At 39.0% G+C, this 72,089-nt stretch overlaps 1 protein-coding gene across 1 annotated transcript; it reads right to left on the bottom strand.

Annotated features, from left to right (window-relative positions):
• Positions 1-2,128: 2,128 nt before the first annotated feature.
• RAB8B (RAB8B, member RAS oncogene family) lies at positions 2,129-60,667 on the bottom strand. Its single transcript, XM_054565315.1, has 8 exons — positions 60,449-60,667; positions 19,510-19,570; positions 16,358-16,418; positions 10,827-10,904; positions 9,760-9,849; positions 8,180-8,245; positions 5,138-5,188; positions 2,129-4,344 (listed from the first exon to the last, which is right to left on the bottom strand). Exons 1-8 carry the CDS (start codon positions 60,570-60,572, stop codon positions 4,252-4,254), a joined length of 624 nt encoding a protein of 207 aa, XP_054421290.1. The 5' UTR covers positions 60,573-60,667; the 3' UTR covers positions 2,129-4,251.
• Between the last annotated feature and the right edge of the window lie 11,422 nt (positions 60,668-72,089).

Consider the following 72,089-nt stretch of genomic DNA (forward strand, 5'->3'; position numbering starts at 1 on the left):
ATGGTTTGAGTCACACATGCAGATTTAAAGATTTCCAAACGTACAATCCATTTCAGAGAGTCATGAGTATTTTCATTATGTAGTTATTTTTTATTTTAGACGAACATTATTGTAAAAAAAAAAAAAGTTCATCTGGAATAAAGTCCATTTAAAAAAAACACACAGCATCAGTATCAGTACATGGTTAATGAATTGGCTTAAATGAGGTTAACCACATGACAGGTCCACTTTCTCTGCAGGAGCTTTTCACATTAAGCTGTTGGAGCAAAAATAAAATATTCTGAAACATACATAGTGGGATAACTAGATGGAAAAACTAGATATTTCCCATTAGGGGCATGATTTTAGTCAAATAGCTTATGGTATTTTGCATTAAAGGAACTGCAGTGTCAGCTGCAAACAAAATAAAACCCATCTGTAAGGCCATAGGAATGAATTATAATAATTAAATTCACATTTTTTAAAAAGGTAAGAAAATGAAGCAAGAAGTTTTATTAGTTCTTGGCAATAAAAAATGCAATTGCATATGGTACAAGCATTTTAAAAAATAAAATTTTAAATATCCCTAAAAATAATTGTTTGCTAATTTGCATGTCTGTAAATTTCATTTAGATTTTTTCCATAGTGAGCATGACACCCATTAATTTTATTAGTCTTTCAAAAAAGACTAATTCTACTGTAAAGTTGTGCTAGCATTTGAAATTTTATTAGCATATCCTGTCTCTCTAGGACAAGGGATTTCATTTTTAGACATTTTTTCCTCCCGTTCTTTAGCTGTTAACAAGAAGGAAAAGGGAATGTATTTTCCATTGAAATAAAAATTCTGAAAAACCTGATGCCTGATGGCAGAAGTGACTGCTTAAAATCGGAGACAAGTAAACTGACATAATGAAGTGCTGTTTTAAAATGTTAAGCTTAGAAGCTCATCTTTAAAGATTAAGAACTAAATTTATAAAGAACTCTAAGTCATGAACTAGAAAAGAAAGTCTGCTTAAATGTGTCACTGTTCACAGGAAAAACTTTATATAAGCCTTGATACAGATTCTCAGAATTAGAACCTGTAAAATGGAGTTATAATCTCTTATTTAGAAATTTCTGCAAACATTTATCTATATTGCACAGCTAAATTTTTTAATGGAGACAGGGAGATAATACTTTTCTTTTGCACTATTGGATATGACACACATGTTCTATTCTAAACTACCTCCTATCTTTCCCAATGATGCCTTTAGTTCAAAACAAAATATAATCTAAACTGTGTTGGATGCTTAAAGGCTGGCTCACTGTTTCTCTATCAGGTATTAGAATACTAGTTAGCTAAATGAGGTATAATTAAAAATAGTCCTTCAAAGTAAAGAGTATAGTCTTCTGAAAATTTATAACAAAGACTGCACAAAATGTTCATGTAAATAGTAAGAAACCCTGCAGCATCTCCTAACTGATGCACAGGTGGGTTATTTTCTCATAATCTGTCTGAAGTAAAATATAGCTAAAATAAGTTCCCAGTGAAACATTTTACAGTCAACTGATTTACATGCTACTTAGTTACAGCACATTTCATTGTCTGATACCCTCAGACTCTGTTTGAAAAGGTCTAGTCCAATCATTGGCAGAAATTAGCACACTGATAATAAAGTGCAGCCACTGGATACCACTAATACTGCTGCAAAAATCTTCATGTACCTTATCCATAAGACCACAAAAATGTTCAAATAAAACTAGATTTCTTCTGTTTCAGCAGGGAACAGACAATTATCTCTCACTAAATTCATCTACAAATAGAAAAAATAATGCACTATATGTACATTATTAAGCAAAATGGGATATTTATTGGGTCATTTTACCATGCAGAAGGTGAATTTCCTATGTTCTTAGCTCAAATTATATACAATTTAGCAAGACTAAATGTAAGAAAATAGCAAGGAAGATTTATTTCTATATAACAGAGCATACACCCCCAATTTGCTGCTACTTCAAAGAGCACCTTTAGACTCATCTAGCTTTTTACAGGCTCTTTCAAAGGGAAGTTCATGGAGACTAGTTATTAACCTACATAAGACAAAAGAGAGAAGGAATAAAACAAAAGCCAAGCACTCTATTTAAAAAAAAAAAAAAAAAAGGGCTAACCACAGAATACATCAGTTTTGGTTTGCAGACAACCCCTGAGATATAAATCAAAGTGTTAAGACACCAAATAGTCAGAGGTAAATTACTAAGAGAATTACATTCATACATGGTGTCAAAGCACTTGCCTTTTAGAAACTACTTTGTTACCCTCCAGAAAGCTTAACTGCTTGGATCTTTTTTTCAGAAAAGTAGTGAATATAAAATGTTTCTAAGAAGTTATTTTTTCTTTCCAAAAATGTATTTAATTTTAAGATGGTAGACTTGCAATCAACTTTCAGTGAAGGGACTACTTGACTATACTGGGACACCAAAGGTGCCTTTAAGGCTAAAATTCGTTAACAATAAGTTTAGTGTATCCATCAAAAATAGCTCTGGAATATTTGCTGCGGCTAAATTGTGCATAAGTTTTCAAACAAGTAGTAAAGGTTGAATGGTCCCAGCATTCTAATGATACATCTGAATTCGAAGCAGAATTTTCTGTGGTAACAAGCAATCTGTCTCTACTTTCATTTCCCATTCTTAATTTCAAGCACGATAGTAAACTTTGTGAAACAAAACAGGCCTAAGAGGAAGAGTAATTTTTAACAATTCATTTCCTTCATCACCTCTTTATTATTCCCTTCTGTGTTATGACACTGAAGGCTAGAATAAAAGCAGTGACATAATGGTCTTAATTTGGCACATAAGTTAACACTAAGTACCTTTCTTATGTGATGGTTTCATCTACAAAAGTTCTACCAATACCAGTGTTTCATAAGAAGAGCAGCTAGGCTTTTGGTTGGCTTTGGCCCAAATGACTAGACCAAGTTCTCTTAACAATGCACCTGAACAGATGGAACTGGGTTCTACACATTCAACGATAACTACTTTAAAGCTGAAATCTTGCTCATATTTTTCTCTAATGAAAAGGCAAGAGTTTTCTGAGAGGCTGCACTAGGTCTAATTATTTTCATTAAAAAAAAAAAAACAAACCCAAGTGAAAACAGAACAAAAATTATTGTCTTCACCATTACCAAGAGCTATCCGTACTAAATGTATATTAACAAGTTAGTCTCTCTCCTTACAGGTAAGCTTTCTGTGAACTAAAATCTAAACCTAACTCTTGTTAACTCTTGTAGACAGGGATTACGGTAAGAATTCAGTATTACAACTACACCAGCAAGCTAAGGAGTAAACCTAAGAAAAAATACATTATGTGTGCTGATGTGACGGAACCACATTTAGACACTGAAATAAAACCCTAAATGGTACACCTTTCTGCCCATGTAAAATTTCAGCTCAAGAAGTTCACAACTAGAGCAGACAACAGTGGTCAAATATGTTATGTTTTAGATAACTGAGTGATTACAATAGGTCAAACATAGGAAAAGATAGCAAAAACACACCCCAGGAAAAGTGAGGTTAAGGTCATTTCCCAATGCAGTTTTTTTATATATCAGGCAGAGTGAATTAACTGAAAAAGTGATTTATCAAGCTACCCAGACTCTCCGGCAAAAAGGTTAGGAATGAAGCAAAACGCTCAACAAGAAATAAAGAAATTATGGCCTCTGATGAATAGATGGACATTTTTATGAATTTTTAAGATAAATTTTACCAGAATTTAATGATTCTTATTTAAGAAAATCACAAATCAGAGCCATTAAAGAAATGCTATGAATGCAGTAACACCTGGCCATATGAACCAGACCAAATGTCCTTTAATTTTAGTATATTGACCTCTGCTTCAAAAGTTTTCCTCTTTTTTTAAATATTCCCCAAAGCACAAATTTGCCTAGAACTTCATGAGTCAAAAGTGTGCACAGACTGGTCGATAACAGGAAAAGGCTAACACTGATGTGCAAAGTGGAAAAGAAAGAGCAGCTTCTGCAACAGGCAGTAAAACAAAGGAAAAAAAACAAGTCTTGCGTGTGTCTCCATATCATTGCTTCCAGGTTTGAACAAAGGAGCCTGCTATCTTGAGAGGCCAGGAGGCTGGCATCCCCTCGGTTCCACGCGGGGAGGCCTGGGGTCAGGGGTGCTCTCAGCAGCAGCCTGGCGGTGAGATTCTGAGGCTGGGTGGCCTGTGCTTTCAGAGAAGCAGGAGCGTGTCCTCCAGGTGTGCTGCAGTCTCTCAGAGAAAGTTCATCAAAGTAGAGAGCAACGGAAGAAACTGGTCTTCTTTGATCGGTTTTCTGTTATTTTCACTGGTCCACCTGCCCCTGATGAATTGCTGTCATTCTAAAAATCAGAATATAAAGTTACTGAGAAGTTTCATGGTTTGACCCCAATTATCTAAAAAACAATCTCAAACCTATCATAAATGTGTATTCAATAGATTAGTTTATTAGAAAAGGAACTAGTTAAGCTCTGATGTTGTTGGTTTCTTTGGAAATGGTGGGTTAAAATGAGAAAAATGTTTTTAAGATAGCACTTTTTGTACATATTAATATCAGGTAGGAAGCTCCTATTTCCAATTCAAAGAAATTATTGCTTAAGTTTCAAGGGTAATAATGGCAACAAAGTTAACATATTGGTATAGGCAATCCTGTTGTTAGAGGGAAGGGGAGTTGGTTACATAAGGTATACAATTATATTCAGAATTCAGATTAAAATAAACTTTCAAGGTTGTCCTGATTCATTACTGAGATCCCTTCACATTTAAGGACACTTTAGCAACTTCAAGTCATAATTATATATAGTTATATGTCACATCAAAACTGAACTAGATAACATTATGGTGAAAATCTAATTTGTGCCATTATTATTTTAATTATTCGGATCAAAATTCAATTAAAGTTCACTTAACAAGCCAGATAAAAGAACTGAAACAGCTGCATTTCAGAAACAAGAAACCCGAAGAAACAAATAAGAATCAAAGTTCAACCAGATGAATATGTGAGTTAAGGAAAAAAATGAGTTAATGTGAATATATTATAATCAAGCCTATCCTTTTAATCAAATAAACATGCAGCATAAATACAACAAATTTATAAACAGCATAATGAAAATAAAAACTCTAATTGATACAAACCATTTTTCTGTTGAGTTTTGTCATTATATCTCGTGCAAGTGTAAAAAATGCCTAAAAATAAACCAAAAATTGCATTATTATATATCTATATTTTAAAATAAAAAAATGTTTTCATTCTATATATACTATTTTAAAGCCTTTGAGAAAAAAACATAACTGTAATCATAGTATACACATGACTATTGTATCTTATTTTTCAATTATATCATAAACGTTTACCAATATTATCAAGTTGTAATTCATTCATCAAATATTTCCTGCACATGGTATCTGGCCCGCATCCCTAACACGACACTCTCCCAGGCATGTGTCGCCCTCAGTTCCCCGAGAGCGGCTCGGGGGCAGGGGCTCCGTCTGAGCCACCCCCGCATGCCCAGAGCAGGGCACGGTGCAGGAGATGCTGAATATCTGATAAGTAACTGAATAAATATGTTTTACCCTATACCTCTAAAACCTGTTTTTACAAGACTCTCTCCCTTTTATTCCCAATGTCCTCTCTTTCAAATCACTTTCACTCTTATACCTGAGAATATATAATTTTAACATCCCCAAATCCCAACAGTACCAACAACTTGGCTAAATTCCCCACGGTGGAAATCAGTTCAAATACATGGAGAACAAATCTGATTTAGCTCAGTGACATTTTAGACCTAGTGTTTGCCCCAAACCAAGACTCTTCAAGCTTCTTCAGTTGTCTCCATGCTGATAAACCCAGTGTGATAACAGCCTCCTTGCTCCCGACTGTGCCTGAAGCCCCCAAAACTATTCTGCAAAAGGATCACTTTCAATCAAGTCCAACAGAAACAGTACAGTAACTATTCTGATCACTCGTGTGCTGGTGTGTCACTGTTACACTCATCACTTGCGAGTCTAAATTTTTAATTGAACCCATCCCAGTTTTTATGAGGCTAACCACACTAAGTTAAAGCTCTGGGAAAATTGCTAACTTCTGCAGAAAACCAGTCCAGAGTAAGCAGCCCAGGTAACCCCCAGCTCTGTAGCTCCATAACTCGGTGCTCATTCTATGCCACAAGTGTGATGAGGGCGCAAGGACTGACAGAGGCCCAAGCCTGCCCCAGTGCGCCAGGGCACCGAGTTCACACCGCGGGAGAAATCCCATGCAGGCCGTCTCAGCGAGCGAGCTTTTCTCCCGCCTCCTCCATCATTAAAGCGGATTTAAGAGGGAAGGCAATCCTTCTGTAGCAAGCAGAAGGAAGCATTTTTCTGCTTATCCATGCTTATGCAAATAAATCAGTAGAAACCTTGTTTCCTAACACCCTTTAGCCAACCTGAAAAAATGAGTTTTATTTAAAACAAAGAGAAAGTTCTGATCAGTGTCCACTATCCAATAAAGTTATTTAAGCCTCAATCTTTAGCTGTGATGAAATGGTGAACAGTAAGTAGCTTTAGAAATTAAATGTTTATCCAATTAAAAAAGGGGCAAAGGACCTGAACAGACACTTGTCCAAGGAAGACATACAGAGAACCAGAGACATATGAAAGGATGCTCAGCATCACCAGCCATCAGAGAGATGCAAATTGAAATCACAATGAAATACCACTACACACCCATCAAAATGGCCATCATAAACAAATCAACAAACAACAAGTGCTGGCGAGGTTGTGGAGCAAAGGGAACCCTAGTGCACTGTTGGTGGGAATGCAGACTGGTGCAGCCACTGTGGAAAACAGTTTGGAATTTCCTCAAAAAGCTAAAAATAGAACTGCCTTTTGCCCCAGCAATTCCACTGCTGGGATTATACCCTAAATTATTATAGTTATATCCTATAATTTTGGGATTATGCCAAAACACTAATTCAAAAGAATCTATGCACCCCAATATTCATAGCAGCACAATTTACAATAGCCAAGTGCCGGAAGCAACCTAAGTGTCCAAGAGTAAATGAGTGGATCAAAAAACTATGGTGTATTTACACAATGGAATACTACACAGCAGAAGGAAAGAGCTACTACCCTTCGCAACAGCATGGATGGACTGGAGAGCATTATGCTAAGTGAAATAAGCCAGATGGTGAAAGACAAATACCATATGATCTCACCTATAAGTGGAACCTAATCAACAAAACAAACAAGCAAGAAAAATATAACCAGCAACACTGAAATACAAAACAAACTGACAGTAATCAGAGGAGAGGAGGGAGGGGGATACCAAGGAAAAAGAAGGGGAAGGGTCGTCAGGGAACATGTATAAAGGACCCAGGGACAAAGCCAAAGTGGGGAAGGATCGAGGATGGGAGGTGGGGGTGGGTGGGGCAGAGGAAAGTGGTGGCGGGAAAATGGAAACAACTGTACTTCAACAACAAAATTTTTTTTAATATAAAAAAGAAATTAAATGTTTATGAAAAATCATCAGTATTAAGTGAATTACATGTATTAAAATGTATTAAATGTAATATTTTTATGATGTTTTTAAAAAATATTATCAATAATTCTGCCTTTGGTAAAGAAAATCTATTCTTAGAAGACTTCAGATTTATTTGGTTTTCTTTACCAGTTAATTTATTGAATTATTAAAGCACTTTCCGATAAACACCCTTTCTTATTTCTACTAAATGCTATTGTGTTACAATGTAGCATGCTTAATCGACTTCAAACATGTACACTAAGGGAATCTGTTCAATGAGCTAACAGTTTAATTCTTTCTCTCACTCTCGAGTGCTTCAGACTCTCCTGCCACAGGCCACTACAGGATGACATGAACAACGATCAATGAGCCAAGGAAGACACTGCACTTGGTCAGCTAGTGCAGGATTTCCAGCTTCCCAAATACAGGGCAAAACTAAACTTAAACTGAATGTCCATATTCTGCTAGTGAATCTTAAAGGAGTCATCAAATACATTCCATGTGGCAGTTGGGTGCTAGAAATTCAACAACCAGGGTCCACATAAAAGCCAGAAGCACAGAAGTTCACAAAATGGATGTAGAGTTCACACAAGGCATTCACTAAGTCAGAAAAAAACAAGGCTTTGCCAACTACTTGAACAAAGGCACGAGTCACCAAATCTTTCTTTCTTTCTTACCTCTTCTACATTTGTACTGGATTTTGCACTTGTCTCCAGGAATTTAATCCCATAGTCAATTGCTAACTGAAAGGCAAAAGGAAACATTGAAATTTAGTGCAAGTTGCCTGAACGTATAAAGCACTTATATTTTCTAGGTTTTTCAAAGTCCCAAGGTAGAGTATTAGTTCAGAACTTCTACGGTTCTCAAATCTCTTTGCTTCCTTCTATTGTGTCTGAAATTGAGGTATCTCATTCATAAGTACCATGGCACCACGTCCACTCAAAACACAATTTAAGTGCTTCTCTTTTTTCCTAGGATACTTTCAGTTCTCTAATATACTAAAAGAAAACTATGACAGACACTCACCCCTACCATTAATTTGGGATTCATTTGCCTCTTTTATCTGCTCTGAAAGTACAATTCTCCAACAGTTACTATACTGACTTTTCATTATTTTTTAATAAATTGGTGCTTAACAGAAAAGCTTAAGATACTAGGTACTCACTGCTTTGGTTTCTAGTGATTGTAACAAATGTGAACTCTTCCATATTCCATCTACTCCCCAAAGAGTTCCCAGTTTATTTATAACATCGAGATTAAGAGAATGTATTTAGGAGAAAAAAAGTTTCAGGCAGATTGAAAACTATGTCACACACAGTGCTAAAGCAAAATTCCAAGACTTAAAAACTGAAGTCTGTAAGTCAATTTAGAAAATGTCACAGAAGTACCATATTTTGCTGTGTATAATGCACACCTTTTTTGCCCAGAATTTTTGAAAGAAAATTAAGGATGTGCATTATACATGGGTAGTACTAATTCTGTATCTACATAAATGTTTTTAATTCTTTTATTTATGCTTCTGTGTGAAAAGCATAACTCTAGAAAGCAATAACAATTATCTGTATGCAAAATATCCTGGAATATAATTGGTTTTACATATAAATAAAAAATTGAAATAAAAAATTAAAACGAAAGATTTTTTCCCCTGAAAGTCTGGGCCAAAAATGTGGGTGCATGTTATACATGGAGCACATAATACATGGCAAAATATGGATAAATGTGTATATATAATAAACTCCTTTGCTTTGCAGAACACAAAATAGAGAAATGCCTATAAAAGACCTACAAAATGACATCCATAGCTTGATAAGTTACAAGAAGTTTATCCATAATGACCTAAATTTACTGTGTAGTACACTATTCTTAAAAAACAATATAAAGTTGGGAAATGATTACTGTTGAATTTCACCTATCCTATTTTTTTCAAAGAGAATAAATTATTTTAACTTCAAAATTGGGCATTACCACACAGACATGGAAGAATTAGCCTGAACTCTAAGCTGCAGGAATCTGAAAAAGAACCAATTTGTATCTCCCAGAAAAGAGCAAATTCTTTAGGAATGAGTCATGACTACACAGTCTATAGAGCTAGGTCTCCAATACTAATTCGTACCATTCAAGTATGGATTACATCTCTTTGTTGTTTTTAAAGGATTAAAATATAAATATTTAAAAAACTTAAATCAATAATTATACTAAGAAAATAAATGCTTAATGTGAGTAGATTTGAATCTTTATGCCTTCAGTTCAAATTTACCTTCTCGCCTCGTTCTTTTGACACTTGTCTCTTGTCATTCATATCACATTTGTTACCCAGGATCATTCTCTCAACATCTGAAGAGGCGTGCTGCAGGGGCAAAGTCGTATGTTACAAAAACAGCCTGAGAAAAATACAGTTATTCAACAGACAAATTCTAACCTGTCAGAAACATACTCATGAATTTAATAATTAAGACAAGTAATCTTTCACTCAACACAAAGCATGATTCGGAGAAAATTTTAAAAGATGGGAGAAGGGGAAAAGCTACAGCATAAGAGGCTTTGCGAACTTTCTTCCCAAAGGTTTGCAGTCATTCTTGTCTTTTTGTACATGAACAAACAGAAATAAAACTTATGGTTCTCTAACAATGAAACTTTCACATTTTAGTTTGAGTCAAAGAAGAAAAAAAATTTGGAATTGAGTAAGCCAACAGGCAAGGCATTCTGGATTCTGAATTACTGAAAAAAATAAATTCACGTAGGTTAATATGAGTGTGTACAAAATTACTTCAGAAACAGATTTCTTTCTGAAATGTCAAATTTTTAATGCCGATCAATCTGAAATTCAATCAAATTTCAAATATTTAAGATGCCGAAAATGTTAGAAGGGCAAAATGATAAGTTGCTGGAATAAAGATATATTTTGTCAGTCCAACAGATGGTGGAACAGATAGAACTGAGAATCAGATGTAATCCTGGCTCTCCTTTTTAAAGGCTATATCAGCACAGGCAAAGTCACTTCTTTTTGGCCTCAGTTTTCTCATGTGTAAAAAGGGGCCTTGGATTAAATTATTTCCAAGATATGGCCCAGCTTTAAAATTCTGTGACAGTGTTGCTCCTCTGCCTGCCTCCACCCGCCACCCAGACCCAGCAAGGCAGGAAGACCAGCAGGCGGGAGATGGCGCCCTCGGCGGCGGTGCTCCTCAGAGCGAGGGCCTGCCCTGCCCGTGCCCTACTTCTTAGCCTCCAGCTGCCTCCAGCAGGGACGGGAGCCCTTGATAAGCACCCAGCAGGCATCATCGGGACCATCTCCAGTACCATCATTCTCTTCCCATATATATATACCTCTTCAATGTTTCTTATCCAGTTTTTAATATTGTCAAAGGACTTTTCGTTTGTGATGTCATAGACCAGCATAATTCCCTACAGGAGAAAAAAAGATCTTTATTTAGTACTATATATATTTAAAGTTATAAAATATAATATAGATGTACTGCTCCCCTACAGAAATGTTTTGGGTGTCTTTCCTTTTTTCTTTACAAAAGGAATTCATAATAATATTAGGTTGGCCAAAATGACTGTCACTTTTTTTTTCCATAAAATAAAAGACACAGTTTCATTTTCACCGATAACTTTATTGATGAGGATATTTTGAGTATGTCAGCTGTCTCCTACTACTGGCTTCTTTTGCGTAGAGACCAGAGGTGCTGCCAAACATCTTCTGATGCATAAGGCAGCCCCATAGCAAATAATTGTTTTCCCATACTGTCAACAGCACCAAGGAAATTCGCAAACCACTACTGGCATGTTCGATCAGTCACAGCACCTTCTCCAGACACTGCATAAGCCTATTTTTGTGTTGCAGTTGCATTTTTATCTTTCTTGAAATAATAAAGCATGTTGCATATTATCTTCCATCTTCACTATTAAAATGGCTGCACAAAAATTCACCAATTTTGATGTTTTTTAAAATGCACGCTGATATGACAGCTGTCACAATACAATCTAACAAAATTGTTTTGAATGAAATTAAAGGCAACTAAGCGCTACTAGAATCACTTTACAGAAAAAAATGTAACAGACTTTTTGGCCAACCCAGTATTTTAAAGTACAGAGAAGAAAAATAAATAAATAAATTCTTCCTTTGTCTTGCCCATGTAAATAAATACTCTATTAACATTTTCACTCTTAACCTTTAATAAATTAGTGATTATGGTAAAGATGATACAGCCTTTCTACCTGACCTCACATGATAAGAATCGGCACCAACTAGAGCTGAAAGAGTGTTTAAGTTACAACAGAGATAACATTGAGAGTAAGAGGCAATCACTCTGTTGTGTGCTTGTTTATTCCCAGCAGAAACTATCTTGCTTCTTACTCCTATACTAAAATTGTAACATACTGCTTTAAAAATATGTCTTCTTATACAGTGTGATCAAAATGTCACTATTGCCCTGGCCAGGTGGCTCAGCTGGTTAGAGCATCGTCCCAAACACCAAAAGGCTGCGGGTTCGATTCCCAGTCAGGGCACATACCTAGGTTGCAGGTTAGATCTCCAGTTGAAATGCGTACGTGAGGCAACCAATTTATGTTTCTCTCTCTCTCTCTCTCTCCCCACTTTCCACTCCCTCTAAAAAAATCAATAAACATATCTTTGGGTGAACATAAAAAAGAAAAAGTCACTATCTAAGTAAATCACAGCCACTTAAAATATAATAAATTTGTTATACAAGTTTAATGAAAGACATTGTCATCGTACTTTTAAAGACCTCATGGCTAGTGTTTCTTCTAAATCCTTCAACTGATACCTCTATGCTAAATATTCCAGAATCTATATCACCCGACCATATTTCTGTATTAAGTGCTAGATCTACCCCCCTATTCAGCCATTCAACAAATATTTAGTAAGCACCTACTATGTGCCTGATACTACACTAAGTATTACCAGCAGCGAACAAGATAGGCAAGGCTCCTTCCTCTCATGAAAGGATAGTAAACAAAACAAGCCAATAACTATACAGTTAAATATAATTTTGATAATTGCTATGAAGGAGTACCAGGAGCTCTGAGTACAAATGCTAATCTAATCTGATTGATAGGCAGGGGTGGTCAGGGAAGGCTTCCCTGAGAAAATGACACTGAACCAAGGCCTGAGGACAGAATAGACCTGAGCTGGGCAAAGGCGTGGAGGCTGGCACACAGGAGAAACACTACAAACATCTTGCTGACCAGGAAGGCCCAGAACCCACTGGATGTGAAGGAAAGAAAGTCAGCTTGGCAAAAGTACACAGTCCCAATGGGAGAAGGGCATAAGATGTGGCAGGAGATGTGACCTGGAGACCACTAACTGGATATCGTTTCCCGCATGGCCTCTTGTGCTCTATGAAAACTCAACTAAGTAAAACACAAAGGTTGCCTTCCTCCCTCCAAACCTTTACTTCCTTCTTGTACCCTCCTTTTGATGGAGGGCAACCCAATCCTGTCCGTCAGCCCAAGCAGACCCCTAGAGCACTCTCTCTCACAGTCAGCCAGTCACTAAGTCCTGCAGGCCCGACAGCCTCAGGGTTCCCAGAATATGACACTCCCTACCTCCCCACCACGAACTGCCTTATTCATACTCTCAGCAACTAACCCGTACCGGGATCAGTGTCAGAGTCTTTAACTGGTCTCCCTGATTTCATTCTTAACTGTCTCTAACCCGCCCTCCGTAAGGACACTGGAGTTACCACTTCATCAATCCCTCTCCATGTTTCTCATAGTTAAATGAAAATTTCTTAACATGGCAGACAATGTCCTTTAGGGTCTGGCTTCCAACTTTGTAAATGAATATAAAATGTAAATGTAAATAAAAATTAATCATATAAAATACATATGTACACACAGACAATCCAGGAAACAATAAAATGTTAACAGCTATCTCAGGGTGGTAAGATTTTGGGTGATTTCTTGGGATTTTCAAACTTTTCTATACTACACATAACCTTTAGACAGCCAGAAAAATATGTATTATTGTTTAAATGACAAAAAGTAATATCCTCTATCCTCTCTCCTCCCAGCCTGAAATGCAAATATTTCACTTTGGCTACATAGTAAAGGAGATTTTACAACTGTCAGTAAATAATTAAAAAAAAAATTAAAGTAGAGAACTATATATTTAAATCATAAATTTTATGTTATATATATTTACAATTAAAAAACCCCCTCAAAATTGAATCTGAATAATTCCTGATTCAAAGTGTTTAGTTGCCTATAATATTAACATCAACCAAATAACTGCCATAGCTCAACGGCCCCGTGGGCGGCATGGACAACCCTGACCTTGACTGCCTTATGTCTGGCGAGTGGCCCTCTGCATGGTTTGCACAGGAAGCATGCGCGCTGTGTAGCAGTTAGGGACACAGGTCCTGGAGTCAGAAGCCTCTCCTCTGAGATCCTAAGGGTGTTATTTTATCCTTCCCAGTCTCCATTTCTCATTTGTAAAATGAGGACAGTATGTTTTCAACACTTGATTCTTTTGAGAATCTATGAGATATTATAGATAAAGTACTTAACCTAGAACCCAGGATACAGCTTGGACTCAATAAATGGCAGCTATTTTTAATTTATATCTTGGTTTTAATAGCAGAAACCCTTTGACTATTCCCTATGTAAGCAAACGGACATGATTCAGCTAGAAATACAAACTCAAGTATCCTAGTTAAAATTTTATATATCTGATATATACCTATAATAACAACAGTTTTCTTAGAGTTCTTGAGACAGTGTTCGTCTATGAGAAATGTTGATAAGGCAATGATACGGTCCTTTTCTCCAAAAGCCTGACTGCCCATCAGGGTTACTGCGATGCCTGTTTATAAACATTGCTGAGTATAAAATAGACCGAAACACCCTGTGATGGTGGCGGACTCCAGCACAGTGCTAATCCACATGCTGCACATCTAAACCAAGCCAACCAAATCTGCCAGAACCGCCGTCTGCTGAAATGAGAACATGCCCCAATAGGAGCCCGATGGCCCCAAAAGGACCATGATGGCTCCGCATCCCACTGGAACACGTAACCTGCAGATCCGGAGCTCAAGGAGGGCAGGATTTCCTGAAGATTTATCTAAAACTGTCTCCAGGCCTGAAATTTTCCACTGACTCACCCTTTCAGCAAGGATTTATTGAGCACTTACTACATGTCAGGCACTGGAATTCAGCAGAACAAAAGAAACAAAAATCCCTACCTTCAAAGTAGAAAAGACAATACTATCTTAGAAAAGCAACAATTTCTAGTTATTTGAGGTAATGTGAAGAAAGACGAGGCAGTTTGTAAGTGAAAAAAAGGAAAATATTCAAATCTAAATTAAGTAACACATTTCAATGCCCTCCTTCCTCATACCATGAGCTAGAGCTAGATATCCAAGGGAAACATGCTCCGCACTCAGTGTTCTTGCCCACTCTCTCGTGAAAACAAGCATGCAAGTGTTATCGATACATCATTCCTGGAAAAACCGGTCAATAGAGAAGCTTGTATTAATAAGATGCTTCTAATCAAAATTACCTATAAATTATTCCAAATCATCCCTGCTAAGATGGTCTTATTTATCCCTAAAATTCTCCCTGGGGAAAACAAACAACATACAAACAAACTTCTTCCTGGCACAGAAGATAAGTCAGTCCCTTCCCTTTGATTGTAATCTAAGCAAAAGAGAGAGTAGCTGACAACTGTTTTTCTTACAATGATGATCTTTCACATCATAAATGTACTACAAGGGTGAAGTGTGGGGAGCACATGTGTATAAAATGTTCAGCAGTGTACAGTGCCAAGGTGACAGAGCTTTAAAAGGAATCCCCAATATTTCTGTGGGGATGAATTACTGGTACTCAAATAATAGAGGGTGAGGAACAATGGAACTGGGAGGGCAGCATGACAATAAAGGGATCTGTGGATTCAGAGCACATCTTCCTGAAAGCAAGGAGGCAGCTATCAACCCTACAGCTCTGTCACCCTGACTCCACTCCCAGGAACACAGTCTTTACACAATAAGCTGGGTAGGAGGGCAGCTGGTACCCTACAGCCTACTATGTTGAGCTTCATGATCTCAGCTGCTTGGACTTTCAAGATTCTCTGAGCACACTGTTTTATCAAAATTCAAAACTCCCAACTAGTGCTTGGATTAGGCCTAAAAGCCAGAGAAAAAGCGCGGGTCTGGGCCTGACCTTCTAGGCATGGTTCAGTACAGCCCTGCCTCTGCACTGCTTTGTTCGCCACTGCATCCCGGCACAACACAGAATCTGCTGTGAGCCAACAAGCCGTATAAATGGGCTGTATAAATGAAGGCTTAGGATGGAAAACAGCCAAGTGATGAGGTTATGCTAACAGGATGTGCTAACATAGCATGTAGCAAAGAAGGACTTGGTAGTCAAGATTCACCAGATTCTAAACCTCAAAGAGTCACCTATCATTAGGCTACTTCCTAGTCAGCTGGTAGGTGCTGGTGGGGGAGAATCCAGAGAGCTGAGCCATCGAAAGTGGATGCTGTGATAAGGAATGATAGTGGAGGGCTGAATGATGAGAGGGTGCTAGAAATGAATACTTATTTACAAAGCTTGTGGTTTGCTAAGACATTAATAAAAAGAAAAATCACAAAAATATACAATCACTCAGAATGCATGGAGGAGTCTAAAACACCTACAAGCTAAGTATCTATAATATTATGATGACTAATGGCAAAGTATACAGTTACTAAATTAAACACAAAACATTCTTTTCACATCAAAAAACCTATTTTCCCCATTGTACTAGACTTTAGCTTGAATCCTATAAACTTGACAAATGAATATTCATGTTTTACTTTCACCTGAAGAGTCACAAAGCCCCAAAACACACTCACCATGGCTCCTCTATAGTATGCTGTAGTGATGGTTCGAAATCTTTCCTGACCAGCTGTGTCCCTAAAATTTTAAACAAAGGAGAGAGTGGTTTTAAAAGTTGTCACCGGCATCACTGAGGAGAAACCTGAAGCTACAGGAGAGATAATTCTGGTTTGTTCCCAATTGCAGCGGTTTCAGGAAAAAGGGGAATAGCATACAAAGGGGGCCTGTTGTGAGTCTGTGAGCTGGAGGCGGCAGTGGCCGCGGGAGCCTGTCAAGGGTTCACAATGACTTGGGTGAAAAACTTGGACCCTGATGACAAAAGCAGCAAGGCGAGACTCTACGGCCTGCCAGGAACTGGCATGCTGCATTAGTCAAACACATATGGGAGACAGTAGGGGAAGTTCTAAATTTTTGGACTCCTAGAGGTAGTTAGAATCCTTTTTCTAAATGCCTAGTGATTAAGGCATTTTGCTCTCTTGAGTGAAAGTCTGATTTCTGCACAAAGAAAGCAATTGGGCTGGACGTACTACTGTGTGAATTCTGCTCAACAGAGCACATTTAAATGGATCTCAAGAACTTTTTCAGCTATGGAGCCCATAATTAAGTGGGAACATGGAGTTCAACACATAATTGTTGACAATGTTTTCAAAGACTTTAAAACATGAACACTACCACAAAATTACATAAACATTCATATATTCTTCTTTTTCAGCTGATGGCATACCATTAGACTACATTCTAAAAAAATACAAAGGTTTCCAATTACATTTATTGAAGTAATCCATATAAAGCAGGTCAAATTTCCTTGATATCTGGGAAAATCAATATTCCTAAATTTGCCACTTACCAGCAGAACTAATTCACTCCCTGTGCTACTAAGACAAACTAAACTGTACAATTTAATTGTAGAAAAGAAAGAGGCACTTGTGAAAATATACTAGAAATCTAATGCATCCTGAACCCAAACAAGAGATGAAGGCCCAAAGGAAATACGGTAAATTAAAAACAATAAATCCTTTAATACTTATGTGTACCTTAGAAATACTCTCACGTGATGCCTGCCACAGCCCAGTGTGTGGTACTACCATCACCCTTGTTCTACAGCAGAGAAGACGGGCTTGGGTGGGCTGTGGTCCCAGTTCTGCCACTAACCAGATCGTACCCTTAAATGAGACGCAAGCCACTTACATCTCATCCATGTAGTGCGGGGCCAGGGCTCGCCTCGCAGTCCAACCCTTCTGTTACTGACCAGGGTTAGTTACACAGGGCACTTGTTTGGTACATGGCTAATAAGCCATGGGGAAAATACAAATGAAGCACCTTTGAGTAGACCAACCGTATTTTGATTCTAACACACTACTTGACTTAGAGCCAGCTCTGCAGTGAGGCTGGAGGGGAAACCCGTCTGTGCTACGGATAGGTCAGGTAGGTCATGAAGACTACTATATTTTGCTGTGTATAATGCGCACCTTTTGCCCATATTTTTCAGGGAAAAATAAGGTTGTGCATTATACATGGGTAGTACTAATTCCATATCTATGTAATGTTTTTAATTCTTTTATTTATGCTTATGAATTAAAAGTGTAACTCTAGAAAGCAATAACGACATCTGTATGCAAAATAATTCCCTGGAATATGATCATCGGTTTTGTTTCTAAATATAAATAAATACAAAACTGAATTAAAAAATTAAAACAGAAGACTTTTTTCCCTGAAAGTTTGGGACAAAAACATGGGTGCGCATTATACACAGCAAAATATGGGTAAATACAGACCATTTTGCTGCTGAGAGTATCCAAAAGTAGAGCCATGATGTTATATTAAATTCTAATTGGCTGATAACCCACAGGCTCCTAGAAACACTCCCTATTGCTATGATTGGGACTATACAACACAGAATCAGAAATTCTCTTTGCTTTCCCCTTAAGAAACTGTTTTGTATCTTTAAAATATTTGGCTTCTTACTAAATATCAATAAATAAAAAGGGGTACCTGTGGTAACCTTCATGATGTTTTCTAAAGATATATACAGGGAACTAGCATACTAATATATGACGCTGACACAATGCTCCTTCCAGGATATTTGGGTAGTCTGAGCTTTATCACTAACCCAGACATATGACCCCAGGTGGACTTAACCACACTAAGCCCTAGTTTGCTCCTCCACAAAAGAAGAGCTAGTGACTTTCAATACAATGTTCTAATTCTATCCCTGTTCTGAAATTCAAAGAAAAAAAAAAACAGCCTAAGAAATAAGTTCATGTATATTACTTCACTATTTCACCATGTGTAGTCTGTGTAGCTCTACATTGCTAAACTGGATCTACTGCTGTCATCGCCACACACTGGGTCAGCAAACAGCATCAAAACCTTTCTCAAGGCTCCAAATCTATGTATACAGTTCCATGGAAGGCCCTGTACTGAAAGAAATTAAACCACTTTATAGGAGGTTAAAAAAAAAAAATCTATGAAGAGTTTCTGAGTTCAATCCAAAAATGTTCAACCTGGCAATCTGGAAGAACCATATTTATTCACTGTAGTTTGAGAAATTCTTCAGGAAATAACCAGTCAGATTTGGGTGATCTTAAGGAGATCTTCGCCTTGCATACTGCAACACGAGAGACGAGAAGTATGACTTTTTTCTCCCTTATTTCCTTGTCCAGTGTTCCTCATTTTATTTTTTTAATTGAATGAGAATAATTATGCTAGTAAGTATCAGAGCTGTAGGGAAACTCAGATATTACCAATCTAATCAGTCAATTTACATATGAGGGAAAGTAGGTCTGGCCCCAGTCCTCAATTTCGAGGCAGTCCTGGCTAGAAGCTAGATCTGCACTTCCTGTTTAGGGTTCCTCATTTCACAGCTGCAACAACTATAATAAAAAAGTAATTTATGCTCTTCTAGAATTTAGTTTCCTCCCCTATAAAATTAGCATTTGGGAAGAATGAGTTCTCAGTTCCCTTCTGGCTGTGAGTTTGCAGTATTGTTCCTTACCTTCCCAACTCTTAGAGAGATCTTTGAATATTTACCCATTTCCCCTTCATTCTGATAAATAAAAGATGTTTTAGGAATTACAGAATACCTCTAATTTATCACAATCCACATTTTAATTCCCACTTTCACTTCCTGACTACAGTAGAAACTCTGGGTGTGTATATATTTACTTACCATATCTGAAGCTTAATTTTCTTTCCATCCAGTTCTATCGTTCTGATTTTAAAATCAATTCCTGCCAGAAAAAGAAAGACAGACATGCTGAATTTCTTCAACTATAATTCAAGTCTTATTAGGAAAAGGACAAAGATTTCTATTGGGGGGAAAAAAAAAAAAAAGGCTCTCCAACGCCCTGGAAAATGTGAACACAGGGTGTGAATGGTATGTTTCCTCTGAATACAGGCTGAAGAGAGGAATGCTAATTACTCTGCAAAGAATTCCCACACATGTTAAATGCAATGTATTATATGCCTCATTATTTTGAAATAAATGGATCACATCCCTCAAAGTTACATAATTTAGATAGATTGAGAACATGTCTTTTTTTTTTACTTCCTGAAATACATATAAACAATGTTTCCTACTCCTCATGCCCCATCCGTTCCCAAAGACAGCCATGGGGCCTCTCCATAATGTCTTCCTCAATCCTTCCCACTTGTTTCTTTAAAATCCGCAACTGGCTAAGCAAAAACAAACAAGCAAGCAAACAAATAAACACACACTCCAACCAACCAACCAAACAAACCCTGTCTATTTGAAGGGAGGGATGGGAGAGCCTGTATATTTATTTAGTATAGTTAAGAAGTATTTTACATACATTTTAAAAAATGTTCCCTGCATCTTACTGGCTAGAGCTGAAAAAACTAACATGGTTTTAGCCTTGGCTGCACTTTAGAATTACCTGGGGAACTTAAAAAACAAAACCAAACCCCTCATAACAGGTCTGATCCCTTCCCAAAATTCTGAGATTCTGCCTTAATTGGTCAAGGGTAAACAAAAATCTGTGCACTAGTAATCTTCAAAGCTTCCTAGATAATTTATTCTAATCTGAAACCAAAGTTAAGAAGCGCTCAACGGGGCCTGACAGGCAGCATGTGAAAGTCATTTGGGGCTGAAGCCCTCCCTCACCTATTTCTCTCGCAACATGGTAGCTCAAAGCTTATTTAGCAATTTCACCCACAAAGCACCACAAAGTCCTGGACAAGTATCAGCATGTTCTATCATGAACAAGCTGCTATTCTGAGGGGGCCTGTTAGTGAATACAACTCAGCAGCAATTTGCTAAATCCTCATCATCTGGCTACTCAGCCTTGTGTTTTTTTCTTCTTTTGTGTTCTGTACAGAAGCCCACAAAGTAGTTCCCAAGACATTTCAAAAAACATGTCAATTATGTATCCTTTAAATTGACTTAAACCCTTCCATTGCTATGTTACCACAATGTTTCTACATAACAACACAGAGAGCATCCAGAAGAGCTAGCTGCTGGCCAGCTCCAGCTTCATATGATGCCTAGGCATAAACCGAGTGGGTTTTCCCCTTCTTCTCTGTCTGGCATGTTTACCCCAGGGACCCTTCTGAGGGACTCTTGCGTATTTTGAAATAGACAACAATCACATCTGAGCTAATCTAGCTGGACAGCTTCTCAATATTCTTTCCCCTCACTAATAACCACTGTTATTGTTAACAACTGCAATCTGAGACCCAATAACCCCAGGTTATCTGGCTCACATTTCCTCTTGGGTACACCTCAGTATTTCAGGGTCGGCAGTGGCAGAAGCAAAGCTTAGCAAAACAGTATAAATATTACTGTTAGCATCATACAGATTTTTACTGTGGCCATCACTCAACTAAGACTTAATATGCATTGATTTTTTTAAATGATTTTTATTGTATTTTTCCCCGTCACCATTTAGTCCCCTTATACCCCCTCCCCCTAGCATGGATTTTTATTGTGATTTATCTTTTTATACATCTCTGAGTCCAGTGTAACAAAGACCCTCTAGGGATTCTCTACTATTCTTTATTTCTTTTTTTGGTCTAGGCACAAGAACAATGCCCAACAAGTGCTCCATAAATGTTCCTTGATATTAACATTTTAAAAGAATTCATAATTTTCCAAATGCATAGAAACAGAAAATAAAATGGTAGTTACCGGGGGCTGGAGGGAGCAGGGCAGAAAGAAGAGCTGTTGTTTAATGGGTATAGGATAGGATTTACAAAAGGTGAAAAAGTTCTGGAGACCTGTTTGACAACATGACTACACTTAACACTACTGAACTATATACCTAAAAATGGCTCAAATGATCAATTTTATGTGGCTTTCTAAAACCATAATAAAAAAAAATCCATAACTTTCAAAATGCTGACTATATAGCTGGAAAATTAACCTTCTCAATTGGAAGGCTGATGTCCAACATTCCATAATTTAATAGTTCATTCACAGTTTAAAAAAGTGACGATGTATATCAAATGTCTATTCATATGAATACTTTCCTTATTCTGGCTTATTGAGATTGGAACTCCTGTTCTTTCAAGGTTGTTTTTGCCTGTAGTTGGGAGTCATGGGCAACTTTTCCACCTTCACTCAACAAAGCCATTTTGAGGCTACCCTGAAGTCTCAGTTACTCTCCATTCACTTAAAACATTTAGAAAACTTTCTACTGACCTAGCCTCTTGTGTTTTGTATTTGTTAGAAGGATTACCTTTCTGTTATCCGAGGAGGTTTTACAATTATCTGGGAAACTTAACCATCTTTTCACTATTCAGCGGTTTTCAATGTTTGTAGGAGTTGTGAACTGGTATTTAGCTTTTGTTTATATGCCTGTTGGAGCCACATGATAGACAAATGCTGTACAGCACAAATTAACACGACTGGAATTTCACTAAAAATGGAAAATGTTGTTTATATTATTATGGAAAAGCACTGGACCTGAAAATCAAAAGACCTAGATTGAAGATTAGGTTCTGCCATTAACAACTTTTGGGAGATGACTTAATTGCTCTGAATCTCTAGGTCCTCTTCCTTAAAATAAATTGAGAGCATCTATTAGATAAATTAGATAATGCCCATGATTGTGCCGGGGGAACTCTGAAATTCCACGTAAACATAAGATACTACACATGCAGATTCTATTACCCTGCAGCTCTTGTCACTTCATGCACGGCTGTGCCAACCACTCTCTCTGGTCTAATTCCCTTGCAAGCCACTGTGAGAATACCTTTTAACAATCCGTGTGGTTATGTCACCTCACTGTTTAAGAAGCCATAGATCCAACTTCCAACTTCCTCAACCTGGCAATACAGACTTTTCCAACTGGATACCCGCTCTCCTCTCCTAACACCAAAACCTCTTGGAGCCTCTCTCCAGCCTCTGCCCCCCCTCATTCCTCTCAGTGGGCGGCATACGTCCTCACCCTGCATGTGCCCGGCCGCCTCACTCAGCCGCCTGCTCTGAGGGTGCCTCTCTACTGCATCGTCCTCTCCCTTCTTCCTTAGCTGTCCACTCAGCCATGCCCATCGTTTCCTGAAGGCCTGGCTTTTGCACAGTAATTCAATCCTGTGTTTCCTTGTTTATTAACATATTGCTCTGAATTGCTCCCACTTCAAGCAAGGGCTCCATCCTCTCTGCCAGTTAGATTGCACACAGAAACATGTACACAGTAGATACCAAATGGAAGGTTAAATACTCCTGTGAAGTTACACAAAGGTTAAATTCTACGGTGTGGAGAGAGCTAAGAAAACCATGGAAGGCCAAAGTTTTCTTGGTATACTACAGTAGGATCTTTATATTACAATTAGTTTGAAAATAATATCAGGATATATAGATGAATAATCACTTTAAAATGTAAAGGAAAAATCACTTCCTGAGGCTACTCCAGCATGAAAAGAATAACCAGTCATAAGAATAATAATACAATTATATCAATTAGGGGCTTTCTGCTGCAAACAACAGAAACCCCAAATCAAACTATCTTAAGGTAATTTGTGACTCATATGACAGGCCCATTGGGGAATTGGGATTCAGAGATGGCTCAGTCTAGCAGTTCCGGCTCATTTCTCTGCAGCTCTTTTGACTCTACCCTCCTGGGAGTGTCAATTTCACCCTCTGACAGATAGGAGTTCCTGACTACAACAGCAGTACCAAGAAGAAAACAAGAGATCATCTTCCTGGGCCTCCTTCTTAAAAGTGAAGAACTTTTTCCCCAAAGCCTCCAGTGACCTTTCCTTCACGTCTCATTTTTGGATTTATAACCAGGGAATTGTCATGTTCTGGGGGCTAAGGCTGTGTTCCTGAACCAATCACTGCATGGGCAATTACCAAGATTAAATTAATCTCAGCCTATCCTAAATCTAGATTAATCAAAGCCCATCCCTGGAGCTGGGTCACTCCCCCGAGATCCACAGGGCTGCTAAAATTAGGAGAGTGGAAAAGCTGTTGAATCAATCATATCTGTTAGAATAATACTCAAGTCTATCTGATTAATACAATTATATTCACAGCCATATGAAAGAGACTAATCATAACAGCTATCCCTACTACCCTGGCATGATGAATGTTATTAAATTTCGTGACAACTATAGTACTTCTCTGGAGGTAATTTCGTCCAGCATTCAGACACGAACCGGAAAATATGAAGATGGAAAAGGACAATGAACAACCCAAGTAGCTGCCACAACATCTCTGCGCTAAACCGTGATCATTGCAAGGGGAGTCCTCCAGCCCACGGTTCCAACAACCTGGCTTGTTCTACAGCCCCAAATGATTAGAGACTATGGTGGCAGGGGCTGTCATGGAACAGCAGCAAGAACTATATTACTGCTCATCCTGCCAAAAGGGAGCAACTTCTTTTTTTTTCCACTTAAAAGGACTATATAATCTCAAAAAACAGCTTCTGAAGGGCATTACATTTTGGGTCAAAATGCTCTTCACTCAATACTTTTTAGAAAGCATTTTTTTTTTTTTTTGCAGCATATCATACTAATTCATGTTCAAAATGATGCCCCTGAGTCATCCCAGCTCATGAGTGATCCATGAGCCACCAGGCCGCATGCAGCCTGCCCAGCTGACAACACAGCTGACATCGACACTCAGAAGACAAGACTCCAGTGTCGCTTCCATGTTTCTTGAATATGCCCAGTCATTAATATTTTTATGGCTTGAAAGCAGTGCCAGTTTTCTCATTGACATTTATCCAGTCAATAAAACAGGAAATCTAAATTTTAAGAAAATATTCCCAAAGGACTCCAAGCCATTTTCATTTTGAGTTAAATACACACACTCAAACAAATAGATTTTTATATTTCCTGAATTGGTTCTCATGCTATATAGTCGTTCATAACTGATACACGTTATATATTACAAGCAGGCAGGGAAGCAAGTATGAAAGGAATCAGATTTCTAGACCTAGAAGGTACCTTAGTGATTGCTGAGTCCAGGATTCCCTTTGTACCTAAGAAAGCTGAGGTCCAAGAGACATGGCAACTTATCCAGATTCACAAAGACCAACTCAGAAAGGGGTTAAAAGTGAATTTTGGCATTTAAAGACCAGGTCTTCCCGAACAGACATGTATAAGAATGTCGTCTCCTGAGGAGGAGTCCTCTTTTAAGGGTTGTAGCAAAATCCTAGCAACAACAGAAATGTCCTCACTAGAACACCTTGGTATACAAGGGAATACTTGCGAGCAGTGAACAGCAGCCACATATATCAACATGAGTGAATCTAAAAACAATGTTAAATGAAAAGAGCAACTGCAGAAATTTACAGTCAGTCAAACCATTACTGCAAAATTTCAAAAATACCAAAACCAACAGTATGTATCATTTTTATATTTAAGTATAAGTATACTTAAATTTAAGTATAAAAACATTCACGAGAATGATTAACGGCAAAGTCAGAGTAACTGTTACCTCTGTAGAAATGGGAGAGGAGGAATTAGGGAGGGGTTCACAGGGACTTCAACTCTGTAATTTATCATTTCTAAAAGTGTGCAGTAGTACATGAATGAGGAAATGTTTTATATTAGGTATATTTCTGTATACCTGGAATTGTTCATAATTTTAAAAAAGCAACGATTAGTTATCTAGAAAAATGAGACATATTTCTGTCATTCATTCCTGGTAGTAGAGAAATCAAACCACATTTTAGAGACAAAAGGCACCTTCTAGATTTAGTGGGGAGGCAGAGCAGGCGCTACCTCCTTCTGCCCTTACTCAATACAAAGAGGGCCTGTGAACAGCCAGACTGGATCAAGTTCAGAAGTGAGGGTGCAGGTCAGGGTCTGGGGTAGCCAGGAATGCTGGCTACTCAGATCTGGAGCAGAGGGTCAGAGGGACACTTCCTTCCTTGCCTGGAGGAATAGAAGCTTCCATTTGGTCACTGTGGTTGGGAGTGGCGAGAGGAACAAAGGAGTTCTGATTTTTCACTCTAAAGGCTGGAAGGAGGGAGCCTGGAAAAGGGAGCTAGGGGAGGGGACGGTGCCCCCCCCAGCAGGAGAAGGTAAAACAGTCGCACTTCAGGCCTCCACATTGTCCAGTTGTACTTGAGGCCTCCACAGGAACCAGAGCGGGCAGGGACCTGGCAGTGAGGCTCTAGTGAGGACTGTGAAGTCAGCACTTGAGAAAAGCACTGCTTATCAGCTATTTCTCAGAAACCTGTGGTATAAATGGAGGCAGCTGAGGGGGGACTTGACCAGTAGTACTGAGCGAAGGAAACGAACTGCTTACCTTGACCCTGGCCCACAGTTAACACCCCTGACAGGGAAAAGGAACTGGGAATGACCAGTATTGGGCCACCTTTCACTCCACAAATTAGATATAATTTAACATGGAAAGGGAACAGATTGACAAAATTCTTATACACTAAAGTTAAATCAGGTGGCCAACAGATATTAATGACGTAACCTTTTCTGTTTCAAGGGAATAGGGAGGTTTCCCCTGGGTTTGTGTATGAATAAAAGGATACCATTGCCGGAGTGTGGGAAAGAGTAGGAAGAAGGACTGTTCCTGGCCTTCTGGCTAAGTCTCTGGAGTCAGTTGTCCTGACCTTGCAGCCTAAGCTGTGACCTGATGCATTTTTGCCTTGTGGGTGGTGTAAACACGCGCACACACACACACACACACACACACACACACCCCACCCCCACCCCACCCCCGCCCCCCGCTTCTGTCTGCTGTACTATCTCAGCTTTACATGGGGAAGTCTGCTGCCTGGCCCAGGGAAATCAGGGGTGAACAAACATGAGGGACCTTCAACTGAGGTTTTAAACACTGGTTCCCACTGAAATTCTTTTCTAAATCCAATTTGGAGGCAGTAAAGAGAGACATGAAAAAAAAATTCAGATTTCTGGGACATTTAGCCTTCCAGTGAATGACAGCATGTGAGATTCCAATGTTGGGTTTAATATTAATGAGGAAAAAACATGGGTTATCTATCCCCTTTGACCCATTTTAGGAAGCAGAAAGTTAAAGCTGCACTTTTACAATTGAAAACATGTACTTTGTTTCAAAAGGACATTTGGAAACAACATCTGTGATCCCAAGTTATGTGAATATGGGTTATGTGGTTTGTCTATTTACATTTCAGAGAGATTTCAGAAACAAACAAACAAAAGTTTCCTAAATATTAAAATCTACTTTAAGAAACGGTACATTCACTTCCTTACTCACATTTTTATTGTTAATGATGAAGATACAGTGTAGATGGATCCTGCCAGTTTTGAAACTTTGACATCCACATTTTGCTTATATTATTTTTTTCACAGGCTCTTAAATGTGCAGATTAATAAAATTTAGAGTAACTGATATTAGGATAATTAGCTAAAATCTCTAATTACAAAAACAGATTTCTGAAATATGAAAAAATGTGAATCATAGACTAAAGCATTAAAATATTTTTTTTAAAATAAACTAAGGTCTTGGAGAAAATGTGTGAATGTAGAAATAAAGTTAAGAATGTTACTTAGATTGAAAGAGAGGAGTTCAAGGCATTGATCTTTTGTAAATAAACACACATTTTGTAAGTTCATAAGAGCATATTTTTCACCACATACCAATTCTGTAGCATATATTTAAACCGTTTAATTTTTGTTTTGTTTACATTCAAATTTACAATCATTTTTTGTTTGAAAATTTAAAAAGTTTAGAACACTTTAAAAGTAAGTTTAGAAGACACTTTAACAACAATCTGAAATGAATACTAGCAGTCAAATATGTTAGTCTGTTAAATCCAACATAGGATGAGGAATATTCTTTTTAAGTGGACTAAAACAGTAGTCCATGAATATAATTTGCCCTTGAAAGGGGTACCTAATGTTTTTAAAAAGAGAGAAGATAGAAGGAAGACTAAAATTTTTCAGATTTCTTTGGTTCTTCCATTCTGTGAATAGGAAGTGATAAATTAAACCCCATTTATGGTGAAACTCCAAAGTGACACATATTACCACTTCCTGCTGAAAAAGCTGTACATCTTAACACTGCTTTAGAATTTCCTAATTGTTACTGAATTAAATTCAACTCTTGGCATTTTTCATAAGACACCTGTACCTATAAACACTAATCACACCAACAAAAGATAACAAACTCAAACTAATTTTAGAAATCAGGGAGGATTTACTAATTTTTCTTTGGGCCATAAACATATGCATGACAGATACAAAAGTAGTACAGTTAAGAACAGTTTTAAGTAATGTCTGCATTTGTGAGTCTCCAAGGGCTTTATAGATTTAAATATAAAGATTTAATTAACACTTTAAATGTCTTTGGGAAAATAAAAGGGCAGAACAAATCATTATATACTAAAAAACTGCTAAAATATAACTATGTGTTGAATCACAAATACGAGGTTTCTAAAATGTTAGAACTACCAAAATATCAAGAGGGAAAAACAGAAATAGCAAACAAAGTGTAGTAACACAGTTACAATCCTAGGAAGGATTGAGAATTTTAATTTGATTAAAGAGCCAGCAGAGACCATGCAAGAGTCAGCTCACCGTTTGAGAAAGGCCTAATAAATACATGACAAATCTCTTTTGCAAATCTTGCACTTTCAAAAGGAAATGTGCTTGAAGTGTTACTCAATCTGGAAGCAGCAATGTGCTTGAGATTGTCAAAATTTAGATTCTGGAGGTTCTCAGTGAACAAATGCTTTACCTTCAGTAAAATCTCTTTTCATCAAGAGCCTAATTTATGAATTAAACTTTCTTAAAGAATAAAAGTTCAGAATGCCTCTAAGATTTCCATCCCTTTCCTGTTATTAATTCATGAGCATCTCAAGAACCAACCTGTTCCTAAATGAAATCAGTTGCATCTCCTTTGTTCTACCTACTGCTACTGTTTATAGCAGGCAAACCATTCCAGTATGAATCACTACCACTTTCCTAAACCTGGAATTCCCTTGCTTGCACTTTGAAAACTCAGGCTCAGGTATGTTTCATTTAAGGGTAAAGGGAATATTGTGGTTATTCAAAAGATGAAGGTAAAAAAAGCAAATCCCTGATTTTATATACTATTGCTATGGGAAAAACCATACTGCCAAAACATTGGAAAAAATTACAACTATATTCCAATGATGTTGCAAAATTCCAAAGATGCAGTAAAACTGATTTACTGGATCTTTCCAAGTACTGACCATGTATCATATTTTCCATTCATTTGGAAGTGAAAGCTAAAAAGGAAAAAATTATAAAGTAAAAGAACTAAGTAACAATACTTAATACATGGTGCCAACTGACTAAAAACAAATGATACATATTTCACCCTTGGAGAATGAATTCTTAAAAGAGGAAAAACAAAACGATTGTTACAATGTAATATATCAGTTAGCAACTACGGCTGAAACAAACTCTGGCTATAATATTATCATCAGCCAGGAAAATTTCCAAATCACTTAGTTAAGAAAGATTTCAGCTTACACTGGTACAGAATGTAAAATTTAGTAATTCTCCTTACCCAGTTAAAACACATCACCTTTTTCGTTTTTTGTGTTTTTTGGGGGGTGGGTGTTGGGTATCTGTATCAAATTACTGGAGGATGAAGAGACTCATCCAGTCATCCTCTCCTGCAATACCCACCTCTCCTCTTTCCATCCTCCTCTCCTACTGACTTTTGTCTAGATAAAAGGAAAGTGATCAGAGACTATAAAACAAACATAACAGCAAACTCACAGTGCTCTGAATCTAGTTAGCAAAAAAGGCTTTTCTTGATCAAAACTGACATCAGTGCCACAAAAGTATAGTAATGGTAAGCAGCACTTACAGCTCACTGCAGCCAGAGTAACAGATGGATAATGATAATAAGCCATTGCTAATGAGGAGGGTTAAAAAAAACAGATGGAGTATATGCAAGTAAGAGGATGAGACAAAAATCAACAAAAATGGCACAGATTATAGTTTTTCCCAATCAAAAATGAAAAACTTCTACTGATAATTATATCATCCTGATTTGTAAACACAATTTCCTGTAATAAAAAAGTTTAAAGTTAACACCATTCTATAACCGTCAGGTCATGTAAACATTTAACACTTCTACAAACCAATTATGCTTCTCTCTCTCTCTCTCTCTCTCTCTCACACACACACACACACACACACACACACACATACACACACGGAGTCATCCACCTGTAAATACTTAAAACATTTTTCTAATTTTATAGGGTGATAAAAGATTCTTCCACTTAACCACTTCCTTGACTTGGCTTTTAACACAGAATACAATGTTACAACTGGGCTGAGACACCCAAGATCTCTTCTAACCTTTGTTTTAGACTTAAAGATGCTGCAGGGCCTAATGAAGGAGCTAGAACACTTCCTATTTTCTCTTACCTCTGTTGTCCCCTAGCTAATGGCCATTTTTCTTACTTAAAATACACAAAGGATGAGTAATAATTATACTCAAAGCATAAAATGAGTGGGTTGTCAAAAATATGCTACAGCGGACTTCACATTCTATCATTAGTCACCTTAATTCCAAATCCCAATGTTTGTGGGGGGTGGGAGGGAAGAAAACCTATACGATATTGACAAGAGACCGTTTCTAAAAAGCGGTCCTGATACTATCATGGCTTGGAAAATTAGCCAGTGCCACATAAAATAATTTCCCAAAATTGACCAAAAATTATTTCAAATTATATTTTATCAGCTTGTTTTTATAGGACCAGCTTCAAAGTGTAACATCCTATCCAAGTCCCCCCAGCCACCCCAATACCAAGGAAGAGGCCTCAGGCATTAAAGCAAGAAACTAACTGCACAGTTTCTGCTGACTGGCCCTCAATCTTGGATAGGAGAATTGTTAACCTTATGTTTCCCTTCACCCACTCCTTTCAAGATACTAAATTCTTTCCAAATCCTGGAGAAGCATGTTAAGCATCATTGAATGACTGGCACCCGTCTTTCTCAGGCAAGTTTTATAAAGTTACAAATACAAAATGTTTTTAAAACAGGTCATAATTAGGCAGTTGCCCCAAATAACAGACATGTAAAATACAAAAAAGTCATTTGGAAGTCTCTAGCCTGACCCTGAGTCCTAGAGGGCAGTGACCCTTATTTCCTCAACACAATATCTGTGACTGAATGACCAAGAGCTATGTCTTCCCTTAGATAAGCACTGACACACTTCCTAAAATATCACCCCCCGCGACACGTCCCTCCCCCTCACTTCCCACGGAAGGCCTTGTGCCTTTTTCACCATGAAGGAATATTATGAAGTTATGAACAGTAATCCTTGATTATAATCAAGATTATACAGAAACTTAGGATTTGTTACAATGTTATAAAAGTTGCAAAGCATAAAATGTCCTGTATAGCTATGTAAAAACGTGCATACGGTCAGCAACATGTAAATCAGTAAAGTAGTTATAATAGGGTATGTTACCATAAAGTGATTTTCAAAATTATGAACTTAAAATTTTTACTTATTCTTCTATTATTTTGCCAACTAAGCAATTTTGAAGAGAATGTTACATATTCTGAAGTTGAAATAGTGCTCACTACAACTATACTTCAAATTCTGGATTAAAGAAGCTTTGAAGGACTGCTCTTGTAGAATCTTACCATTGAATATAATGCTGTTTCTACAAGGGAAAAAAGACCTTAAAAAAAAAAAGCACACCAAACACTTCACATACTCCATCTGAAAGAGCTGTGTTAATTGAAGACTTCAACCATTATTTACCAAATAGCTTAGACAAATGCGTTCCTTCCTCTCATTCCTGCTGTCACCTGAAAGAGACTATGTGGAAGACAGACAAAGGAATAAAGAAATGTGAGCTGGCTTTCACATGATGTGTCTTTACGGCATCTGCAGAAACAAATCCAGGAGGAAAGACACCATCTGAAGGCTGCATTTTTCCATGCTATCTGTCACTAATGAACATTGATAATTCTGAGTTTGCCATACTATAATTTATTAATCATATTCAATTAGTCTAATCAGTTGTAAAACAGGAGAGGGCAACAGTGCAAGCTTCAATAAAGTTAACTCATTGGACTTTGGAAGCTGCTTAGCATCAGCCTCCCTGTGAACTCCTCACACACCCCAAGGGCAAAAGTAACCCTGGGGAACCATTTTCATTGTCTACTTTTAACTCATCTTTCTACTCATAAGGACCATATTACAATGTGGGTTAAGAAAAAAGAAACATCTGGTATATATAGATTATTTAAAAAGGAAACTCAGGTACAGACGGTAGAGAATTCTGGGTTCTTAGGTGTGTAAGGGGCAGATGAAGCCAGAGTGTTTCCATCTAAAAAGAGCTGAGAAAAAAACTAAACAAAACAAATGACCATCAAGTTGAAAATTTTACCTCTGCAATTGAAAAGGTGGTATTACAATGGTAAATTTACCTACTCAGTTTTTGGCTGATGCAAAAGTACATTAGCAGAACCCTAACTGTAACCCTAACTGTAACCCTCAGTTACTAATATGAAAAAAAAACCAGACTTGTCCACTCACATGATCATTTTACAGACACACTGTCATTTCAAGGATGTCCTTAGGCAAGCCTGGGGCAGGATTTCTACATCTGGTGGTCACAATGCTGTGTTCCCACTTTGGACAGCATAGTCATTAGGTCAGGAAATGCATACGACAGTGATGGAGAGAAGTTAAAAAACATGATACACAATGATTGCGTATTTTTAACCCTAAATGGTCTGTCAGCAGAATAAGGAAGAGGGTGAAGAAAAATGTTACTGGCTCTTTTGGGAACAGAAGAGAACACAACCATTCAGTTGTTATTCTTTCATGAATTTCTGAAAGTGACTGAAAAAAATCATACATTAAAAAAAACTGATATTTAATCTACTTTGGATGAGCTTTTGCAGGCCTCAAGGTTAAAGTCCACGCTTGTAGATTATGATACTGACTTTGCAACCAATTCTTCAGCATTTGTGTAAGTATAATTTGTTCTCAAGTTATAGAACAGAAACTGACTGAGAAACAGAAACTGACAAGCTTTACTTGGGCTATACAGAAGATATAGCTAAAGATTTCTCAACCACATGATATAACGAGGTTTTTAGCTTAGTCAGATGTAAGTCACGCTTAATGAAAATCAACTTGACTAATGAGAGAGCAAATTTTAAAATTTAATTTGACAAGAAGTATTGAGCCTAACATGAACCTGACACTATGCCAGGCACCAAAGAACACGAAGAAGAAAAGTTACAGGCCTCAGGGAGCTCCTAGGCTATCAGTCACTAAAACTTCCTAATGTGAAAATCCTATACCATACCTGTATATTTTATTAAAGATAATATTCTAAGGCCTGCTCTTCAGGAGCAGGCACTAGCAACAGATGATGAACCAAAAGAAAACATGATTTTCAAAGATATGAAACTGACTGCTTTAATTCTGTCATTCCCACAAGCAAGATTGTAATTATTTCCCTAAACATTGAAAGTAAACAAGTGGCATTTGTCTATCACAAATGGCAAAAAAATGGTAACTGCAATTTTCACTGTTATTTAGAAATGCATTTGGCTTAAGCTTTAAGACCGTTGTTTGTTTTGTTTTTTTTAAGTACTCACTATCCTATCACCTTCACATTGCCTCCCAGCACTCCACTTCCATACAGCACTTCCAGTATGTAAACTATAGTCTTTTTTTTTCTTTTTAATCCTCATTCAAGGATATGTTTTTATTGATTTCAGAGAGACAGGAAGGGGGAAAGGGAAGGAGGGAGTGAGAGAGAGAAGAAGAGAGGGAGAGAGAGACAAATATTGATGTGAGAAATAAACATTGATTGGCTGCTTCCCGTACACAACACAACTGGGGATCAAACCCACAACCTTTTGCTGTACAGGCTGACACTCCAAACAATCAAACCACCTGGCCAGGGCTATAAACTATGGTATTAATCAAGTTTGAACTTCTCCCTGAACTCTAAGAGCTTTGATGACTAGCTAAAAATCAAAATGAGCAAACATCATATTAACAAAGAATGGTCATGTTACAGACTCCATTAGTTTTACGCTATTAGCAATGGCCAGCAATGCAGCAACCTCAGGTGTAGGGACTTGAGTCCCAGACTCCGAAGTGTAGCTCTGGTGTACAGTCTTGAGCCCCAGGCTCCAAAGTACTTTGTTTGATAAACATGATGAAAATCTATTAAAGAGCTACCATTTATGCTGTACCTACTATGTACCAGGTATAACTCTGGGAAATAGCCATCATCTTCCATTTCAGCAATAAAAAAACTGAGGCTCAAAGAAGTTAAGCAAACTCATCCAAGATGACAGGCTAGTAAGTGGCCGAGCTGGGATATTTGCTAAGGAGGGGGATTCTGTGACTCAAGTGGCACTCACAGTGCAGTCTCCTTTCGGAGTCCTCCCTGGAGGTACTAGCTCAGATTATCGAGGATTTGTGAGGAACCAGCTTCCAGCAGCACAGAAAGCTGGACCTAGCTCTAGGTCCTCTAGATCACAAAAGGAGAATGAGTGTTCTCTGGGGGGACCTGAACGTCAGGTATTTGTTTTTTTGAACCCTCTGAGTATGCTTAGTAGAGCCATTCCATTAGAATTCTTATTTCAGATTAATCTGAGATAGATCTGATCATCCTGGCATGTTTCCAGCTGGAAGACTCTATCACTATTAGTCTATTTTGAACCAAAGTAAATTCCTCCCCCAAAGCTGAGCCCAAAATAAGGGAAGCTCAGGTGAAGGGGCAAAAAGCTCTTCTGAATGAAATCTATACCGTGTTAGCCTGCAAGACAGGGACTGCGACACGCTCCACCAGGAAACATGCTCTTGGTTCTACAGGAAAGTTTGGGATACGCAGGGTATTATCAGTGGTCAAATGTACATCTGTCCACTTGAAAGATACCTTTTAAATGCCCATAAATTTCTTCCTATAGGAGATTGATGCTTTCTCTCTATCTAATTATAGCTGCATCTTCCAATTCTGTTTATAATGAGGAAGAAACGATATTGGAAATAACTATAAATGCTCATAAAAATTAAAATATGATCAGATAGTAGACTGTTCTGTAACATCACTGGGGCTCCAAACCAAATGCTCTTTTTACTATATCACGATGGTTCATTAGACATTTTATGGGATAATTAAATGGGTTGTTTTATACCATTTCCAAAGCTGCACTATAGGAAAAAACAACATAAAAGACAGAAGAAAAACTCCTTTATGGAACAATATGTCAAGGTCTAATCAGGAAAAAGAAACTACTTCAAGACTTTACAACAGAAGGAATTTACTACAAGTACTTAGTTACACAGTCATAGGGTTGCTGAGAGCCAAGTACAATAGAAGACAGTAAAAGGTTTAGCAACAGCAGGAAACCACGACCACCCGTAAGGCAGAGAGACAAAAGGAAATGGTGTTACTGGAGCAGGAGCCATCCGACAAGAGGGTGGAAACACTGAGGGCCTGTCCAGTGGGATCTAGAGCCGCAGAGAGGCCACCTAAGGCAGAAAGGGAAAAGGAGAAAGACCCTGGTTTCTCCCTTTCTTCTCCCCTCCAATCTCTTGCCAGTATCTCTGACAGGCTGAACTCTGCCTGCAGCCACCTGACCCAGGAGTCTGGGCAGGGGGAGAGGGAGGAGTGGATCAGAGGGAAAACTGACCAAGGACACAATTAACCTTTAGCTGCAAGAATTTATTGTGTATTAATTACTGTTGTAAGCTGCTGAGATTTTGGGGTTGAGTAACAGCAAAAGCTGACTGACATGCCACAAACAGCAAGTAAGTAAATAACTAAGCAGACAGAAAAATCAGATAAATGAAGACTCAAATGTGAAACAGTATTACTAATTATTTTCAACAACTGCTTTGAGGAAAACAGTTCCACCCTTAATTTGAGAGCCTGGGGCAGAGGGCAGGCAGGCACCTGTACAGACAGATCCCCAACCATGCCCTGGTCCTGAAGGAGGAGCACATTGGAGATCCTGTCTCGTGGGAGGTATAAAGCGGCCCTGGCCATCACTATCTTGCAGCTTTACAATCCAGCGTGCAGCTCAGGACAGGATGACCTGGTGAACTGGGAGTGTCCTATGCTGGCAAGTCAGGAGCCAGGCCTTCCAGAAAGGAAGTCTGTCACTGAGTCAGCACTGCTGCCAAACCTTAAGCCAGAGCAGTATCAATATAGCTCAAGGGTAGCTGCTGACATGGTGACTCCAAGCTTTTTGCATCTAATACTTTCATCACAGTACTCACAGTTCTGCCTTGTTAGTTATTTATAATCCCTCCCTTGTCCCAGAATAGACTGGAAGCACCCACAGGATGTGGGGTACCTTTTTAGCTTATGGAACTCTACAATTACCCACCTTAAAATACACAGCCCCACCCAACATATTCAAATCTTACTTTTCACAGTTCCTTAGTACATGCCCTCAGAAATGCCTCCTTCATATTCCACTCTGATATTCCCCTTCTAAGCATTTTTCAGGATCCTCTCACCGTCTGGAATATTCTCTATACTTCCCATTAAGATTCAGTAACTCCACTTTCTCTCTCCTCTAGATATTTCAGTGAACCGACTCTGCTCACTCCCTTTTCCAAATTCCTGCAGAATTTACAATAAATACTAACAGAGATGGCATTTAATTAGTCTTATTTTATATAAGTTTTGCTTTCCCACTTAGACCTACGCAGATAATCTAGCATGGTGTGCCACTGATTAAGTAGGTGCTTAATAAATGTTTAAAGGAATGAATAAAAAATAAGCCCTTTAGAAGCAGGAGCCTCATCTTTTACCCATAGCACTGCTTTTGAACCTCCCTCCTCTTTGCCAAGCACATCACAGGCACTCACTAAACACTGCCTGACACTGAGTAATTACTTCTGAATACAGTCAGATTCATGTATCTCCAAACTGATGCATCTTAATGACTAACAAATTAAGTAACTTATTTGGATAACTTTAGGTGATACATGCAAAAAAATAAAATAAAAAGACAAAGAAGAAAGCACATAAACACTAAAATATTCAAATTTTAGAGAAAAGAATAAATCACCAAACACAGTAAGTACTAAGCACACATAAGATGGATGTCTCAATCTAATCCTTAAAACCGTATGTTAATTTAGACAAGCTTAGGAGTCTGGGTGATTTTTTAAAATACACACACAATGAAATAAATACCAATTCTGTACTTATATTAGGAGGACCAATATAATTGCTGCCACAAGGGGAAAAAAAGAGAAGAACTGGATATTTCATGTTGGTTAGACAGCTTTACTTTCTTCAGAAACCAATTTTTAAAACGTTGGCAATGATCACATAACCGTATGTTGCAAATGTCTCTGCTGGTTTGAACTTCTACCATCACTCCAACAATGAGAATGGCGTACAGGATCCACTTAGAGAGAAAAAGCAGAAAACCAAAAAAAGAGAGAGACAATAAGCTCATTATCCAAAAGACCCTAACAAAAACCCAGCAAGTCAAATGAGCAGCTACGCCCTCCATCCACAGGGGCTTGACAACTAAAAGGCCCAGTTTTCTTTCATGGGAAAAAAAGGGATTTGTCCGATTAAGTACAGCCTTCAGAGATTTGGTTTAAAATTTTTTTAAGTCTTCAGTAGCAAATTCAGCCACAGCAGTAGCTTTCTAGCTTTTCTGATCCACATTTAAGAAACACTTTCTATATCACAGCACATTACACATATACACATACTTAAATAACTGAAACAAAAGCTTCAAAAAACAGCACTTGACCTTAACTTCTTATTACTCTTGTACATGTGACTACTTTCTTTTCCATTCTCTTAGGTTCTGGTCTATTCTCTTTTCCTCCATAATAATAATAATAATAATAATAATAATAATAATAATAAGTTGGTCTGGACACACTAAATTGACTTCATTACCCAATGGGTTGCAACCCACACTGAAAAATACTGGTCCGAAGAACATTCTGGAAGTCAACCAAAGGTTACATGCTATTTCTTTTTAAAAAATCCTTTGCTAATAAGGAAAGGCCACTCTGCCTTCACTTTTTAATGAGAGAGAAAGAGAGGGAAAAAAATGACAGCTTCATCCCTGGCTGGGTAGCTCAGTTGATTGGACATCATCCGATACACCAAAAGGTTGCGGGTTCAATTCCCAATCAGGGCACATACCTAGTTTGTGGGTTTGATCCCTGGTCAGCGTGCATATGGGTAGCAGCTGATCAATGCTTCTCTCTCCCAGCAATGTCTGTATGTGTGTATGCGTGCATGCGTGTGTGTGTGTGTTGTGGGTAAAGTAACAAAGGAGCAGGGAGGCTAAGACCTAAAGGAGAAAATGGAGAATTCCAATAATGGAAATACTGCCTGGACAACACGCCCAATTTTTTTAGCACGATGTTGCCAGAGGTTCTGCTTCCTCTATCACTAGAGATGTTTTGATCCATAGCCTAAGGCCAAGAGGCAAAAGAGAAAAAAGGCTCATCACGAAAGGGCAGAAGAGTCAGCATGGTTTGATAACTGACTTTATTTCAAATGCATTTGACTATACCCTTTAAATGAGGGGATTATTGCCTGCAAAATAAGGGACTCTAGTTTAAGTCAATCCAGAATGACTACAGCACAAATTGTACCAAAGAACAAAATGTAGCTAAACAAGATGAACATCAGACTAGATAACCCTGTATAATGGAATCAAATGATATTCTTCAAGATGTTCTCCTGAGACCCCTTCATCCCCCTCAACAGAAAACGATGCTGACAGCTATAATGGGATAGGCTGTCATTAATAAAAACAGCTATCACTTCTCAAGAGCCCACTTAGTTCCAAGCACTGTGTTAGGTACTTAATATATACCTCATCACTAGTCTTATTACATGCCTGCATGGAGGCTGTTACCCCTGTTCTACACAAGAGGAAACTGAGGTCCAGATTAAAGCAAAAGCGCAAATCAGGGAGAGTGGACGAGGGATGGTTATGAGAGAGGAAGAGCCCTGGGACTGAATTAAGCAGACATCAGTCTTCAACTTCCACATTCTCTGGATCCCAGTTGGTGCTTTGGGGCAAACACAGCATGTGGTCACAAGCAACAACAGAAGGTACCTACTGTTAGGCATGGGGAAGGGGCTTACTGTGTGGGCTGCAGACACTTGACTCTGATAATGAGGCGGACCACACGAGGACATAAGAGCTCTAGATACCCTACCAATGTTAAAGACCTTCATAAACAAGAAAATATAAATTATATATGCATTCCATAATAAATATTTTTTCTCTTAAAAAAAAAATCCCACTATATGCAATTTTTAAGTTAGGAGAAAAAAAACAGAACCGTGAACTCCCAAAAGCAGAAACTCACATGTCAAGGGATACGTAAGAAAGGAGAAATGAACTGCTGCTGAAACTGGAGGCAGGCGATCCCGCCCTGGTCACATCCATTGTCCAAGGCACAAGCTTTGTAAACTGTTCGAAACTGAGCACACCCATTTCCAAGGAATTCAACACCACTGCAGAACTCTTTTTTTAAATTGAGATTAAAAGCTCTTGAATAACTGCATCAGACAGATCCTTTACCTCTCACACTGTAATACCTTGAAAGAATGACGAATTTGAATTCTTAAGCACTGGAAATTTCTTTATTCTACAAAGTTGGTGGAGAAAAGGAAGACACTTTCATTTGTTCTTGAGAGCAGATATGACAGGAATAAGTGGAAAATGGAGAAAGCTATTTGGAAGACAGAATTTACCCATTTTAAGTTTCCATACTCATAAACAAAAGCACTTGGAAAGAACTCATGTAAAAATTCCCCCTAACCAGAGGAAAATTGTGTTTTTTTCTGTTTAGTTTAGTTTTTACTATCTATATTACAACTTAAATTTACAACTTAAGCTTTTATCATTATTTTTTAAATGAACGCTGCATCATCTGCAGTCATAAATACACAGGCTAGTGAATGTAAAAGAGGCACACATTATAGTTTTAAGTACAAACAGAGTGAGTAAATGACCAAGATATTCTTGAGTCACTACAGCAGCTTGTCTGGGCATTTGGCATTATTTGGAGAACCATGATTTACTAGCAGCAATCCACTGACCGAAGTCATATTATGATTGCTCCACTAACCTAACCTTTGTCTCCCTTCCCACATCCCACTTCCATATATATCCACCTGTTTTTGGTGAAATAGTGCCTAGAAGAAGACATTTAGCCTCATCAGGTTTTATTTGAACCAGAAAGCAATTATCTAGGACGTAGTTAACAATTTCAGGTACCAGCTGGGAAGGAGAAAAATGAAAATTAATCTATGTATAGGTTGAAATTGTCCCTAGTTTGAAAAGACACTAGTCAGAACCTTTTGATTCCAAAGGGTAGGAGGGAAAGAAAAAGAAGTAAGGAAGAGAGGGAGGGAAGATGGGAAGGAGGGAGGGAGAAAGGGAGGGGAAAGGGAAAGCTTAGGACACTCAAACATGCCTTAGTTCCTGCCAAAGTCTTATAAAAACCTAACACAAACCTCATAGTTAACTACTGACAGTAGCATGTGCTTTTAATTATATTCTGAAAATGTGCAAGCAAGCAAGGCAAAATTATATCATGATTCTCATTTAGTTATCATGCCCTCACTATGGGAATATATAATCACATGCAGACATCTGCAGATGATTACATATGAAGATGAGCCTTTCAAGATCAAGTTTAAGAGTTCTAGTGTCTTTCTCTTCATACAGCAATCATGAGGCAATTCATTGGAACTGTTTTAGTGACTAGGGAAACATGTGGGGAAGTCCAGAGGCAATCTCCCCAAAATGTACAAAAATTTTATAATAATTTCCCTGATCCCCCACCTTCCTTTTGACAGTGAAGTACAGAGGTCATTTCCTCTCCTCTATTTGTTTATAAGAATCACTTTATACTTTACAACACTTTTCTTTATAAGGATTCTCTATATTTTCCTGAGTTAAAAGTGATGCCAAATTACCAACAGTATCTTGGCTCTTCTGATCCTCAATCCGAATTTCCCCTCCCCTAGTCGAAAGTGACATTTTCTAGTATAAAAATTTCCAAACAAAATGGGGTTAGACCAGAATAAATGAGTCACAGCTGAACATGAACTGAAACAGAAAATGTGCTGGTAAAATCCCTCCTTTAAAAACTTTATCTCACAACACCGGATGTTTAAAAATGATAAACACGGTGACCTATGCAAAAACAACCTGGATGTCAAGTTTTTGTTGCTGTTTGTTTCTGCTGTGAACTAGTTCAACATGCCCTGCTTGTTATGCTCCACGGGCGCTTCTCCACCAACTACTCCAGTTCTGAAGGCAGGACCACAATGCTCTGTGCTAGGAAGATAGGGCTCCACATGAATGCTGAATAACCAACCAACTAGGGGCATTTCGTCTTCAGAGCTCATGTACGGGAGCTATATTGGTCAGTAAAGATGTGGCAATACTGACGAAAATGTGGTGGTTGGCAAACATCCACCAGAATCGTAACTGGATTTAACTGGGGATTCTGAACTCTACCACACTCACTTTTACTTTTAACAATACATATTTAAAGGAAGTATTTGCTCAATATAGTACAAAGAAGCTTTATAAAGAAAATTTCAAACCAAGGCTCTCTCTAAAGTCTTACATATTCTTTCCTGTTCAAATGGCCATCATAGTTAAGCTATAATAGGGTTAAATAAGCCTGTCAGTGAGTGTATACAGTCTGGAATGGAGCACGGCTACAATATCCCACTAAGTGAGACAAGCTCCCAACATCCCGACACGTAAAGGGGCAAGAATTCACTCAACTTGGCTCTGGTTTCAGGAACATCTGTGAAACATTTCCCCATAATTTCTCAGTAATTTCTATACTTCTGATCTACAATGGATATTCTACTATTTGTTCCCCTGTCAAAAAAGTTAGACCAGAGAAGCCAAAAGAGATTTTAATGCAAAACACTTAAGCCAATGAAAGCAAAGTCAACCATTCACTTTTATTTGGGCTTTTGCAGATAAAAAACACATCTCAAACCAACCTCAGAATCCTCCCCCAAAGTCTGTTCCTGCTTTTATCTTTTGATATTGCAAAGGCTCCAATGGGTTACTGCGTAGTGGTAGTTTTTGGCAAAAGAACTTTCTTTAGGCTGAGTAAGGCCTGGTTCTTCACAGCTTATTAAAACCATACCACGTAGTATTGTTAGCATGCTCCTAGAAAATGCCTATATATGATGTTAAGCTTTTATTCCCTTCAAGAGATAATTTAGTTTCTCATTTTTTACTTAAATACCAGTCTCTCAGAACAGAAAACTAGCCTGCAGTTAAGAAGGCCAAGACTGGTCACAGCTACCGCTGCCACCACTGCCGTCACTACTCAGCACTCTCCCCCACTCCTTTTTCAGTAGAATAGACAAGATGGGAGAGGTAGTGGTACACTCTTCTTTCTCCATTCAGGGTCTTCCATGTTGGAAACCCTGCCCTTTTCACAAGCCCACAGTGACTGCAGTGCTTCAGCGGAAAAAGCTGAAAAGTGGCTTTACCACAAAAGGTCAGAAACCCAAAGGTAGAGGTACTTTGCACTGCAGGAGGGTTTGCACTAGGAGGCCTGGCTGGGTACCACCTATTTCCCTTCCAGGTTTCCTTCTGCACAATTCAAACTCAGGAACAAAAGATTTGGGGGGTCGGGGGGAGAGGGTAGAGCTAGACAAAGCAGCAAGGGAAAACTTTTTTTTTTTTTAAAGAACGAAAGTGACAGGTCTGTATATAGCTCAAAAATGGCTTTCTCTTAAGACACTGAGAAAGCCTCATTATCGAGATCAGGCCAACGTTCACAGGGTGCCCACAGCTCAAGAGAAGGCCAGGGGCAAAGAAATCATAGCCTATCATCTGGGGGGAAGATTTTCAGGATGTCCTCTGTCAAAATGAAATCACTTTTCAACAAAAGTTTCACAGGAGAATGTCAAATGAAATGTGTAATTTCTCAATTTAACCACCTCAACCACAGCTGACCTAAATCCAGTACTGAGATACCTAGAGTTGCAGTCCAAGATTATTTTATCTTTAAAAGATAAGTGGGAAATCATTCTTTCTTTTCTTTTTTTATCCTCCCCTGAGGATATGTTTTATTGATTTTAGAGAGAGGAAGGGTGGGGGAAAGAGAGACAGAAACATTGATATAAGCTAGGAACACTGATTGGTTGTCTCCTTTATGTACCCTGACTGGGGATCAAATGTGCAACCTAAGTATGTGTCCTGACCCGGGATCAAACTCACAAGATTTTTGGTGCATAGGATGACACTCCAAGAAAATGAGCAACACAGCTAGGGCTGGACAATCATTCTTAATATGTTTTAGTAAACAATTATAAATCTGTCAGAATCATCCAAAAAAAAAATAATAATTCTAAGCTTCCCCCCAAAGTGAGAGCTTTATTTTAATTAAATGATTTCATCTGTATCACTCTGAAATTTCTGTTCAATGACAATATTTTTGAGCACCAAATACACCGTTTGGCTATGAAAGGAACAGAAAAACAACAACAGAACAAAAAAAACAAGCCTCTGCTTTAAAAAAAGTTATCATGGAAGTCGGGAGTAGGGTAGGTGGAGAAAAAAGACAATTCTAGTTTTGATACAGGAAGAACATGAGAAATTGCTATGCAAAAATCCAAAGTACTACACAGCTCAAAGTGCCACTGAGGAAAGAGAAAGCATCTTCTGATTGGGGAAGGGCAAGGGGAAGACTCTGACACGGTATCATAAAGAAACATCTGGGGACTCCCGGTTAAGATGAAGGCCTAGATAGACATACTTCACTCCCTCCCGCAGGCACAAAAAGAATTACAACTAAATCTCAAAACTAGTAACACCCAGAACTGTCAGAAAATTGAACTGTATGAAAGTCTGACAACCAAGGATTTAAAGAAGCCACATTCATCCAGACAGGCAGGAGTGTGACAGGGAATGTGGTGGTGGCAGAACAGGCATGGGCAGTCCCACATTCACATGTGGTAGGGATACCTTGGGAGCGAGTGATCTCAGCCTCAAGCCAGACTGCACAGCCCCAGGTTCCAGCACCAGAAAGATAAATCCTCATAACTCCTGGCTGTTAAACCAGTGTGGGTTGGGGTGGTGGAAGAAACTGCCAAATTTACAGGAAACTCTGCCTACAGGGCCTGCATAGTCTCAAAATGCATGCAAACCTACCCACTCTGGTATTCAACAGCTGGAAGGGCACCCGTTGCACAGGTAGTAAGTGAAGTGACTGGACACAAGGCGAATGACAGGCAAACCTCCAGAAGCCAGGCAGCAGCACAGTCCCCTCTCCGAATACTCCCCCCACAGAGCAACAAAACAGTGAAGTGGGTTGCCCCACCCTGGTGATTACCTGAGGCTCTGTGCCACATAATTTACCAGTGCCTTTTTGACAGTAAGCAACGCTACTAAGACAGGGAGTCACAGCAGCTCTACCTAATATACAGAAACAAACACAAGGAGGCTGCCAAAATGAGGGGACAAAGAAATATGGCCCAAATGAAAGAACAGAACCAAACCTCAAAAAAAGAACTAAGCAAAATGGAAATACCCAACCTATGAGATGCAGAGTTCAAAATACTGGTTATCAGGATGCTCAGAGAACTTGAGTATGGCAAAAAAAAAAAAAAAAAAAAAAAAAAGTGTGGGGGGGGATAAAGGTTATACTAAGTGAAATAAAGAATAATCCACAGGAAACCAACAGAGAAGGGAAGGAAGCTGGAATTCAAACCAATGATTTGGAACATAAGGAAGAGATAAACATTCAGCCAGAACAAAAAGAAGAAACAAGAATTTGAAAAAATGACGACAGGCTTAGGAACCTCTGGGACATCTCCAAACGTGCCAACATCCGAATCATAGGGATGCCAGAAGAAGAAGAGGAAGAGCAAAAAATTGAAAACTTATTTGAAAAAATAATGAAAGAAAACTTCCCTAATTTGGTGAAGGAAATAGACATACAAGTCCAGGAATGCACAGAGGGTTCCAAACAAGTTGGACCCAAAGAGGACCACACCAAGACACATTATAATTAAAAATCCAAAGATTAAAGATAATGACAGAATCTTAAAAGCTGCAAGAGAAAAGCAGAGAATTACCTACAGAGGAGTTCCTACAAGATTGACAGCTGATTTCTCAAAAGGAACTGCAGGCTAAAAGGGACTGGCAAGAAGTATTCAAAGTGATGAAAAGCAAGGACCTACAACCTAGATTATTCTATCCAGCAAAGCTATCATTTAGAATGGAAGAGCAGATAATGTGCTTACCAGACAAGGTAAAGCTAAAAGAGTTCATCACCACCAAGACACTATTATATGAAATGTTAAAGGGACTTATTTAAGAAAAAGATCAAAACCATGAACATTAAAAAGGCAACAAACTACCAACAACTAAGTTTAAAAAACAAACAAACAATAAACCAACCGAAGCAAACAACCAGAACAGGAACAGAATCATAGAAATGGAGATCACATGGAGGGTTATTAGCTGGGAGAGGGAAGGGGGAGAACAGAGGAAAAGATGCAGGGATTAAGAAGCATAATTGGTAGGCACAGAATAGACAGGGAGAGGTTAAGAATAGTATACGAAATGGAGAAGCCAAAGAATTTATATGCAGGACCCATGGATATGAACTACTGGCAGGGGGAGGGGGTGGGGGGAGACTGCTGGAGGGAGGGGGATATCTGGCAGAGGGGGGACAAGGGGGGAAAATTGGGACAACTGTAATAGCATAATCAATAAAAATATAATTAAAAATTAAACACAAAGGAAACGAGATGGGGAGATGAGTGACTTGAGGAAGCAGTGAATATAAGGGATTCTGTGCCCTTATTCAAATGGGGACAGTTTCAACAGGATTGAAAAGAGAGCAGAAAGAGGAAGAAGGAAAGAGAAGACAGAGATGTAAGATAGGAGAGGAACACTGCCAGAGCTGGGTCCCAGGACAATGGGAAGGTATTAAATCAAGAACATCGACCAACAGGTCAGCATAGCTCCTTGGGGAGAAGGGGAAAGGAAATGAGAGAAGATGAAAATATCCAGAAATTAGAGATAGTAAGAAAGTTGAGGAAACTCTTGGTAGGGAGTTGTGCAGTCTTTTATGGCAAAGAGATGCAGAGGGGAGTCACTTGCTGTGATCTGAGTGAGACATGAACAGCTGGACTTGAAGAGAGTACATGAGCCGTCAAGTGTACATGCATTCAACAAACTATTACTGAGGGCTTTCCATGCCCCAGAAATTGGGCATTTATGCCTGGACATAAATGAAGTTAGCAGGCATTTGATATTATAAATACTCTGAGTAAAAGAGAAACTGGTTAATTTTATCATTCTCACATCTAGAAAAAGACCAGGAGCAGTAACAGGTGATAATTACACATTCTTTGAAGCTTACGTATGTGCTAATGGATGAAATATCACTATTGCAGGGGCCCAAAATCCATTTCTAAGAAGAAAATATATGATGTTGGTTCACTTGTCTCACAAACAGATACAGTGCACCTGAGCAACAGATAAATGAGCTCTGAAGAAGCAAGTCATGGCTCCTGTTCTCCAGAAGTTCCCAATCAGATGTGATGTCCCAAAAGTCTCTGCTCTTACCACCATTTTGGCACACGGCAATGTTCGGCGCATTAACTGAACCAACCATCGCAACCTTTATGCTTCATTAAAAGAAGGCAAGACTCTGGCCATCTTAACATTTTTAACAAGATACTTTTCTGGATGCAACATAATTTTAGGGAATGGACTGGGTCAGAGAGGTCCATGGCATGGTTTTTCAATGCCATTCAACCTCAAAATGAACCCTCAAAACCACTGCAGCTTTTTAAATTATAGAGCCAATATGTCACTTCCCTGTCCCTAACCCTGCATATGTCCTTTCAACTACAGTCAGAATAAAATCTATCTTCCTTACACTGACCTTTGAGGCCCTTCATGATCTCATCCCTGTCACCTTGGGGGTGGGGGGTGGGGTGTCTGGGGGTGTGTGTGTGTATTTTTTAATGTTTAAAAAGACTTTTAAACTAGTAAAAAGCATCTGAACTCACTTTTCTGGTCCAAAGCAAGTAGGGGACAAAACCAAACCCAATTGCAAATTTATACCTATCAGGTACATGTAATCATCATCATGCACTAAATGGCACAAGAAGGAAAAGTGTTAAAAGGGGGAAAATCATGCTTTGTGCTTATGATGGCACATTTATTATTTCCCTAATTCTCTTGATGAGACAGTTTAATGACTAAAAAGAAATCAATAGCATGTATGGATATTATAAAAATATGATTAATGACATTTTGAGATTAAAGTGTCATCATCTTGATTATTAGGTAAAGAAAAGCCTATTAAATAACTTTCAAGTTGGGTAATTTACTCCATTAAAATAGGCTACAGTATTTCAAGATTTAATGTATTGTTCAAATTCATGTATGCAAACAAACTCATTAAGATTCAGGAGACTTCATTCGGAAACTCACTGCACTTAAAATTCAGGGCCCTAACAGAGGACACTGAGCTGGAATATTTTCATTGAAACATTCATCCTTTCTAAACATGTCCTTTCTATACTGATTGGGTTTTTGTTTTTATTTTCACCCAAAGAAGGAGGAATTCAAAATGCCCTCAGAGTTTGCAGCAGCTGGGAGGCTGAGTAAAAAGAACTTCCTCCTTACATTACACTGACCTTCTGGGCCCAAGGTCAAGGACTGCTGCTCTTGAACACCTCCTTACACCAGGGGAAGCCAGAGGCGATCACCTTCACTCTGGGAATAAGTTTCAAGACAAATATTTCTTTCCAGCTTTGGAAAATGCATGTGGTCCTAGACTTTAGGAACTAACTTTCTAGAAAACTGAAGCACATCCCATTATGTAACCAAAATGTTACTGAGCCTATGTGCTAGGCCCTGTGCTGAATGCCTTATGGCAATACTTCGCCTTGTTGCAGTACTTCTTTACACCGCGGCACAACAATCCTCTGTGGAAGAGGGGACTGGGATCCAGGAGGTTAAAAGACTTGGTGACATCATCCAGCTGGTAAGGAGTGGTGCCATTGTTAAACTTGAGGCACATGGCCTACTTAAAGATAACCCATCTTTTTGGGGTTTTTGTTTGTTTGTTTAAATATTTATGACTCACTTGGGACAGAAAGGCACAGTGGTTAAACACACATACTCTGGAACCGAACTGCCTGGATTCAGATCTGAGTTGATTCCACTACTTACCAGCTGTGTGACCTTGAGACGTTATTCAATACTTCTGTGCCTCAGTTATCTCATTTGGAAAATGGAAATAACAACAGAATGCACCTAAGAGGTTGTTGTGAGAATTAAAAACCACCAGTTCATAAAAAATATATTAATTCATGTAAAATGCCTAGAGCAGTACCTGGTATACAGTAAGAACTTAATAAATGTTAGCTCTTATCATTAAAATCAAGCATTGTAACAATGAAGCCCCCAAGACTTTCACTCACACATGTTCACACACAAATGCCTTTTTGTGTGTTTCCTATGTGCCAGATAGTATACAAACAATAATTCATTTCATTCTCAAGAATAAAATGAAACAAAATCCTGCAAGAGAGTTATTATCCTTCCTTTATCAATAAGGAAAATTTGTTTAAATAATTTGCCCAAGGCTCTCAAATACTAAGAAGCAGAATCAAGATTCAAATTTGAGACTTCACGTCAAAAGCCCAAGTTCTTTTATTTACACAATGTTATTCCGAGTTCTCATTTCTACTTTATCTATTTTGTCAGGGAGTCCACAGATTACCATTTAGGAGCAGAGTTTTAGGAGGGACTTCTGTGTATACCTACCTAGCAAGACATTTCCCTTTTGCTTATGAAGAAAAGGAAGCCCAGAAAGTTTACTATTGACTTGCCTAAAGTCATATATCAAATGCCTGGGTACCACACTGCCATTGTTTCCTCTCGGACACTGGTGACCTGCCTCTCGGAGGCCTCAGCCTTGCTTCTAATCTTCTAGGAGCTCAGTGAAAACAACGACCACAGTACAAATCAAGAATTCAATGGCTAAGTGAGGACTCAGGGGCTCCCATCTGAGGCAAGGTCATGAATTTTAGCAGATGGACTTTATTATATCAAATTTAGCTACTTAGGCCTTTCTGCTTTCTGGCTCGCTGCACCATTCTGGAGACCCAGGGTTAGCAAACAAATCAGGTGTTAGTCTAGTCTACGATGCACTGGGATTCTGAGAAAACTCTGCCAACCAGGGCTTTCCAAACAAAACCCAGAGCAGAAACAATTTCATTCTGGAAAAAAAAAAGTAAAGGACAGGCTAACATGAGGTTTAAATCTAATCTGCCAAAGGAAGGAAGCTCACAATTATAGCAGCTGTTCTTAGCAATGTTACAGTCTATCTAAGGCCAACAACACACAAGCTTAACAATACTACGAACCCATGTGGAAAGGCAATGCTGAGATTTCCGACATAATTAGTTTCCTTAACACAGAAAGAGTTGGACTCGTAATTAAACACTGTCCCCTCCTGCTGCACATACATTTGACTACTTCCTCTGGGACTGGGTTAGAGGTCAGGAGACAACCCAAACCCACAAGTCCACTGACCTCCCAGGGCCAACAGGCAATGTGATGCATGTTTGCAATAGCTCTTCTGGGTCCTACCCAGAAAGAGGTTGATTTCATCTTTCCACTCAACACACTTCTCAAGGGTGTGCTGGTCAGTTTACACAGTTGTCACAGACCACTGGAAGTGACCGCTACTACAGGCTAAGTGCCAATGCACTGAGTCCCAAGGAAAACTCCAGGGCCCATTTTGGAGGAGCAGGTTGTTGTGAACCTACTGCGGTCCAGAACTTAAGTACGAGGCCTCGAGTCCAGGCTCCTCTGCCTATTTACTTCATTGATGAAATCAATTACCCTCTCAGAACCTTAGCTTCCTTGTCTAGAACATGGAGATAACAATCTCTGTCCAAGAACAGGGTTATTGAGAAGTTTAAATTGTGATGTAAATGAGAGTACTTTGTAAACAGTACAGGTCCCGCTGAACAGTTAGGGGCAACTGATATTGTCTGCTAATCTCCTAATTGGTTTCTGTGTGTAAAACACCCAGTGACTGCACTCTCAGGATAAAAGTGCAGACTCCGGAGCAGGTTTAAAATCCCTCCACAATCCGCCCTCTATTACCCTTCACCTTTACCTTTCGTTGCAGGCCCCCCTTCCCTTGAGGCTTTAGTTAAATGAGATTTCTCCGAGTGCCTCCGGAGGCTGTGCTGTCTGGCAGCTGCAGGGGAGAGTCCTCCTCCTTAGGCTCTCCCACTTTTCCCAACTAACTCCTTCGGGCTCTGATTTTAGTTTAGGGGGCATTTCTCCCTAGAAGTTTTCCTTTACCTCTCCTCTGTACTTTCATAACATAAATGAAAACATTTATCCATTTGTAGACAGCTTCATCACTGTAGTAAAACTGCCTGGATACTTGTTACTCTTGCCTCTCAAAATTTTGTGGACTAATGGTGTTCACTGAACAAGTGAATTTAATGAACCTACCAAAAAAATCACTGAAGCTCCCTCCCCTAGCTTCTCCTTTTTACTGATTAAAACAACAAAAGCCAAAAAAGGAGGGGGAAAAAAAAGGCCGCGAGAGGATTAAGACTTGGCCAAAGCAAATGGTTAATCAAGGGCGGAGATGTACTTGGACCCCACATCTCTTAGTTCCGTCTGACTTTTCTCCCGCAACACGTTGACTACATCCAGATTTTATTCTATACCATCAGTGTCTTTTTCACAGCAAGAGAACGGAAAGCATATGAAGTGTAAGAAAAAAAAGAGACGAATTCAGAAAAACCAATGCTCAGGGCCAGGCTCTGTGTGACCCTGAGCAACCTCCATGCCTCTGACCCTCAGGCCCCATATCTGTCAAATGGAAATTCAGCATCAGCATATCTCGGCAGCAAAAGGCTTCCTTTTATTTTAGATTACTTTTCACCTGCTTTGCCATATTTTATATTAAGAAAATGAGATAATTTGAAAATACTTTACACATCCCATTTGAAGTAATATTTTTATAACTTTCAAGTAGTTATTTTTCTGGTGGCCTTTAGCTTTATTATTGAAACCAAGGCATTTTCAAGGACAGGGTTCGAAAACATTACTGTTTCTTCAGTGCTACAAGTTTAACTGACAAGATCAACACAGGCTGGGCTTCATGAACTAATGCTACTACTTCTTCCTTCTGTCTTCCTGTCATCAAAACTCTAGTTTCCACATGCAAAAAGAAACCTTGCCCATAACCATTAACCGATGAACAAAAGGTACAAACCATTTTTTCTTTACAGACACTACTTGATTTCATAGATTCATAGAATGCTGCAGCCAGAAGAAACTCTGAAGCCATCGAAGCCTTTACTTGCCTGCATGATGAGAAAACAGGCCTAGTCTAACATCCTTGGGAGGGACTTGTGACATGACGGATTGGAAACATGTACCCATTGTTTTTCAGAGTACTATATACTCTATTTCGCAAGAGTAAAGAGATAATCTGAATTAAAAAATGTGTTAAATCATATAATGAGATCACAACATCAATTTAAAATGTAACAGTCTTTATCAAAGTTGAAGGCTGAAGGGCCATGACAGAGACACACCTGATTATACTACATAAGCATGTTTTTCATTTTAATTATAATGGAATTTTGTGAAAGTGAAAAAAATTATTTCGACTGTCTCATGAATTTCTCACGCTTCTATAGCAACTGAAAATTTTTAAAACTATAGTAAGTCAAGAAAATAAGAAATGCACTCACTCATATTATTTTGTTTGTAGATGACACCCATATCTGCACGTCACTGTATGACACCACTGTAAGTCAGTCATGACTGAGACAAGCACCATTTTTTAATGTTCTAGTTCTAAACAATAGGAGAGCAATGCAGTCAGAGATCACTATTAATTCTCAAACTATTTTAGGTATAGCTTTCTAAACCTAATAGTTTACTCCAACTGCTATCAAAAGCAAGACTGAACAAGTAGTCAAAGAAATCAGTAGGGAAGGAGAGTAGAATGTTGCTTTCATTATTCTCTCTCCAAACCAATCTCGTCTCCCCAAATCCTGGTATGGGTGAGGTGGTAATGGAACGAGTGAAATGAGAAAGTGGTCTGGATCATTCCAAAAATAGCAGTTAATTCTCCATAAAGCATTGTTTCCTATGCCATCTCAAGATGTTATTCAGAGACCTCAAAAAGAAAAAAAGTTAAATATTCTTTATTGAAAACCATACACAGCTACTCCATCCAAATTCATGAGCAACAAACAAATTACAGTAAGATTAGTCACTGATACCTCACAAATTAATTTTTTTTTTTTGTAATGGATTCTGTGTATTTTTGCTATTAAACAAAACTTTTAACTTCCGTGGCTAAAATTTTTTTATAAGAAGGGGTTTACTGGGCAATTGCCAGTAAGGAAAAAAAAAAAAAGGACCAGGTCCTGGGGCGTGAAGTCGAAAATCAACAGCAGCAGCAAGTGAAAAAGACATGTCCACCACCCAGGAGTTGGCCGGCCTTTTTATACATACATACAGTAGGGGTAAGAATGATATATGTTGTTTTGAAGAATTTACATTAGCTATAGATAAAGAGGGTTGGAGAGGGTAAACCAGGGCTAGTTCTGGGATAGGTGCAGAGTTGGTAAGGAAGAAGCGTTTACCCCTTTTGATTGGTTATGGGTAACAGTCTGAAAAGTTCATGTGTAAGCGAGACGCAAAGGCTCCAGGGATTTGATGGTGCCTGGCTATCCTCTCTTTTAGATAATAGCCACCTGGAAGTTAACTCAAAGTTCCAGCATACATTCAGGAATGTGAACGGTCGGGTTAGCTGGCCCCCAGCTATTAACAGCCTAATCGCTCTCTCTCTCACTCTACAGCCCACTGTAATTTAATTAAGAACATCTCAGAATTTTTTTCTTGTCAGTGTATATGACATTAGAATATTTTGCAATACCTATTCCAGATAAACAAATATTGCCTAAGGTCCTAAGAAACAAACTCTTAAAATTCAGCTTTTAAATAGATCACTTATATTTCATATGAAAACCTCCTCACATATTTTAGAGATCGTCTTTCCACTTTATACATCAGGAAAATATCTATGAGTTATTAAAATAGTTATTGCCAAGTGCTTTGCCAAGACAGGCAAAATTATAATGGGATGTGGGGGAAGTCACGTCAGTTCAAGCTCTGCCAGCGGAAAGCTGTGCAATACTACACATTGCTTAACTGCTTTCTGGTTGGTATGCATCAAGATGAGGTGTTTCCAACCTAACCCAGCTTTTGCAAGGTGCTTTGAAATCCTCCAATGCCGTCATGGGACTGCAAGTAGCACTGTGATCCAGTCTATCTCAGTGATGACAAGACTAAATCTGAGGAACACTAAGGACAGGCAGGGCTTCCGCGTTTTCTCCTGGGAGCCAAGAATTAAAGCTCATGTCCAAAGGTTCAGCAACAGGTAAATACTAAAGTGCCTAATTAAATTGATGCTGAATGCTACAGGTAGGACAGCAAGAAAATACTCATCACAGCCAAGTAACAGGGCTGCTGCAGAGTCTTTCCTAATTATTTCCACCACCGTATATGGCTTCCCAAAGGAAGTCCTGAGTAACTAAGTAACAAAAAATGAAACAAAAAGCAGGCTTATTTCTTCTACAATTAGGCATCCACTTCCTTTAAGGTTCTTATTTACTGAAGTCAAAATAAGAAAAGTTCCAAAACACAAATTTAGGGACTTTCCTATGTTCATTAGGAAAAAAAAAAAAAAGGATACATCTCCATATACACTATATCCAATGATTATTTACCAATAATATTTCTAATACTTAAATTTAGACACAATGCACTGAATTGCCACCTATTCACTTTAGAAAGCAGACCGCGTATGTGTATGACACTGCCATCCACTCCCCGCCTTCACTGCCCTGGCAGACACCAGGAATCCACGACAGCCCTTGTGATTGCTGAGCTCAGATCTGACCTCAGAATTCTATACAACACAGCATGCCAGGTGGTCCCTACCAATCTGTCAGTATTGGCATTCATGCTAAAAGCCTATTTTTCATCTGGGCTTTGCATATTCCTTAACATACTACGCCAAAATATTGAAGTGGATCTTCAAAGAAAGCCACTTCCTGACAGTTTCGAGATACAGTAAAACCTGCATTTAAGCTAAAAAATGGCAATTTTTTTCCTGTAGTAAGAGCAGAGAACATAACTGCAAACACTAGTTTTACTCCAGACACTATGCTAATTCCAGTGAGATATGCAAATGATTCTATATAATAAAGGTTTATATTAATCATTTTAAAAATAGAATTTAGCTTTATTCAACACAAACACCGAGTTCCAATCCACTCACTACCCTGTCACTCAAATGAGTGCTGGGCAGAACACAGACACAAACACAGCTCCATCTGCTAATTAAAACTGGGCACAAAACTGTTAACAGGCATCTGTTGCATTGTTTGAATCTAATGGGCAGAGACAAAGCTGAAATGGCTCTCCAAAAGCAAACTCGGTGATTTCACTCATTTTCCCTTTGGTATTTATGTTAGTGTGGGTTTGGAAGCATGGTGTTAAATAGCTTATTATGGAGTCTGAAAAATAAGTGAAATAACTTGCATATTTTAAAATATCCCTTTAAAACAGATGACAGAAAGATATACAGCATTTTATACTGGGGTAAACACCATTAATGTAAAAAGAGTTCATAGTAAGCACTTTTAATATTATCACAGATATCATCTAATCACCTAAAATACTATGAAAAATAATACCTAAAATCCAAGCAATGCTTTACAACTTATACAGTGCTTTCACAATTCATCATCTAGTCATTCATTCATCCAACTGAGCGGTCATTTAATACAGGCCTTGGAGATTTAAAGGTAAATAAGACCTGGTTTCTGACATAAGGAATTCTCAGTGATCTTGAAAAATTGGTACCATATTATTACACTCTATAATAGATGAAAAAACTAAGGCCTGAGAAAGAGAACTGACTCACAAAAGGCTAGAAAACTAGAAAAAGCAGATGCCCAAACCTGAACCCAAATCTGACCCCATATCCATTGCTCTCCTTAAGGCACCATGCTATCTCCCTGACACCAAACATGAACAAGTCCACTTCACTGGCTACTTCCATGTCAGAAGCTTCACATTATGTTAGTTTCACAATATTATTGCTAACAACCTACATCTACTTCCCCAACCCCACTCCAATGTTCTTCTCATCCTGCTTTGAAAAATTCTTTCCTGCAAGATTTTTCCCAGTAGCAATTCTAACACACACAAAAGAGCTGACCCCCAGGACTGCTCGTTGCGTGTGCAGGCAGTCAGACCCAAAGTAGGACCGGCTTCCGGCGATGCCAGCAGCATCCTGGTCACCCATCCACTTCTGATTCCATGATTCTCTTCAGATTCCGTTATCAGATCCATGCAAAAACCAACTGCTACATTTTTCCTTGTCTTCAAAGACGAGACTTATTTCCCTCCAAGACAATATGCAAACCTATTTCCCTACAGCTCTTCTCCATGGTTCCAAACAATCTTGGTGCTGTTGCCAAGAGAATCTCCTCCTTGATTTGCTGCCATGCCGAACAGCTGGCCAAGCTCTTTATAAAGTACACTTACGCTTAAGACATACTGATGTCTGTACTCTAGACTCAGTTTCCTCACTCCCCTCCTTAATTTTTTGGGCAGAATTTTTCATTTGCTAGAACATGAACTGAAGATATGAATTTAACCCTTTATTATCAAGTACTAAATTCTACTTTTTCTGATAATGTTATTATTTCAATGCTATCACTCAGAAAGTCTACTGACAGCTTTGAAAGAACACAATGACATTAAAATAAGGCTTTATGTACAAAATGTTCAATCTGAAGTTGAATGTTCCATGCATATTTTTGTTTGAAAGGATGAAACGAACAAAAACAACTATGAAAATTAAAATCAACTTGCTCTACAGATCTATCTGGATTACGCTCAGCCAAATGTTGATATCATCTTGGATAAAAATGTAAACATGACAAAGTTTGTTTTTCAGTCAATAAGTCTTGTGGGGAAAAGAAAAAGCTTTGAATTGCTAACAACTAAAAACAGTTTTTAATTTTAAGCTGGGTCGGCAAACTTTTTCTATAAAGAAACAGTAAATATTTTTAAGCTTTGTGGGACACATATGGTCTCTGTTGCGTATTTTTCTCTGTTGTTTGATTTTTTTAATATCCCTTAAACTATGTAAAAACCATTCTTAGCTTGTGACTGCAAAAAGCAGGCTGCAGGCCACATTTGGCCTGTGGGCAACAGTTTGTCAACCCCTGATTTTGAGAAAAGCGAATCCAAGGGAAAAAAAAAATGCAGCTTTACAGAGCAAAACATGCAAAAGCGCTCTGGTACGACCAGGCTGTGACAATAACCAGCACAGCATTATTAATATGATTTCATTAGTTATTTTGCACATGGAAGGAGTTTTAATGACAGGATGCTCTTTGATCTCCTAACCTGAAACCACAGACGCAGAAAGGGCAAAGGCCAGCTACAGCGCGCTGAGCTATCCCTGTGTCTACCCCTATAGCAGCCTGAGTCATTACATGAGCATTTACTATTTCCCTGACCAGGACCGGCTAATCAAAGACAGAACATTTAACTTTCTCCACATAAAAGCCTATGGGCAAAATCTAATTCCTTCCTAGAAAAGGTGCTGACAAATTTATGGAGATGGTCATACTGATCAGAAATAGCAGCAACTTGATTGTGAAAAGTGACACAGGCTTGGATGTGGGGTTCACTGGGGGCTCTGCTAAATCAGCTGTGTGATCTTGACAATGTCAACTTAACCTTAGCTTTCTTATTTATAAAATTAGGACAGGAGCATAAAGTAGATAATCTCTAAGACTGCTTCTGCTGTCAAACTATGACTATACTGAAATGAAACCACTCAAGAAATAGCCTAACAGGAAGATGGTGGGGGTGGAGAGGACAGGGGAAAGACAGCAAAGGGAAGAAGCGTAGACCATCCTATTAGAGGACAGGCGCTGGTTTTCTTTTTCTGCTACCAGCACCTTATTCAGTACAGGCTATTCCAAGATGTCAACATGCCCTTGTACCAATATTAAAATGCACCCATATCCCCTAGGAAATATACTACATAGCTAACTGTATAGCTGTTCCTCGTCGTAATGTTACATTTTATAGATATTTAATTAAACATTAATTATAATTATGTAAAGGGTTTGGGGAAGTCAATCAAACTTTTCTTCAGTTCTCAAACATTAATACTTGAACTGAAAGGCGAGTCGTTCCTAGGCACTGGGCCCATAATTTCAAACAGATAAAACATCCCTACTCAATAGTTGACAAATGTTACGTGACTAATATACTGGAAGATTCCCAGTAAGTAAACTGAAAGAAAATGTACCCTTTACCACCCAAAGAACAAAAAAGGAAATGAGGGGAGCCAGGATATCCAAGAAGACAGCAGAACCTTAGAAAAGTAAGACGAAAGTATCTGTGAGACAACTGTATCTGTAATGAAAAATGACTAATGATCTCCTTCCTTTCCTGACCACAGAAGCCCTATTAAAAGTGTCTAAAGAAGGTAGACACCCTTTTTAAAAACTACTTAAAGTTTGACAAACCAAAACTGAGTCTTAAAATGTACCCTCATGAGAAGAAACAGGCATGGGGTATACATATCTCCCAAACACACATGCACACAATCTCCACGTGTGAAGAAATGGATCTTTTCTGTGACGTAGACCTTATCAAGTTTTGTCAGCAGTGCTGTTGCAGACCTTGTCAAAATCCAGTCATAATAACCCAGGAACTTACATACTTAGGTACTTCGAGAAATTACGGCTCGAGAAAGATGGATCACTAACTCTCTCCTCAACAACTGCAGATCGCCTGGGGATGGGAGGCGGGTGTTGAGGGAGTGGGATGTTGCCGCCAGACGTGTGGGCACTGCAAGTCTATGTTTGTGGTCAACGGAAAGTATGTGGAAATTTTTACTAGGATGGTATAAACACTCACCTCAGTTTCCTAACTTAATTCCAACTGCAAAGCATTAGGTTTCAGGTATATAAATTCTTCTACTGTTTGAAGACAGTGTGCTACCACTTCCTGCCGGGGCTCTGCAGCTAAATAAGAGGCATGGAAGATTTCCCCTTCCTCCCTGTCAACTGAAGATACAGCTCATAGCCTCTTTTTACCACATCCACCCCACAGAAAATACAAACACTAAGATTATTCATGAGATTCATCTCATTTAACTGTCTACCACCTATTCTAAACAGCTTCAGGACACTTTTTTTCATGGCTTAATAGCTGCAACCCTCCACTGAACTGAATTTCAATTTTAAAAAAATCCATGCAAGATCCTAATCCTTCAGAATGAAAAGTAATTTTTAAAAGCTACTATTGTCAACGGAAGTAGCCACCCTCACAGGAAATGTGGGACAAGAATTAAGGCAAAAAGGGGAAAACTAATAAAACTTAGAAACAAGCAAAGGTCATCCAAGGAGCTTAAAAGAAATAGCACCCGTGAGACTCCCTCACTTTCAAAGCAAGAGAATGCTTCTGGAGGGTCACACATAGAGCAGACTAAAGACCACCCACTCAAGCTGTCAGAAATTGTCCTTTACCAACTGGACTGCAGCATGCAAGCAACGATGTAAAAGGAGCCCTGGTTGGGTAGCTCAGTTGGTTTGAGTGTTGTCCCAATATGAAAGGGTTACAGATTCCATTCCTGGTCACGGCACATATAGGAATCAGCCAATGAATGCCCAACTGGGTGGAACAACAAATTGATGTTCTCTCTCTCTCCCCTCCTCTCTCTCTCTAAAATCAATAAATTAAAACAAACAAAGAAAAACAATGTAGAAGGGTTACTCAGGGTTTTGAAATTAGTACCAACTTCAAAATTAATGCCCTTTAGCTGCTGTAACAGCTCCAGCCAAATCTCTTAGGAATATACTTGAGACATGACATTTAAAATCTGCTTCCTCAGAAAAGAAAAAGTCCCACTCAAGAATGCCTGCCAAGAACTTGCAACTCAAACTTCCCTAAGCCCAGAGACATCCTAACACCCGAGAGGTTTCAGACCAGTCAGTCCACATGAAGGAGGCCAGAACAAATGAACGAACCACACTCTCCTAGTACTTGATTTGAAAACCACTCTATAACCAAATATTCTTTTTAAAAAGAAAATGATAAATTATCCTTAAAACATACAAATAATCAAATACACTTATTACCATAGCACGAGTTCCTTATAATAACCCCAAAAATTCATGGTGAAATAGGCCATAAGTACAATTTGAAAGGTGCTCAAGTGAGCTACTCTTAGAAGCCATAAACACCACCCAGACAACCAAAAGCAAAGATTGTTAAGGTACTTAATTAACTGCAGCTTTTTAACAAGGAAAATGAAGTTGTATATTTTCATTTAAGCTGGGAGCTTAAAACCAGCTTTGATTTCCTCTTCAGTTTATAGTAAAAGAACTTGTTCCCTACACAAAATCTTGCAGTACAAAAGTAGGAGGACAGCTCCCAGCCAAGATCAGAAAACACTCAATCAATGGAAAGTATTGTATGGTGTGATTCATTGAGCAACTAATAATTAAAATCAAAGCGAAATACACAGGAAGGCAGGCAGATTCCTCAGCTGAGAAGTTATTAAACGTTCAAGCCCAAGAATTTCATAAACTGAAAAGTGTTGCTTTGCAGGAGATGGTAGTTAAAAAGTGATATTTTCCTGACCACACCATTCCCCAAAGTCCCCAATTCTCTTAATACTGGTAACACTCACAGAACATTACTGCTCCACAGACATCATCCTATCATTAGTCACTTCTCCTCTTTCTCCAGCACTTGATCCAAAAAGGAAGGAGAGAAAATGGTAACAGTGCTCCCGGTTACTGAAGAAAGTACTGCTTTCCATTTCCTCTCCTTTTCCCATCTTCTGTGTCTTCGGTGCTCAAACTCTGTACTGTATTTCCTGCTTCCTTTTTCCGTTTTTATCTCACACCCAGCTCTCCTTCACTTTCTCCACCAAGTACCCTCATTGTATCCTCCCTCTGGTCCCCTGAACTCTTCTACCTACAGTTTTCTTCTGTCCCCTACTATGACATCTCTGTGCAGACTTCTTGTGCCCCTAGTCCCTCACTTCCTGATCACTTATTCCCCTGAATTCTCTTCCCATTGCTGGATTATCACCATTCTTGTCCCTTGTGTCCTCTGTCCCTTTACTTCACGTCCCTCGCATCCCCCCAACCCTTCATTTCCCCCTTCACATTTCCTTCCTTTTTCCTGTCTTTTAATCCATTTTACACCCACTGTGCCTTTCTCTCTCTCCGTGAGATTTCTTGTGCTCCCCCCCACACACACAGTGTCCCTCTAAGACCCTTCCCTGTCAGCCCCCAGTCCTCTCATTTCCCTTAATATCCTCAGTTCTTGTTCCTCCGGTTCCCCTTCCTCGTCCTTTGCCCCCTCGCATCTCAGCCCGCCCCTCTCCTTCATGCCTTTACCCTCTCCCACTGCCCTCGCCGTCCCGCTGTCTCCGGGGTCCTATCTCTAGGGCCCTCAAAACCTCCCCCGTCCCCTCTCCAAGGCCCCCTCGCAACCGCCCCTTATTCACTCCCCGTCGCTGGCCGCGGCCCCTCCCTCACCGATGGTGGAGATGAAGGTGGTGTTGAAGGCGTCCTCCGAAAAGCGAAAAAGGAGGCAGGTCTTGCCCACCCCCGAGTCGCCGATCAGCAGCAGCTTGAACAGATAGTCGTACGTCTTCGCCATCTTCTCGCTCCGGCCCTCTGACCGGGGAGCGAGAACAGTGGCGGAGCAAGGCGGGGAGGGGGCCGCGGACGGGGGGGCGTGCCCGCCCAGCCGCTGCTACTAGCCCCGCCCTTAGCCCCGCCCCTTCCCTTGGAGAAGGCCTGCGCGCCCCGCCCCGCGTGGCCAATCCGCGGAGGTTTTGTCATCGCTGCCCCGCGCCCCCGGGGCTTCATGGAACTTGTAGTTCCTTCGAGGAGTTTCGGGCGTGCCTGGTGGTGGCAGTAAGGACTGCCCCAGAGGATAAAAGGAGATCCCCGCCCAGAGGTGCGGGGTGATCAGGTGCACTAGGCATTTCCATCCAAACTAGGAAGGAAGACCAGGTTTCGAACTCTGCAATTCGCGCCGCGGATACTTCGCCATTTCTTTGTGTGCGGGCGCCTTCCAAATACAGGACCTTGGAATCTGAGTCCCGCAGTTCCTGCATCTCTTCCGCCAGGACCCAAAACTGAAATGCTTTCTTTCCAAATCGCTGATGTGGCGCAGCCCATAGATTATCTGCAGTGCATTATCTGGCTTCTCCAGTTCCTGTCCTGCACTACCTCAAAGCCCCCTCCAGCAGCCCCTAAGTTACAGAGCTGGAAAAAAATGATTGTCCTTCTAACTTGAACCACACTCCTGTTCTCTTCTTCAGGCCTCCAGGTCAGAGCCAAATACGATGGGTATTTTAAAGGATCTTCTATGCCAGGGATGTCCAACCCACAACATAGACTATGCAGACTGCTCCCCTGCCCCCACAGGAGGATAGATTTTAAAAAAAAAAAGGTATTGAAAATATTAAGGGTGTGCTACATGTCTGTGCTCTTTAAGAATTACAAGCATCATGTGAGGCAGGAATTATAACCATGGGACTCTAGAGACTAAGAGGGATTTCGTCTTAGCTTAGCTGCTTAACTGCACAGAGGCAGGCTCTCTGCACCTCGGTTTTTCTCGTCTGTAAAATGGGTATAAAACTAGCTGTTTCATAGGATTGTAGGGAAAGTTAAGTGAGATACCGAATGTGAAAGCACTTTGAAATTCGCAAGGCATTGTAGAAATGTTAGTGGTGGTGGCTACCTTCTTCAAACCTCTAAGGCAGTCTATCATTTAACAGATGGCAAATGAAGGGGGGGAAATTCCCAATTTAATCTTTTATTTCTTAGACTATTCCTTATTTTTGTGGAGGTACTATTGTTCAGGCCTCTTTTATGCGCAAGTAGCAGAAACCCAACCAGATCAAGCTCTCTGAAAGGAGCGTTCACTGGTTCAGGTAAAGCTGAAGGACAAGTATATAGCAAGGAGGTCTGGGACCAGAAGCTCCACCCAGCCAGGGCTCCCATTCTCTCCTCTGTTCTCCTCCCTTCTCAGTTTTAATTCTAATATGTCAAATACCAACAGATAAGACTCACAGGAACAAGAGCTCTTTAGAATCCTCAATTTTCTTTTTAAGATTTTATTTATTTATTTTTAGTGGGAGGAAGGGAGAAAGAGAGGAAGAGAAACATCAATGTGTGGTTGCCTCTTGCGTGCCTACTTCTGGGGACCTGGCCCACAACCCAAGCATGTGCTCTAGACTGGAAATTAAACCAGCAACCATTTGGTTCACAGGCCGGCACTCAGTCCACTGAACCACACCAGCCAGGGTGAGTCCTCAATAATTTTTAAGAGGATAAAGGGGTCCTGAGGCCAAAATATTTGAGAAATATTGGTCTAGGCATTTCCTTAGATCTAAAGAAACACCTTCTGGTTGGTTGGAGGAGGTTATTAAGGGAACCACTGGATTCAACCGTCAGTGGAATAATGAAAAAATTTGGATAGCTAATTGAACAAGAGAGCAGGCTTTTATAAAACACATCTTAAGTGCTTTGTGACTTCATGTACAATGACAGTGATATTACATTCTTAGTCTTGGTATGGAAGAAGATTCAGTAGGCCCCAGTATTGGCCTTTCCATTCTATGTGGAAAGAAGGTGAAAAGTATCATTAATTCACACTTTTTGATCATACATTACCCAGAGGGTTGCCGCTAATCTTATGTCTAATTCCTAGAACCCACTTGATGGAAACAAAGTTCTAAGGAGGTCAAAGTCACAGTTTTCTGCCACCTAATGAGAAGGGATTCTGCCCTTTGGCACAGGTTGAGCCTCCTTGCCCCAGCCAGTTCTTGGGCAAGTCTGTGAACTTGACATCAGCCAAGGCTGAACAAATGTGGACAGCTCAGTTCTACACCTGCATTTTTATTCTGGAAAAGAAGAAAAGAAAATCTGCAAAAGCCAGTTGGATCTTCTTTCTTTTAAAAATGTGTGCTGATTAAAGTAACTTTTAGTCGCATTCTCTTTTTGTGCTAATAAGAACATGCCGATGTGGTAAAGATGTTAAGTTCAGAAGAGAAGTTATAGTTAGGAATTTTAAAGTCCCTAAATTTCCTTAGGGGAATTTTGTTAATTGATGGGAAGTTTTTTTAATTCTGTTTTATTTTCACTTCCCCGGTTTCTCTCTACCAAGCATCTATAACATTGGGACTTTCTAGCAGGTAACTATGCACACCACTGTTGAACCACTCAAGCATTTTGAGATATTGACATTACTTCAAGAAAAATCCAATTTTTTTCTTTAAGCATTGTTATTTTTCATATTTTGTACAATAATATATTACTTAGAGATGTGATTTTGGTGGTAGTAGCAGTGTTACTGAATCAAGGCCTTTTGCTGAAAGGACTGGATGATATATTTGTAGATCTGAGAGTACTACAGGTAACATGCTGCTGGTTGCCACTTTCTTTCTCCAAGTGGCATCTGTAGATCCTTTTTAAAGGGAAATTATATCACTATTCTTTTGCCAGTTACCCAAACCCACCCTTGAAATGCTACATCATCACAGAGCACTAGGCAGACCGGAACATTCCATTTGACCCTGAAAATGTTTATTGAAGTTTTTGGATGTGGCAGCTTGACTTACAGAAATCTAGATATTCAAGAAGTGTACCCTCTGTCATGAGGATGTCTAGATTTTGTCAGGCCAGCACTCTTTCTTCCTGCTTTTGGGAAGATGCTTCTTCCCCACTGGTGATTATGAATCATGGTACTTTACTCCTCCAGCCACAGAGGTGAGCATATGACCAGGCTGGGTCCATTTGAGTTCTTCCCTGTGACTTTTCTAATGATGCTGAAAGGAAGTCTGTCTGGTGTGAGGTCTGTGTGAACTCTTGGCTTTGATCAGAACTTTAGTTCATTTTTCTTTATTCTCTTGTTGCTGCCTTTCTCAATATGCTTAGTTTGTCATCAGGCTAGCTTTCCTCATGGTAGCAGGCAGGACTGCCATGTTGCAAATTCCAAAGACATTATTCACTTCTTACAATAATTTATTCACCTTAAGGGTCAAAGACCTCCAAGAATCTACAAACATACTCCTGAAGGTCTATGTGTTCTCTAGGCAAAGTTTCTAATTAATTCAAGCTTTCTTTAACTGGTTTAAACTGTTCCATGACACTTGATTGCGAGAAATGTTACCTTTCTTAATTGCTTAAATGAAATTATATATGGCTGAGTCTCCTTCCTGTCAAAGGCTGACACATTTGGTAGTGATCATTATTGGGACGTTTCCTCCCCTCAGTTTTATAGTACAAGAATCCAGGCGCTTACGTGGTCTTGAAAAATTAGGGGCAAAGCATCCCCTGCCCATCAGTCTGCACCCATCAGTATTGACACTTCTGTCCAACTACTCTCGAGTCCTGGTTCTCTGCCATCTGTTGAACACAGCTGTCCCGGTGGGCTACAAAGATGTCCTTCATTGTGATTATTTTCATGGACTGATGACTCAGCCATTGAATAAGTTGTCTCTCTGTGGTCTAATAATAGTTTGTGTACTTCTTTGTCTTCTCCCTTAAAACTTGAGCTGACTGAGGAAAGGCACATTGCTAATTTCTCGCTTTGTTCCCAGCATGCCTAGTATGATGCCTTACACATAAGTAGGTGCTCAATTGAGTTGTTCAATGCATGAACGTCTGAATATCATGCGAGCCATCTAGGTATTTTAAAAACATCTGGGACACCTTCAGTTTATTATTTGCTACAAGACCTAGGTATTTTTGGCCTCACCAATACTCTCTTGGTTGTACTCTAGCCTTGTATTTATGTTCTTCATTCTCTAAGTATATTATTCATTGTTGTATTCAAGAACTTAGTGTGATTATATGTTATTTCTCTAGCTTGTCACTATCATTGAATGATAACTCCTCAAAATGCCAACTTCTCTTTATCATCTATGTGTCATCCAAAAATATGCTATTTGTTTAATAATATTCTAGTGGGATAATTCTACAATTATTTTTATCAGAAAGGGACTAACTATACTCTTTCCACCCACTGATGTTTCCTGAGCAATCACTGGATGAATAATGTCCACTCAAACAAATATTCATTAAGCTCACTATAAAACCAATGCAGCAAGGCAACCTGGAGGATACAGAGAGATCTATCATGTATCCTCCAGGATACATGCCCTCAGTTTGCTTCCCAGCTAATTGAGGAAAGGACACACAAGTGAAAAGTTTAATGATAAACAGGAGGCAGATATTTGGCTGGTAAATACTTCATTTATTCTGGTGGGTTGGGTGTCTATTCTGATGGGTTGGTTTTAATTAGGATTAATTCAGCATCCATTCTGATTGGTTGGGTGTCCATTTTGATTATTTGCACATACATTCTGATTGGTCAGATTTCCAATCTGATTGATTAAATATTTGTGCAAAACTGACAGTAAAATATTTTGCATATCACCACTGGATATAAAAGTTAAATAAAAATGATATGACAATACAAAAAAATGCTACATGAAAGTACAGTAGCCATTTGATCAACAAATCTCTATAAAGGTAGCTTCTTATAACAAAGTCAGCAAGGTGCAGAGGGGATGAGAGGACAATCTGCGTCCCTCAGACCTGGGTTAATGAACATAACTAAATGGGAGACCATCTATGGCACGGGCCCCTAGAAGTAGGCAAAGGCCAGGGTCAATGCCCAGATGAAGGCAAAACTCTTTTCTTGGGAGTTGAGAACAGATACCTAATCACCTATGATAGACAAGAAGCCACCCAAGTTGCAAATATTCTGGGTGGCTCCATTTCTGGATAGGATCCAACCCACAGAAAGAGGAGGTAGAGCTTAGCTTGCATAGAGAGTTGGCTCAGTACTTTACTCTATTAAAGGGTGGATGAGAAGGAACCATTCCTATACCTCTTGTATTATTTCTTTCCCTGATAATAAATTTTTTGACAATAAAATATGTTAGTAAAATTCCTTCCTTTCATTACTCTTGACATTGCTATGTAGGATTTTGTGTCAAAGTGAGCATATGCAGTAAGTACTAGGAGTTTTGAGTACAGTTTCTTATAAGCTTAAGTGATTAAAGAAAGTCTTTTGGGACCAACTTTAAAATGAACTCTGATCCAATGTAAAGTCAAGATGTACCAGAACTTACAATCAGCATCATAACAGGTATTGGGAAGCTTAGAGTAATGAATAATGGAACACTAAATGACTTAAATAATAAAAAAATATTTATTTAATCACATACTGAAATAATAGTGACAAGGGAGTAACCCAACAGCTCAAATGATATGCCTGGGTCCTCGTTTTCTCTCTTTTGGTTTCTTAGCAATGTTTCCTCAAAGTAATACTTATTTCAACAGGCTGGCCCTAGGTGGTTGCACAATGTCTTCCTGAAACTCCTAAACTCCTTGCTTCCAGATTCAGACAAAGCAAATGTAGAGAATTTTCTTCCTCGAGAGTTCAGGTAAATATCCTAGAACTGAGTTCCTGAGCCCTGACTACCCTTGTGTGAACCAACCCTAGGGTCCAAGGGAGCTGAGAGTGAGGTGAAACTCACCCTAAATCACAGGGTGCTGTTAAAAATAGAGATGACAGGTGAACACAAGGCTGCAGAAGCAATAAATGAATACCTCCACCTGTTTCAGTGTCAAGTGCATGTTGATATTTGTATCAAGTACTGCTAAGTGGTTGGTTATGTTGGAATTTCTGGAGAAGTCATGAGTTGAATACAGGAAAATCTAACATGTCATTCTCTTAAACAGATCTTGAACTGGGAAGAAGAGGCAAGAAAGAAACATTCTTTCTTTAAGAAGTGGATGTGTAGTCAAAGCTAGAATTAACATAAAAATACTTAAGCAACCAGTTCCTTTTCTACCTTACTTCAGCAACCAGCTAAGGTTAAACAGTCTAGCAGCCTTGAACTATTCCTCAAGTATCAGGCTCTGTCAATCTGTCCTGGGATTTTGTAATGGAAAGAGGAGTGAACTAAGCATTTGGTTACCTGGGTTCTGTCCCCAGCTCTGCTGCTAACTAGCTCTGTGACCTTAAAAAAGAACAATCATCTTTCTGTGCCTTAGTTTCCTCATCTGTAAAATGAAGGAGTACTGCATTAGATAATCACTTTGTGTCTATAAATTCCTTTGGCTCTTGAATCAAAGGTCTCATAACAGATGACCTGAGGTTTGGCAAGGGGGTTCTGCTTTTACAGACAAACCAAACGCCCTGGTGAATCAAGGGGATTTATCGACAGCCTCCAGGCCTAGCGGATCCCATGGAGGCCAGGCAGGGTATAGTGCTGGGAAAGGAGCCCAAGACTTCTAGTTCCTTGTTCTAAATAGAATTGAGTTCACCCTATGACTCAGTTATCAGGACTTCTCTCTTTACAAGGAATGCAAAGTTTCAGTCCCCTCTGTGATGGCAGCAATAATTTATTGGGTTGCCAATCTTTGGGGTTAAGAGAAAAATGAAATTCTGTTTTGTATTTGGAACCATATCCAATTAAATGCCTGCCTCAAATTACTACTTAATAACCTCTCCTGAATAACCTTAAACATAGATTTTTTTTTTCTAACTTAGCAGCAAGAGCTTATACATGGAGCTAATCAAAGTACATGTTGAATGCTCCAGAAATTATGATAAACCACACTATCTCTATTGAAATTCCTGCTCTCACTGTTCAGGCAGAATTGAAGAGTTAATATGAAATCAAGCAGAACTCTTTGACTACCCATTTTTAAGATTTACAATTATAAATGATGGTGATAACCTAATGGAATGCTGAAGAAATAAGGCTGAATAGTTGATTCTTTTGGGCAAGGGTGAATATTCAGATTAAGAAAAACTGCTTATGAAATCCCAATCACATAGTAATTTCCCACCTATTACTTTCCAAAACTCAGTTACTATATGATCTAATTGGGCTTTTTTGGAGGATTATCACATCTCCTTTCTGCAGTGAATGGTATCATTCGACATTTAATATTCGTTGAGGTTTTTAGGAAACAGAGAGGTTTCCATATGTCTCTAGAGCAAAACATTTGTGTTTGCCATCTGCTACTCAAGAGTAGTTCTGTTGAAAGAGAATGCAATTACTTGGTTCTTTAATCACTTCGAGGTTAGACTATATGATAGCTGGGAGAATACTGTTGTTTACTTAGGCACCAACTTAAAGAATTCTTTACAAGCAAATGGCATGAAAAGAAATTGAAGCCTAATATTATCTTTTTTAACTCAATACCAAAACCACTGTGAAGTGATATGTGAATTTTTTTTAAGTTGTTATTAAGTAGACACTATCTAGGACACAGGAATTTAAGGTCAGTATAGCAAGTATCAGTTCTCTTCTCGTAGTCCTGACCAAAGAAATATATGACTCAGTACTTTAAAAAAATAATTAAAGGATCTCCTCGAACTTGGTTTCAAAGAGAAGGTAATTTAGTCTTCATCACCCAGGAGCTAATAACCCGGGCTTTGGACTCTGTGCCATTTGTTTCTCCTTCCCCTTTCTCATTAGCTTCTTGATTTGTGGATAATTCTCTGCTCAGTAACACCTCCACTAGCCTATGGATATTCCCCATTAGTTTTATTTATTCAGAAGTAACTTCAGACAACAAGGTTAAACCAAAAGTGAAAACCCTGGAGCTTAGAGATTACCTGTAAATTTCTATTATTGATGATTTTTCTAGCCCTCCTCATAGTAAAATTTCATTCATCGGGGTTTTTAGCATATGGAATATAAGAAATTGACAAATAAAAGGCGCCTCGTTGGCCAGACTAGCAATGAGATCCTACCTCATAGACCTCTAATTTCTTAGACTAGTTTCTGCTTTATGATGCTATAAAACCAATAAATATAGAGACTGTTTACCGTAGTATTTCCAAAGTTCACACCTCAGCGTACTAAGTGAATCAGCAGATATAAGTAGGTGAAACTAAAAGAAAGGGTTTCATGGTCAAACTCTTTTGAGAAATGCTGCTATATAGGTGTTTTTTTGGTACAACAGAACCCTTAATATGCTGATGTGCCTTGTGACTCCACAACTGGGTGCCGTGTGCACATTTCTCCCACATCCTGCTTGAGGTCCCTCTTTGATGAAGCATCTTATAGGATCTGTGTCCTGCAGAATATATGTTGAGAGTCTCTGATTTAATATAAACCCTTAATTTTAGATATGAAGATCTAAATTGTTAAGTCCTGTTGTTATGATGAAAATCAGCATGTTTGCAGGAAGTTGTCTAGAAGGGAGGCAGCATCCATTACCAGAGTTTCTGACAAACTGGACCCAGAACACCTGTTCCTGCCTCCCAGGTTTCTCCTGAGTCCCAGGACAGGGCTCCGTCATTGTGCTTTCGTTGCTAATCATACCCACAGAAAGATCAGCCAGGGGGGTGGAGGAGCCACAATGACTGTTTCCTCCCTACCAAGGGCAGCTGCTTTACCTCCAAGTCCTGGGGGACTGACAGACATTGTACTAATCTGAAGTGAAATTCACCTTATGTGCAGAAGCAAATTTACCCAGAATTCTGAAAGTGCAAAAAACTAGATTTTTTAATGAACATTCTGGATGCTGCATTTTTGTTTCTGTTTGTTTTCTTTTTTTTAAGAGAAAAACATTCTCTGAACTAACACTCTCTGAACTAAAAAGTAAACTAATATTCGCTTTTTTCTTTTATATTATTCTGTATTTTGAGTGAGCTGTAGGATATATTAGAGAGTCACATCACACCCAGACTAATTTCCTATAGTGACATGTAAATTCTGTAAAATGATCTGTCCAATAAAATGTTTTTAAAGATGAATTATTTAAATTTCTTTTTTTAAATATATATTTTATTGAGTATGCTGTTATAGTTGTCCCATTTTTTTCTCCCCTTTACTCCCCTCCGTGTTGCACACCCCTACCAACATTCCCCCCGCCTTAGTTCATGTCCATGGGTCATACATATAAGTTCTTTGTTTTCTCCATTTCCTATACTATTCTTAACCTCCCCCTGTCTATTTTGTACTTACTATTTATCCTTCTCATTCCCTGTACCTTTTCCCTTATTTGCCCCTTCCCCCTCCCCTCTGATCTCCATTTCTGTGATTCTGTTCCTGTTCTAGTTGTTTGCTTAGTTTGTTTTTGTTTTTGTTTTCTTTAGGTTCAGCTGTTGATAGTTGTGAGTTTGTTGTCATTTTACTGTTCATAGTTTTTGATCCTCTTGTTCTTAGATAAGTCCCTTTAACATTTCATATAATAAGGGCTTGGTGATGGTAAACTCCTTTAACTTGACCTTATCTGAGAAGCACTTTATCTGCCCTTCCATTCTAAATGATAGCTTTGCTGGATAGAATAATCTTGGATGTAGGTCCTTGCCTTTCATGACTTTGAACACTTCTTTCCAGACCCTTCTTGCCTGCAAGTTTCCTTTTGAGAAATCAGCCGAGAGTCTTATGGGAACTCCTTTTCCCATAGGTAGGTAGCTGTCTCCTTTTCTCTTGCTGCTTTTAAGATTCTCTCCTTATCTTTAATCTCGGGTAATGTAATTATGATGTGCCTTGGTGTGTGCTTCCTTGGGTCCAACTTCTTTGGGACTCTCTGAGCTTCCTGGATCTCCTGGGAGTCTATTTCCTTGGCCAGGTTGGGGAAGTTCTCCTTCATTAGTTGTTCAAATAAGTTTTCAGTTTCTTGCTCTTCCTCTTCTCCTTCTGGTATCCCTATGATTCAGATGTAGGAACATTTAAAGTCCCAGAGGTTCCTAAGCCTCTCCTCATTTTTTTGAATTCTTGTTTCTTCATTCTGTTTTGGTTGAATGTTTATCTCTTCCTTCTGCTCCAAATCATTGATTTGAGTTCTGGTTTTCTTCCCTTCACTGTTGGTTCCCTGTATACTTTTCTTTATTTCACTTTGTATAGCCTTCACTTTTTCCTCCACTTTGCCATTTCTGTGGGCATCCTGATTACCAGTGTTTTGAACTGTGCATCTGATAGGTTGGCTCTCTGTTCATTGCTTAGTTGTTTTTTTGGAGCTTTGATGTGTTCTTTCATTTGGGCCATATTTCTTTGTCTCAGTGTGCCTGTGATGTTGCAAGGAGCAGAGCCTTAGGTATTCACCAGGGCAGGGCCACCCATGTCGCTGTGTTGTGATGCTGTATGTGGGGGAGGGTCCAAGAGGGAACAATGCCCATTACTTGGCTCTTGGCTGACTTTCAGTCACTTCCCCTCCTTCCCACGAGCAAATTGGGCCCTTCTGGTGCTGAAGGTTAGTGGGTTTGTGTATGTTCTAGGATGCTGTGGGTCTCTCCAAAGAATTCTCCAGTGAGGCTGGGAGTTTCTCCCGCTGCCGTTATCACCCACAGGTTTTTACAGTCAGAGGTTTTGAGGCTTCCTTTCCCACACTGGAACCCTGGACTGTGAGGTCTGTCTTGCTCCCCAGTTGTTCCTTCTGGTTTATCCGCATACAAATGTGGCACCATCTGGCCCGCCAGCCGCTGCCTCACCCACCTGGTCTGCAAGCCGCCACCTTGTCACACGTCCTCTCAGCCCGGCTGCCCATCTCCACCCCTCCTACCGGTCAGGATGAATGTTTCTGCTTTAACTCAGTGGTTGTTGGACTTCCACACAGTTCTATTTTCTGGTAGTTCTGGTTATTTTTTGTTTTTAAATTTGTTGTTTCCCCTCTTTTGGTTGTACGAGGAGGCAAAGTATATCTACTGATGCCTCCATCTTGGCCTGAAGTTCCCTATTTAAATTTCTTGAAGGCATGAATTATATTCACATTGTATCCCTAATGACTAACACAGAGTTTGGCATATATTAGGCATATAGTGATAAATATGTTTGCATTAATTAGTAAATTATAATCTGATGATTCAACTTTCAAAAATAATGGTAATAATATACTAATGGAACTAATAATACACTTCTTTTTCAAAAATCTCAAAGATAAATTCCTTGACCTGGTTAAGATTTATAAGTTGGTTAATACTTCCTTATTGCAGTCTTTTCATAAACAATTGTACTCTGATGCGGTGTTTCTTTTAGGTAATAATAACTGAGCTCACTTCAATATTTGCATTTTAAACACATGCACATTAGAATTGGAATGAGTCACTAGACAATGAGTCCTAACTTCCAGTCATTGTAGAATTCCCCTTTCTGCAACTTAGACTGTACTAAACATTCTCAGAGCT

The sequence above is a fragment of the Pteronotus mesoamericanus genome, unplaced genomic scaffold, assembly GCF_021234165.1.
Source record: "Pteronotus mesoamericanus isolate MK-2021 breed Mesoamerican mustached bat unplaced genomic scaffold, CSHL_Meso_final contig_164, whole genome shotgun sequence".
In the NCBI taxonomy this organism is placed as follows: Eukaryota; Metazoa; Chordata; class Mammalia; order Chiroptera; family Mormoopidae; genus Pteronotus; species Pteronotus mesoamericanus.

Coding starts and splice junctions, on each gene's coding strand:
- RAB8B (XM_054565315.1), bottom strand. CDS start 60,572: ATGGCGAAGACGTACGACTATCTGTTCAAGCTGCTGCTGATCGGCGAC. Junction 16,419..19,509: donor AAAATTAAGCTTCAGATATG/GTAAGTAAATAT, acceptor TTAAAATTTTAG/GGACACAGCTGGTCAGGAAA. Junction 4,345..5,137: donor CAAAACTCAACAGAAAAATG/GTTTGTATCAAT, acceptor TCTGATTTTTAG/AATGACAGCAATTCATCAGG.